At 46.3% G+C, this 71360-nt stretch overlaps 2 protein-coding genes across 2 annotated transcripts in view; both read left to right on the plus strand.

Moving 5' to 3' along the window:
* The first annotated feature begins 26830 nt into the window (after positions 1-26830).
* KCNJ16 (potassium inwardly rectifying channel subfamily J member 16) lies at positions 26831-51609 on the plus strand. Its single transcript, XM_071451390.1, has 3 exons — positions 26831-27236; positions 44938-45408; positions 47405-51609. Exons 2-3 carry the CDS (start codon positions 44993-44995, stop codon positions 48267-48269), a joined length of 1281 nt encoding a protein of 426 aa, XP_071307491.1. The 5' UTR covers positions 26831-27236; positions 44938-44992; the 3' UTR covers positions 48270-51609.
* Positions 51610-70456: 18847 nt separating this feature from the next.
* The window catches only part of KCNJ2 (potassium inwardly rectifying channel subfamily J member 2), a 10241-nt gene continuing 9337 nt past the window's right edge, over positions 70457-71360 (plus strand). Inside the window, exon 1 of the mRNA XM_071451352.1 lies at positions 70457-70586. The gene's annotated coding sequence lies outside the window, so the exon portion shown is untranslated. The remainder of the gene's footprint in view (positions 70587-71360) is intronic.

Below are 71360 nucleotides of genomic sequence, written 5' to 3' on the forward strand. Positions count from 1 at the left end.
ACAGAATTCACTGAACCACAGAGTCACAGAATTCACTGAATCACAGAGTCACAGAATTCACAGAATCACAGAATCCACTGAACCACAGAATCACAGAATCCACTGAACCACAGAGTCACAGAATTCACTGAATCACAGACTTACAGAAGCCACAGAGTCACAGAAACATAGAATTCACGGAATTCACAGAATCACAGAATTCACGGAATCACAAAATCACAGAATTCACAGAATTCACAGAATTCACAGAATCACAGAAACACAGAATTCACAGAATCACAGAATTCACAGAATCACAGAACTCAGAGAATCACAGAATTCACAGAATTCACAGAATCCGCAGAATCAATCACAGAATTCACAGAATCACAGATTCACACAATCATGGAATTCACAAAAGTCACAGAATTCACAGAATCACAGAATCCCAGAATTCACAGAATTCCCAGAATCCCCAGGTTGTCAGACACCTCCAAGGCCATCGAGTCCAGCCCAGCCCCAGCCCCTGACCCAAACCCTGGCCCCCAGTGCCACATCCAGGCTTTGTTAAACACCCCCAGGGATGGGGACTCCCCCACCTCCCCGGGCAGAACATTCCAGAACTTTATCCCCCTTTGTGTCAAACACTTTTCCCTGCTCTCCAGCCTGGATTTCCCTTGGTGCAGCTCGGGGCTGTGTGCTCTGGTTGTGTCAGAGCCCAGCCCCAGCTGAGCACAGGCCCCTTTCAGGGAGTTATGAGATCAACTTTCCCAAATTTCACCACTGGCGTGGAGGTCAGCCTTTGGCTCAGTGGAGACAGATGCTGAATTCCCATCAAGAACTGAATTTTGGGGAAGTTGCAGAGGTTTTGGGATCTGTGGTTTTGGCCTAGCTCAGTCTCTAATCCACAAGAACATCCCTGGGCAGAAACCCTCAGAGCTCAGGGTGGGTGTGCAGGAGCTGCTCCGGGCCCCAGGGAAGCTCAGGTCACGTTTATTCCCAGAATCCAGGTGAATGATCCCCTCCAGTTCACAAGGAAACCCTTTTCCCCACCCCATGTTGGTTTTCACAGCCCTGTAGGTGTGTTTTGTTTTGATAAGGAGAACTGTTGGGTTGGGGTTGTTGAGACAAGCGTGGAGTTCCCAAGAAAAATTAAAATCGGGGCTTTGCCAGTTTGTCAGGCATGACCTCCACTAAGGCAGCAGCTACTGTAAATTAAATATTACAAATCTGCTCTTCGGACAATATTTAGTGTAGCTTTTCATTACTTCTATTAGAAGTGCAATGTTACATTAAAAAATTAAATTTAAAAAACAGCTTCAAGAAATCCTTGCACATTCATTCAGTGACACCAGTTTGGGGTTTTGTCTCCTTCACTCAAAGGTCTAAAAAAATTCCCAGTGTGCCGAGTGTGGGTATCAAGCCTAGCCTGGGGATAACTGTGTCAATGAAAAATGTGAATTTATGTGTTATCTACTCCTAAAAAATTTGGATTTATGTGGTTTCACCCACTGGTCTTTTCTCCTGGGAAAGGTGTCTGAACTCCTTGCACAGAGCCAGGAATTCCCTATGGAGAAAGGCACCAAAAAAGGAGATTGTTTAAAGAAAAACAACAAAAAAAAGCTTGTGAAGAGGTGGCAGCCTGGCCACAGGCACAGGAAAGTTGCTGCTCTGTGCTATTTACTTGTTTAATAAAAACAAACCCTTTAGATAACAGCCAATTTACAAGATCCCATTACAGGCCCAAGTAAAAAAAATCAGATTACGGTGATGTGTTATGCAAACAGCATTTATGAATACTTATAAAAAGGAATTTGGCTACTCAGTGTTGCCTCTTCATGGCAGGTAAATATAATTTGCATTTTTATACGTGGGTGAGCACCAGGGCTGGCCACAGTGGTGTGAAACCTGGAGCTGACCCCAGGCTCCTTTTTCAGCTCCATACAGAAAAGGAATTTACTAATTTATAACATTTTCCACCCACCAGATATGCCAAAGAATTAGAAAAAATTAAAAACAGGCAGGTGAAAGGGAAAGGAAACATCTCAGCAACACTGTGAAGGAGTGAGGGGATGAAAAGAGAGGGTGAAAACTTTTTAAACGATTTCTTGGGCTGCAAGAGTCTGCAGAGAGACACGAGAGGGGTGACAGGTGTCAGGATCTCTGAAATTGTGACCAAAGCATCCGAGGCTGCAGCCCAGAGCCCAGGGCAGCAGGAGGGGAGCTCCCCTGGCTGCCAAGGGTTTGGAATCCCACAAGTGATGGACGAACGATTTTTTCTTTCATTTTGCAGCTGTCGATGAAGGAGAAGAAAGAGTTTCCTGCAGAGTGAAATCTTCCTTGCAAGGTGAGGAATCCACTGGAGGCCGGTGCCAGTGTCACATTCCAGAGCTTCCCTGCTTGTTGTGCTTGGCCTGGGGCTTCCTCCATCCACAGCTGCCCCTGGGCCAGCCCAGCACAGAACCAGCCTGCTCTGGCCAACAGAATTGATTGTGCTGCTCTCCAAAATAACAGTTCCTGGCAGGAAAACACAGCCGACAACTATTTTATTTTTATTTTTATTTTTATTTTAATTTTTAGTTTTAGGTTTATTTTTATTTTTATTTTTATTTTTATTTTTATTTTTGTTAATTTTTATTTTTAGTTAATTTTTATTTTTATTTTTATTTTTATTTTAGTTAATTTTTATTTTTAGTTAATTTTTATTTTTATTTTTATTTTTACTTTTATTTTTTAGTTCTACTTTTTTCTTTATTTTTAGTTTTATTTTTCTTTAATTTTTATTTTTATTTTTATTTTTATTTTTATTTTTATTTTTATTTTTATTTTTATTTTTATTTTTTAGTTCTACTCTTTTCTTTATTTTTAGTTTTATTTTTCTTTAATTTTACTTTTATTTTTATTTTTTTTAATTTTTATTTTTATTTTTACTTTTATTTTTTAGTTCTACTTTTTCTTTATTTTTAGTTTTATTTTTCTTTATTTTTACTTTTATTTTAATTTTAATTTTTATTTTTATTTTTACTTTTATTTTTAGTTCTACTTTTTTCTTTATTTTTACTTTTATTTTTACTTTTGTTTTTATTTTTATTTTTATTTTTATTTATTTTTACTTTTATTTTTACTTTTATTTTTAGTTTAGTTTTAGCTTTATTTATATTTTATTTTTATTTTTTATTTTTATTTTTAGTTAATTTTTATTTTTATTTTAAGTTTTAGTTTTAATTTTACATCTTATTTTTTAGTTCTTTTTTTTCTTTATTTTTAGTTTTAGTTATTTTTATTTTTATTTTTATTTTTATTTTTATTTTTATTTCACTTTTATTTTATTTTTATTTTAATTTTAGGTGGTTATAATTATTATTATTATTAGTAGTAGTAGTAGTAGTAATATTAAATTAGGGCTACTGGAAGAGCTGCATAAAAGGCTCTGACAATGCAGCACAGTTTGGCATTCCAGTTTAATTACATTAATTGTTCTTGGTTTTTTTTATTATTATTTAATTAGGAACTCTCACCCCAAAATAAACTGTTTCCATAAGAAAGCACAAAGATTAAACTGAAAATAAAAAATCATTGACTATTTCATGGAGATCTGTGGGACGAGTGAAAATATAACAGCAAAAGCGTAGATGAAGAGTATAAAAAGTATAAATAAAAGTATAAATATTCTCACTTCCCCAGAAATATTGCATTATTTTAGAAGTGTGTTTTTCAGGCAGAGGGGCTGTTGTGTTATCAGCTCTGGGATGACCTTGGTGACATTTTTATGATTTTTATGTCCCCTCCTGCTTTGGAGTGCTCCAGACTTGCCACGAGCAGGAGGCTGCTCTGTGGTAATTAAGCTGTGTCAGAATAATCAATATTTTTATTATTTTATTATTTTATTTTATTTTATTATTTTATTTTATTTTATTTTATTTTATTTTATTTTATTTTATTTCATTTCATTTTATTTTATTTCATTTCATTGTATTTCGTTTTATTTTATTTTATTTTATTTTATTTCATTGTATTGTATTTAACTTTATTTTATTTTATTTTATTTTATTTTATTTGAAATAAATTTTAAAACACATTTTATTTAATTATATTTTATTTAACTGTTTCATTGCCTGAGGCAGAGACGCAGCCTTGCATTCCGTGTGGGACTTGACACATTCCTCCAGAACCCCAAATATTAATCAGACATTAATTTGGTTGGAGCTGTGCAAATTTCAGATGGACAAAAATCGAGATGGAAAATGATGAAAAAAAAAATTCCCTCAGTTTGTCAGGAAGTGGAACTGAGTGACAGAAAGTGCTGGCTGCAGGAGAAAATGCTTAAAGGGTTTATTTGGGGTTTCTGTGATGCTTGAATGCCCCTTGCCTCTGCTAAAACAAAGCCATGATTGGTTTTCCACCAAAAAATTGTGAATTTCAGTCGGGTTCCCTGCTGGATTCTGGAGCTCTCAGGTTCCAGCTTACACAACAGCAAAGCCTCGATGCAGGGCAGATTTTCATGCCTGAAATGGAAGTTAAATCAGGCTTGCCTGGAGTAGACAAAACAAGAAGATCTGTAGACTAACTGGAAACGTTGAGATTTGAAAATTACCTGATAGGAAAAGGGAGGGGAGTGGGATCAAAGACGTCCCAGGGAATGAAAAATTCCTTCAGAGCGCTTCCTGTTCTCTCTGTTTTGTTAACCAAGGTAGGATTAGGTTTCAGCTGCCAAAAGAAATAACATTTGGAGATTTTTTTTGGTCTGGGGAAGTGGGATAGAAAGATTTAAGACAGCTTTTTCCGTACTATTTGCTTTTTGTCAAGCAGTCGAGTCGAGTTATTGTTATTAATTTGTATTGCAGAACCACCAAAGTGGGGCTGGGTTTCCAGTGTACCTGGGGCAGGGAAATGCCCAGGCAGGGACTGGAGTCACCTCACAGAGCCCAGAGGGGCACCAGGGCAGGCAGAAAAGGGAATTTTGCCCTGAGCTGAGCTCCTCTCTCCTGGCTCAGGGCAGAGCTGGAGAGCTGAGCTGGCATCAAAGAGTCAAACCTGCCTTTTTTCAGCTAAATACAAACCCACCTTGGATTTAGACACATTTCACCTCAGACCAACTCATTCCTGTTCAATCCTTTAGATTTGACTCTCCTGTTCAATCCTTTAGATTTGGGTTTCTCTTCTTTCTTACCCAAGCTTCAGACGTGGTCCCCATGCAGGGATTGCAGGAGCCATAGCCAGAAATCCAAATGGTTTTAATTCATCTTCAAGTGCCTGAATTAATCCTCAATAAACAGGCCTGAACATTATGGGAAAAGGGAGAAGCAGGAGCTGGAACCATTCTGAATGGTTCAGAAACCATTCTCCAGTGCTGCAGAGCTCCTGGGTAGGGATGAAGGCTGTGCTCCACCCTTACCTTCCTCCAGGAATCTTTTTCTCCCCGTGGAGAGGAAGGACTCTGGGAGGTTGTGTATTTCCATCAGTCCTTTCACTGAACTCACCCAGTCCAGCCCTACCATTCACATTCATCCTGCACCTTGGATTTTTTCTCTCTGCTCTTGGGTAAAGGGAATTCTAGAGGAAAACTTCTTGCTCAGGCAAATTCCACCAGCACAGAAAAGGGCACGGCCTGTGACTTCAACAGAAAATGAGATTGCAATTCTTGTGAAGACTGGAAGTCCTTGCCTTAATCTCATGCTAATCTAGAAAAAAAACATTTCTTACAGGAAAAAAAAAAAAAGACTACTATAAATCTGAACCTGTTTATTCTAAAGTTGTCTATCAGTGGCTAATTCCAAATCCAATCTCATGGGTAAATATTTGCAGAACCATTTGAATGATGAAGGGTTTTTATTACCTGGGAGAATTTCCTGCTTCATGCCTTTGAAAGCCTCACCTGGATGGGCAGGGTGGCCCCAGCTGCCTGCCCTGTGTGTCCCAGCTGGGAAGAGGCTGCTGAGGACCAGGCTGGGCGTTCCTGATGCCTTCAGGTTTTGGATTTTCTATTTTTCAGGTTCTGTGCTGCTTTAGTGGGTGGGGCTGGGCTCACATCAGGGGATGCTGAGCTCTGTGCACAGAGCAGGGACACAAAACAATTCCTGCTCCAGCTGGGCACCAAGGACAAATGATCCAAATCTCAGCCCAGGAGCACAAACCCCGTGGGCTGGAGAGAGAAAAACAAGGATGGGACTGCAGGGGCTAAAGCTGGAATGGGACAATGAACTGCAAGATGCAAATGGAGCAGAACTGATCCCAGGGAGAGACCCCGTGCCCGGCCGTGCATTTTGGGGCCATTTTGGTTCATCTTGGGTTCATTTTGTGACAATTTTGGTTCATTTTGGGTTCAATTTGGGGCCATTTTGGTTCATCTTGGGTGCAGCCCTGGCTGGGCTCTGGTGCTGCCCAAGGTGGATCCATGGAGGAGATGCTTTGAATAAATCCCTGCTTTATTCTGGAACTCTGCCCAGCCTCTGCTCCAGCTCTGCCTCCTCAAGGCATCAGAACAACCCCAATTCTCTTGGCCTTTCCTCACAGGAGCAGAGTTCTGCACCCCAAATCAACTCAGTGACCCTTCTCTGGACTCTCTCCAACAGATCAAAGCTGATCTTTAAAATTCTCCACCAAAACACCAAATCTGAAGCTTAAATCAGCACTCACAGAATCACAGAATGACAGAATTGGGTTGGAAGGGACCTTAAAACTCATCTCATTCCAACCCCTGCCAAGGGACACCTTCCATCAGTTGCTGATATCAAATCCATATCAAACCATTTTTCATTTTGAGCTCACCCCAGGCCCCAGAAGTGCCTGCAGATGAAGTTCAAAGCTTTGCAGCCACTCTCAGGCTCCTGTCAGTAGATTTTGTGGTGGCACTCGAGGGCACTGCTTTATTCTGTATCCCTGTCCTCCTCTGTTCCAGCCCAGCCTTCCCAAGGCACCGTTCCCTCCTCAAGATGCCCCGGGCAGTGCCTCAGCCCTCGCTCCCAAGGACCTGGGTCAATGTTTAACCCGAGTCTTTGGAGTTCACAGCTCCTGCCTTCCTTTATTATTAACCCAGCCCCTGTTTTTCTGCACAGCTGCTGGCAGGAGACACAGAGGAGGCTCCAGAGAAGTCCCTGGTGGCAGCCTGAGCTAAGGTAAAGCTCCTTTCGTGTCCTTTCCGTTCCGGCACGGGGCAAAGCGGCTGCACATTCCTGGGTCTGCTCTTCTCTTGGGGCAGAACAACCTGGCAGCAGCCAGCTGGGCTTCACTGAGTCTTTTCAATTAAATCACTGCATAAATCCAGCTGATTTCATCCTAATTTGGCCCAGCTTGAAGTGTCAGTATCCACAGTTAAAGAGTTTGCACTGTGAGTTTATTTATTTATTCCCTGGTACGCTCTTTTCCGTTTGTTGCCTTGTTCTTTTAAGTTCTTCTAAGCTTTCTGATGTTTATATTTTTGTAATGAAGTTTCTTACGCTCTTTTATGTAAATAATTATTGTTTTCACATTCCTCTCTAGAGAAGGAGAAGTTTAATAGACTGTTGTTTGTGCAGTGTCATTGGAGAGGTGGCACTGCCATCCTCCAATCCACTGTCACTTTTAAAAATCTATAAATGTTCAAGTTAGAAAATAAGCTTCCCTTCTTCTTACCTTAGAATTCCAGTGCCTGCATCATTTTATTTCATGTCCTTTTGCAACATCCAGTGCTTTTTTCTCCACACCAACAGCCTTGTCTCTGTAACTGGTTCTTTCTCTCCTAAGAATTTTTATCTTTTCATGTTTTCTACTCAAATTTGTGTCTTTTTCTCCCTGTGGAGATGCAGGACTGCACTAGGGAAAATCTCCATTTCCATCAGTCCTATCACTGAGCTCACCCATCCAGCTCTACCACTTACATCCCTCCAGGATTGATTGTTTGATTTTTTCTCTCTGCTCTTGGGTAAAGTGAATTCTAGCAGGAAACTTCTTGCTGAGGCAAATTCCCTCAGCACAGCACAGAAAAGGAGAGAGACACTCATCTCACATTTGTTCTGGTTGCTGTGTCAATGTGGCGGGAATACTTGGTTTTAAATCACGAGGATTTGTTTTTAAATCACGAATATTTGTTTTTTAAATAATATTTCATGTGTGTGCTATGTGGGGGCTCAAAACTGGTCTGCAGAGGGAAGGATTCACTTGCTTAAATATATTTCTTTATTTTTTGTGACATAAATTGACACGGAAAATAACAGAATGGAACTTTAGCTGAAGCAGAGCAAGGAAGGAAATTGGAATGAGGATGGAAAGTTTAAACAGATACTTGCAGAAAGTTCATCCAGAAAGTAGCTGATCATTGTGTTGTGTAACAGACAAATATTATGCATTTTTGAAAGTGTAATATTTTATATAGAATAAAACTACAAGATTTTATATAGAATATAATTTATATAGAATATGTAATATTATAAAATATTTTATATAGAATATATAAATATACATATTATATATTATATATACTATATATACTATTTTATCTATTATATTTATTACTATATCATGTTTTATATTATATTCTATATAATATATATAATATATAATGTATAATATATAATATAGTACATATATAATATATAATATATATTATATATTATATATGTACTATATATATATTATATGTACAATTATATGTACAATATATATTATATAATATATATAATACCAACAAAAACAGGGTTTGAAAATTTAATAAAAGAACCAAATCCTTTGTGTCTCCAGCTGCTCAGAATTCCATTTTTCCCTGTGAGTAAATCCCGTAGGATGTGTGTGATCCCCAGGAAGGCAGAGAAAACTCTGCCCCAATTCACCCTTTGGGGAGTCCTGGGTGCCTTCTCCTCTCTGTCCTCTGCCTGCTGAGGAAAACTCTGATTTTCTGAGTCCAGCCCCAGCTGTTTATTTAAGGATTCCCTTTTCAAGGGATGATAATGTGGCCAATGGATATTTCCAAACCTCCCACCACATCTACAGAGGTTCAGTCCCTGAAGAGCCCTGGAATGAATGGGAGCATTGGTGGTATTAATTCGTATTTATTGGTATATTGTCACTACAGGTCCAAGTGACCCTGAAAATCTAAATCATAACTCAGAAAAAATAAATGAAGAGTTGCCTGATTTGAGGAAATGGAAACCTTGGCTATGAATTAAGTGAGAAGCTTTGAACCCCTTTCTACAATGGCCAGATTCAGATGCTGCAATTTACCCAAAGATTAGGAGATAAACAAGAAAAAAAAAGAGAATAAAAGACAAACCTGGCCTCTAAAAGAATGGGGGAATTGGCAAAGTGGTAAAGAACTTTGTGTCTGTTCAAAGGTGACCTGGGTCAGCAGAGAATGAATTTGTCATGGTTTTTTTATCAGTAGTTTAATGTTTGTTAAGAGCCCAGAGATTTCTCCATTTCCTGAGCGGTTTTTTTTTCCCCCCTCCAATCTGGCAATTCTACAAAGCATAAATTGGACTTTAAAGGAATTTGCTTGCTCTGGGTGCCACGAAATGCAAATCCAGATGATGGCATCAAAAGGGCAAGGAGAGCTTTGATGATCCAGACCTTGTCAGGGAGCCAGGGAGCCGCTGGGCCAGGGAGGGCTGGGATCCTCAGGAGAGGACACTGCCTGCAGGGACAAACCCAGGCCTTGCTCCTGGATCCTCCCTCAGGCCAGCCCAGCTGCCCCAGCTCAGCTCCAGAGCTTAAGGGGTTCAGCACAAAAAGTGAAAGAAGAGCTTCCCACAGGGATCTCTGGAGAAAAATGAGGGAAGAGAGAAGGGGTTTAATTCTATTTTGCTCGTATTAAAAGCAGACAAACTCCTTGTGCCTGAGCTAACTTCTGGCCCTGCTGGTGTGAGTGCCAGCAGCGAAATTCCCCATCCAGCAGGACCTGGAGCTGTGGAGAGATTTGGGTTCATTGGTTGCTTGGGGTTTAGTTGGGTTTTTTTGGATTTTTTGGGTTGTGTGTGAGTGCCAGCAGCGAAATTCCCCATCCAGCAGGAGCCCTGTGGAGGGGTTTGGGTTCATTGGTTGGTTGGGGTTTGGTTGGTTTTTATTCTGATTTTTGGGTTGTGTGTGAGATCCAGCAGCAAAATTCCCCATCCAGCAGGACCTGGAGCTGTGGAGGGGTTTGGGTTCATTGGTTGTTTGGGGTTTAGTTGGGTTTTTGGGATTTTTGGGTCAGGTGTGAGATCCAGCAGCAAAATTGCCCATCCAGCAGGACCTGGAGCTGTGGAGGGGTTTGAGTTCATTGCTTGGTTGGGGTTTGGTTGGGTTTTTTGGGAGTTTTTGGGTCAGGTGTGAGATCCAGCAAAACTCCCCATCCAGCAGGACCTGGAGCTGTGGAGGAGTTTGGTTCATTGGTTGGTTGGGGTTTGGTTGGGTTTTTGGATTTTTTGGGTCAGGTGTGAGATCCAGCAGCAAAATTCCCCATCCAGCAGGAGCTGGAGCTGTGGAGGGGTTTGAGTTCATTGCTTGGTTGGGGTTTGGTTGGGTTTTTTGGGAGTTTTTGGGTCAGGTGTGAGATCCAGCAAAAATCCCCATCCAGCAGGACCTGGAGATGGGGAGGGGTTCTGGTTATTTGCTTGGTAGTGATTTAGTTGGATTTTTTTTTTGATTTTTGGGTCAGGTGTGAGATCCAGCAGCAAAATTCCCCATCCAGCAGGAGCTGTGGAGGAGTTTTGGTTCATTGCTTGGTTGGGGGTTGGTTGGGTTTTTGGGGACTTTTTGGGTTGGTTTTTGGGGAAGCTAGTGCCCAAACCATGCTGCTGATACTGAATGACAGGATATATCAGATTTTACTTTATTTTCCTTCATGGACACAGGAACAGAGAGCAGAAATACCTCATTTTCCAGCAGCACTGCCCCATCCAAGCTCGGTGCCCTTATCCTGACAATAATTAACTTAGACTTTCTTGGGGAAAAAAATGCAAAGTAGGAGCTGGTTTTTATTCCTCACTCCAGCTGATTTCCCTCATAATTCCACGGCACAAAACTCCTTTTTGTCCCAGCAATCAAGCCTTAAAACGCACAGATAACAACAGAAACACACCCCATGACATGATCAGGGTTTATTTTTCAGCATCTAATGATGTTAAAACAAATGGAATTATGTTGCTTTTCCTTTTTTTTTTTTAAAGTCAGTAAATTCCCAAAGAGGATTTGCCCCATTTCTACAATGTGCTTAAGGACTTAGAACTCACGATCAAATGCAGATTTATTACGGGCATGAGGCAGCCTCTGCTCAGAGCTGCTCAGGGCCTTTTTGTTCTGCTCCAGGAGGGCTTTTTCCCACCCTCATTGTGATTCCTCATGCCACACGTGGCCTTTTGCAGGTTGGGTTGTTTTTGGTTTTTTTTAATTGTTCAGAAAAAGTGATAAATGCTTTACAACAGAGAGCAAGGAGAGGTGGGGTTGTGGAGCTGGAAAGATTTTCTGGGAAGATTTTCCTTCTTTTTTTTTGAGGATATTCCCACTGAGTTGGGTGGGTGCTGGATGAAACCTCAGCTCTGTGTCTCTGGCTCTCCCCCTCTGCTGGCAGAGCTGCACAGGAACTCCAAAATTTCCTGCAGGAATCCCAAAGCCAGGAACACTCCCTGCTCCATCCGAGGGTGAAGCACCCGAGGCACCTCTGGGGTGGTGGAAAAGCAGGAGAGTTAAAATATTTAGGGAGGGATTGAGCAGCCTGAGCCGTGTCTGTCTGATTTTGTGGCTGTGGAACCAAGGACAGGCCGCCCTTGGTCCCAGGACACCTGGCCCAGGAGTTCTCAGAACGCCAGGGTGAGCAGGGAGTGATTGTTGGAGTGCTCAGGAAGGGCACCTGAGGCTTTCACAGCACTTCATCTGATAGCCCAAATCAGACCCCATCACCAAACCAACAGAGCATTAAATTGTTCTTATGTTTTGAAACACAGAATAAATAAAATGCAGATTATTGATGCAGATAAGATTGTCTCACACCCTTTTGGAAGCCGCTGCAATGCACAGAACACACAAAATATCACACAGAATACACTGAAATATCATTTAGAGATCTTAAAAATTAGGATTTTTAAAGTGCACCAAGATGGGATTGGAGCACATGAAATGTTGAGTTTTTGTGCTCATGATGTGAGGGTGCTTTGTGTGGCAAGAACATTTCCCTGCTCCTGTTTCTCAGCCCTTCTTGATGGAGATTTTTTTTTTTTTAATTCTTAATCTACTCTGCACAATTCTTTGCTTCGTTCAGCACAAAGACTTGAAAGTTGCCAAAAGTAAATGACAAACTAGCAGAGGAAGAGAAATCCAGGTCTTTAAGCAAACATTTCTAACAGTGTTTAGAAATTCCCTCTCTCTTGGGATGAACTTTAGGGTCCCTTCCAACCCAAACCATTCCATGATTTTAAGAAATAGTCTCAGCCCAAAATTAATGAATAATGTTCTAGAGATATGTCTTGAACAAATTAATTCCAACCTTCATTAAACCAAATGACAGTTTTATTGAAATACCAGATCAGATCCACAGATAAGTGGCTTCTAAGTTTTCTTCTGATATAATTCTATGAACAGAAGCATTTTTTTAAGGAGAAAGCACAACCAATATTTTACTGAAAAGAATTTCCAGGTAATCTTTTCTGCAGCAAAAAAAAGCACCTTTTCTACCTTTTCTCTGTATTCTTTTATTGCTGATGAAAGGGCTTAGCGAGAGCATTCAGAGAAAGGATTTGCCAGTCGGGGCCTTGGGCACATTTTCAGAACTCAGACACTTCCACCTTGTCTTTTGCTGCCGGCTCGAATTCCCCAAATCCTCTTAGGTTAATTTGTTTTCCTGCACAAACCCACACGAAACCCGAACCGCGAGAAGGTTTTTTTTTTTTTTTTAATTATTTCGCTTGAGCTGCTCCCGCCGGGGCCGGGGGGTGTCGGGGCTTTCCCTGCGGCGCTGCCGGAGCCGCTCCCGCTCGGGGCTGCGGAGCCGCCGTGGTGCTGAAGGGATAGCGCCGGAGCGCCCGTGCCCGTCCCGCGTCTGTCCGTGTCCGTCCGTGTCCGTCTGGGTCCATCTCTGTCCGTCCGTGTCTATCTCTGTCCATCCGTGTCCATCTGGGTCCATCTCTGTCCATCCGTGTCCGTCTGGGTCCATCTCTGTCCGTCCGTGTCCATCCCGTGTCCATCCCGTGTCCATTCGTATCCATCCCGTGTCCATCCATGTCCATCCCATATCCATCCATGTCTATCTGTTCCCATCCATGTCCATTCGTGTCCATCCCATGTCCATCTGTGTCCATCCCATGTCCATCTGTGTCCATCTGTGCCCATCTGGGTCCATCCTGTATCCATCTGTGTCCGTCCCATATCCACCATGTCCATCTGTGTCCATCCTGTGTCCATCTGTGTCCATCCCGTGTCCATCTGTGTCCATCCAATATCCATCTATGTCCATCTGTGTCCATCCCATGTCCATCTGTGCCCATCTGTGCCCATCCTGTGTCCATCCCATATCCATCCATGTCCATTCGTGTCCATCCCGTGTCCATCTGTGTCCATCCCATGTCCATCTATGTCCATTTGTGTCCATCTGTGTCCATCTGTGTCCATTTGTGTCCATCCATGTCCATCTGTGTCCATTTGTGTCCATCTGTGTCCATCCCATATCCATCCATGTCCATCTGTGTCCATCCATGTCCATCTGTGTCCATCCTGTGTCCATCTGTGTCCATCCCATATCCATCCATGTCCATCTGTGCCCATCCATGTCCATCTGTGTCCATCCATGCCCATCTGTGCCCATCCCGTGTCCATCTGTGTCCATCCCATATCCATCCATGTCCATCTGTGTCCCATCCCATATCTGACTCATGTCCATCCTGTGTCCATCCTGTGTCCATCCCATGTCCATCCCATGTCCATCTATGTCCATTCGTGTCCATCCCGTGTCCATCTGTGTCTGTCCGTGTCCAACCCGCACCCTTCCTGTGCCCATCCCTGTCCATCCATGTCCATCCCGTGTCCATCTATGCCCATCAACATCCATTGAAATGATGTCACTGTGAATAATTCCAAAACCAAAAAAGGACCCAGGAACAAAAAGTTAAAAAAGGAACAGAAAAAGCAAAAAAAATTTAAAGGAACAAAAAGTGAAGTCAATGAGAATGAAGGTTTGTAAAGACAATTATTGAGAAAATAAGAAGAGGAGGGGTTGAAAGGAATGAGAAGGAGATGTCCTTACAAACAAGCTGTGATGGTAGAAAAGGCCAGATACTGAGAGGTGAAAGGAGCAATGTGGGGAAAAATAAATTCCACAGGAATTCCACTGACTGGAATTCATAGGAATTGTCACAGACTGTTACTCACTCAAGACTGTGCCACATCTCTGGATTTAGGGAAAAAGAACAGAGACACAAAGAAAACCAGGAGGGTACACATTAGATGGGGTGTTGGGTGTTTTGGAAGGTCTGAATCTCTCAAGTACCCCAGAAATGGGGAAAGAGAGAGGGAAATGTGGCTGGAAATCAGGATAAACAGGAGGCTGCATCCTCTAAAAATTTTGAGAGACCCCAGGGAAATGCCCCATGGCCTCTCCCTTTATTTGCATGAAGTTCCAGGACTCCTCTGTCCCCTTTTTGGACAGAACCCTCTGGGGTTTGTGGATTAATGTTGCTGACACTAAGATAAACCCCGTGTTTCCAAGGGGATCTGTGCTCCCTGGCTCCCTCCCTCAATGGCTGCACACATCCCTGGTCTGCACAGGCTCCTTGGGCTGCTCCAGCTGGGCAGGCACTGGAGCCATCTGTGTACTGCAAAGGGACAAAGGGGAAAAACCCACAATTCATTCCCCAGATTTTATCCTTTAGAGTGTGGATCCCTCAACCCACCCTGCAGTGGCCACTGATCCCGAGCCATCACCTCAAACCCCAGCAAACACCTGCAGAACCCTTTGTGTGACCTGGCTGAGGCTGCTGCTCTGAATTTCCACCCATTCCAAGCTCAAACTGCCTTTTAATCCCATAAAATCTGCAGGTGCTGAATGTTGGACTGGGCAGGGAGAGCTCCCTGCAGAGAACAGCAGCTCCTGGGACATTCAGGGCTCACAGAGTGGTGGTCCCACAACAATCAGCACAAAACCCCCTGTTTGGGGGGACAGAAAAGCCCTGGGGGTGTCACAGAGCCTCTGGCACATCTGAGAGGGGTTGGGAATGACAGGAGGGCTCCAGTCCTGTTCCATATGCACAGGGACTGAATAATTCACCAAGAAATCAGCTGGCCAGCGTGGAAATAATGTGAAATTACCTGAACCCTTAGGTATTACATTAAGAGGATCTCTAGGGAAGGATGTGGATTACTGCAGCTGAATAGAGCCCTTATTTATCAGCTGGAAAAGGTTAATGCCATTTCCTTTCCTTTCCTCCACGCTTTTCCTCCCCACATCCCCGTTTCTGGCGAGCAGGAGGTGCAGACAGTGTAAGAACATGTGCTTGATTGTTTAAATCACCAGAGCTGTTACCTGGGGCAGGGAGGGGGGAGAAGAAATTAAGATTTCTGCTGGTTTCCTGGGGAGAATTACAGGGCTAGGAAACATAAAACACTGAGGAAAGGAAATGGGTTGTGGAGCACCTGGGCTTTGATTTGACATCCCAGAGTCCCAGCTCAGGGAGGGAATTTGTGCATTCTCATCTACTGTGGTGCATAATAGGAACCAGGATCAAACTAATCTAATATTCTTACTCCATACTTTATAAAGCAAGACTGCATTAAGAAGGGTCATTTTTTTTTTAACTCCTAAATGAAGTTTGAATACTGTTAAATTAAGTTCTACTAATAAAGAGCCTTTGCTTTTTTCTAATTTGCCTCTGGAGTCTCAAGGGCTGTTGACCTGAAGATAAATATCAGAGCAGTTCAGCTATCTGTTATGTGCTCTGCTAATGATGTCAACAAGTTAATTCTAATGGCAGCTGAGGAGAAAATTTCCATGTCAGGACTCAGCTTGGGCTATGAGGGGAGAAAAAAAAAAGCTCTTTTTGTGGTAAAAAGCTCTTTTTGTGGTAAAAAGCTCTTTTTGTGGTAAAAAGCTCAAGACACCCAGGTGGTTTTCCCTGTGTCTGGCACAGGATAAGCCATGTAGGGATATTCCCCCTCTGCAGCAACGAAATGGACCTAAACCACACTGAATTCAGACTTGAAGAGAAGGAGAAATGTTCCTGACCATTTGGGATGTCAGGGTAAATTTTCCTGACCATTTGGGATGTCAGGATAAACGTTCCTGACCATTTGGGAAGTCAGGATAAATGCTCCTGACCATTTGGGATGTCAGGGTAAATTTTCCTGACCATTTGGGATGTCAGGATAAACGTTCCTGACCATTTGGGATGTCAGGGTAAATGGTTATATTTGGGAATGTGAGGATAAACGTTCCTGACCATTTGGGATGTCAGGGTAGATGGTTATATTTGGGAATGTCAGGATAAACGTTCCTGACCATTTGGGATGTCAGGGTAGATGGTTATATTTGGGAATGTCAGGATAAACGCTCCTGACCATTTGGGAATGTCAGGGTAAATGTTCCTGACCATTTGGGAATGTCAGGGTAAATGGTTATATTTGGGATGTCAGGATAAATGCTCCTGACCATTTGGGATGTCAGGGTAGATGGTTATATTTGGGAATGTCAGGATAAACGTTCCTGACCATTTGGGATGTCAGGGTAGATGGTTATATTTGGGAATGTCAGGATAAACGCTCCTGACCATTTGGGAATGTCAGGGTAAATGTTCCTGACCATTTGGGAATGTCAGGGTAAATGGTTATATTTGGGATGTCAGGATAAATGCTCCTGACCATTTGGGAATGTCAGGGTAAATGTTCCTGACCATTTGAGAAGTCAGGGTAAATGTTCCTGACCATTTGGGATGTTAGGGTAAATGGTTATATTTGGGATGTCAGGATAAATGCTCCTGACCATTTGGGATGTCAGGATAAATGTTCCTGACCATTTGGGATGTCAGGGTAAACGTTCCTGACCATTTGGGGATGTCAGGATAAACGTTCCTGACCATTTGGGAATGTCAGGATAAACATTCCTGACCATTTGGGATGTCAGGATAAATGTTCCTGACCATTTGGGATGTCAGGGTAAACGTTCCTGACCATTTGGGGATGTCAGGGTAAACGTTCCTGACCATTTGGGATGTCAGGATAAACATTCCTGACCATTTGGGAAGTCAGGATTCCCGGTGTCTGTCCCTGAGGAAGGGTGAGTGTGGCACTGGGCTTTGGGCTGCTGACCCCAGCTTTTCTCCCCCCAGGCTCTGCAGGTGCTCTCTGGGCATCTCCTGCACATTTCTGCCTGTCTTGCCAGAGGCCAGGGATGCTCTGAGCTCCTCCTATTTCCAAAGCCTTTTAATTCCATTCCTTAATTCCAGCTAGGCCCCATCAAAATGCACCTGAATGCAGCTGTTGGTCTGTGTGACTACACAAGATGTGAAATCACCTCCCAGTTTCCAGCTCCAGCTGCTTCCCTGCACCCAGCTCCAAGCTGGACCAACCCCAGGCAGGGTCCTCCCCCCTCTGCACATCCCACTACCCATGGAGACAAATCCAGACTGCAGGGACAGCAAGGACCAGGAGTTCTGGGTGATTCTGAGGTCACCTCCCCAGCTTTCCACCCCTGACCTGAGTCTGTGCCTTTACCTTGCCTTGCAGAGGTGCCTTGAGGACAAAAAAAATCCATATTTCAGAGCAGGGCAGCGGGGCTGGCTAATTCCAGCTCTGCAGGGAACAGGGACAGAGCTGCCCATTGACTCATGTGGGATTTACAATGAGCCCTTATCCATTTTAGGGATTTACAATGAGCCCTAATTCATTTTACATTGGCCCTGAGCAGCCATCTGAGGATAGCAGGGCCTGACTATTAATTCCTCAGTGGGTAAACAATCAGCATCCCTGTTAGAATGGGGTAAATTAATGGAGGTAGCCAAGGCAACCCCAGCGTGGCTCCTGGGGTGCCTTCATGGGCTATTTGCAGGCTATGAAAAGAGCTGAGTGCATTTGCTCTCATTTTTCTTTTCTTTTTTTTTTTTTGCTCCTTCATAAAGGAAAAGCTTTCCTGGACAACCAGGCAGCGAGGACAAAGCAAACAGCCTTTCCCAGAAAGCCAACCTTGACTTTGTTATAATTGCTGTGTAAATATAATCCCACTCATCAATTAAATGCTGCTCTCCAGGGCTGGAACATTATCCATGTTCATGGGGATGGAATCCCTGTCAACTCTGGCTCCCTATTCATGGGCATTAGCCTTGGCAAGGAGAATGTGATTGCTTGAATAAATTCAGCTGCCACCTCCAGCACCCCTGGATCAGCTGACAAGCCTCAGCCTGGCTGGAAGAGGGGCTCAGAAATACGTTAGCACGCAAATCCTAAATATTCAGCCCTCAGTGGGGAGTTCAGATGGGTTCTTGATAAATAAAAATAGCCCAGCCCTTGCTGAGCCCTCGGTCCTACAGGTGATATGAAGAACAGAAAGTTGGGGTTTTTTTGAAAAGTGTTTGAGCAAGAAAAATTCTGAATTTTTGCCAACAAATATGTTACCACAGAAATCCTAAATCTTCAGCCCTCAACAGGTGGTTCAGATGGGTTATTTAATACATAGAAACAGCCCAGCCCTTGCCGGCCTCACAGCTGAGCCCTTGGTCCTACAGGTGTTACTGAGGCATAAAAAGTTGAGGGTTTTTTGAAAAGTCTTTGAGCAAGAAAAATTCTGAATTTTTGCCAACAAATATGTTACCACAGAAATCCTAAATCTTCAGCCCTCAACAGGTGGTTCAGATGGGTTATTTAATAAATAGAAACAGCCCAGCCCTTGCCAGCCTCACAGCTGAGCTCTTGGTCCTACAGGTGTTACTGAGGCATAGAAAGTGGAGGGTTTTTTGAAAAGTGTTTGAGCAAGAAAAATTCTGAATTTTTACCAACAAATATGTTACCACAGAAATCCTAAATCTTCAGCCCTCAACAGGTGGTTCAGATGGGTTATTTAATAAATAGCCCAGCCCTTGCCAGCCTCACAGCTGAGCTCTTGGTCCTACAGGTGTTACTGAGGCATAGAAAGTGGAGGGTTTTTTGAAAAGTGTTTGAGCAAGAAAAATTCTGAATTTTCGCCAACAAATATGTTACCACGGAAATCCTAAATATTCAACAGGGGGTTGAGATGGGATATTGATAAATAGAAATAGCCCAGCCCTTGCCATCATCAGAGCTGACCCCTTGGTCCTACAGGTGTTAGAATCAGAAAGTTAGGTTTTTTCCAAAAGTATTTGAGTAAGAAAAATTCTGAATTTTCACCAACAAATATGTTGCCATGGAAATCCTAAATATTCAACAGGGGGTTGAGATGGGATATTGATAAATAGAAATAGCCCAGCCCTTGCCTACCTCAGAGCTGACCCCTTGGTCCTACTGAACCCCTGGTCCCTATTCTCAGGTGTTACTGAGGAACAGAATGTTGGGGATTTTTCCAAAAGTATTTGAGTAAGAAAAATTCTGAATTTTCCCCAACATCCATAACTCCAGGTCCTGTATTCCTTGCAGATCTCTCCCAGAACCTCCCACTGCCTGTGCCCAGCCTCTGCAGGGGTTACACGATTTTTGAGCTGTCTGGATGCAGGTGGTTGCACATGCCAGAGGGCAGTTGCTAATTAATAAAATGCTAATGAAGGTCCCAGCAGCAGCCCTTGCCCTGGGGGTGCCCTGTGCCCCTGTCCCTGCCCAGCCAGCACCTGACCCCTGCCTTTATGTCCTTGTTCTGTGTGACTGAACATTGTGAATAATTCAGAGCAGCTCCGCGGCTCTGCTGTTCCCCCAGCACCGCTGGGAACTTTACAACCCCAAACACAACCTGGGGGTGGATTTCCCTCAGGGGCAGCATCCAGGAGCTGTTCAACAACATCAAAACCCCCCCTGCAGCAGCTCAGCACCAGGGCTAACGTGTGCCCACCTCATTAACTGAGGCAGTTCAGGCTGGAGACGAATTCCTGGCCCTGTGCTGGCAAAGCAGCTCGAGAGCCCAGTGCTGGGGGCATGAGGAACTCCTGGTGTTTAAAATCTGTGTTTTTCACAAGGGAGGAGAAACTGAGCTCCATGGAGGGTAGTGGATATTATCCATGGATATTGGGGTGCTGGGGTGACCACAAAGAGCTTTACAACCCCAAACACAACCCAGGGGTGGATTTCCCTCAGGGGCAGCATCCAGCAGCTGTTCAACAACATCAAAAACCCCCCCTGCAGCAGCTCAGCACCAGGGCTAACCTGTGTCCACCTCATTAACTGAGGCAGTTCAGGCTGGAGATGAATTCCTGGCCCTGTGCTGGCAAAGCAGCCCAGTACCGGGGGCATGAGGAACTCCTGGTGTTTAAAATCTGTGTTTTACACAAGGGAGGAGAAACTGAGCTCCATGGAGCATAGTGGATATTGTCCATGGATATTGGGGTGCTGGAGTGACCCCAAAGAACTCTACAACCCCAAACACAACCTGGGGGTGGATTTCCCTCAGGGGCAGCATCCAGCAGCTGTTTACATCCAACACCCCCTGCAGCAGCTCAGCACCAGGGCTAACGTGTGTCCACCTCATTAACTGAGGCAGTTCAGGCTGGAGATGAATTCCTGGCCCTGTGCTGGTAAAGCAGCTCAAGAGCCCAGTGCTGGGGGCATGAAGAACTCCTGGTGTTTAAAATCCATGTTTTTCACACAGGAGGAGAAACTGAGCTCCATGGAGTAGTGGTGATTATTATCCATGGATATTGGGGTGCTGGAGTGACCCCAAAGAACTTTACAACCCCAAACACAACCCGGGGGTGGATTTCCCTCAGGGGCAGCATCCAGCAGCTGTTCAACAACATCCAACACCCCCTGCAGCAGCTCAGCACCAGGGCTAACGTGTGCCCACCTCATTAACTGAGGCAGTTCAGGCTGGAGATGAATTCCTGGCCCTGTGCTGGCAAAGCAGCTCGAGAGCCCAGTGCTGGGGGCATGAGGAACTCCTGGTGTTTAAAATCCGTGTTTTTCACACAGGAGGAGAAACTGAGCTCCATGGAGTGTAGTGGATATTATCCATGGATATTGGGGTGCTGGGGTGACCACAAAGAGCTTTACAACCCCAAACACAACCCAGGGGTGGATTTCCCTCAGGGGCAGCATCCAGCAGCTGTTCAACAACATCAAAAACCCTCCTGCAGCAGCTCAGCACCAGGGCTAATGTGTGTCCACCTCATTAACTGAGGCAGTTCAGGCTGGAGACGAATTCCTGGCCCTGTGCTGGTAAAGCAGCTCAAGAGCCCAGTGCTGGGGGCATGAAGAACTCCTGGTGTTTAAAATCCGTGTTTTTCACAAGGGAGGAGAAACTGAGCTCCATGGAGTAGAGTGGATATTATCCATGGACACTGGGGTGCTGGAGTGACCCCAAAAATGAATAATTGAGGTGGAGAAGGGTCTGGAGCCCCAGGAGAGGCTGAGGGAGCTGGGAAAGGGGCTCAGCCTGGAAGAAAGGTGTCACTGTCATGTTTTATGAAAAATTCTTTTGTTAGGATTTTTCTCTTGAGAAGCTGAGAGGCTTCAGAAACAAAATGTAAACAATAATTTTTTATCTGCTGCTGTGGAATGCAACAGGTGCATCTGGGATTGGGCTCATGTGGTTGTTTTTAATTAATGGCCAATCACAGTCCAACTGTCTCGGACTCTCTGCTCAGCCACAAGATTTTATTATCATTCCATTCTTTTTCCTTGCCAGCCTTCTGATGAAACCCTTTCTTCTATTCTTTTGGTATAGTTTTGGTGTGTCATTTTCTTTTAATATGATATATATCATAAAATAATAAATCAGCCTCCTGAAACATGGAGTCAAGATTCACATCTCCCCTCATCCTGAGACCCCTGCGAACACCAGCACACATTGGGGTGCTGGAGTGACCCCAAAGAAGAACAATTGAGGTGGAGAAGGGTGATTTTGTAGCCATTTCTGGGTCTTGAATAAATTGCACTAAGCAAGGGATCCTGCATGGTAAAAAGATGAGAATTGCTACAGCAAATATGAGAAAAAAAACTCATTTTACCCAGGTAACCACAAAAAAGTGCCCCATTCTCATCTCTTCCCCATTCAGACTGGTACATGAGCTAACTTTTTATTCCCTGCCCCTGAGGCTGTGGGCTCTGTAATGCAGTGATTATTTATTGGTATTTTCTGTATGTTTTTGTGTCTTGTATTTATTGGTTATTACTGCATCAACTACTCTGTGTGTAGGAAGAAGTTTTGTGGTTGTTGTGTTTTTAAGTGTAGAAGCTTTATATAATCTTACATTCACAGAGTCTCTGAGAAAGGGATTGAAAAGAGCCCTTGATATATATATATATATAAAATAGACTCACAGAATCTCAGAAAAGAGACTGAAAAGAGTCCTTGGCTCTGTATTTGGAAATTGTTTATATATATATACATATATATAAATAGATATACAAAGATATGTATAGATATAGACATATATATAATATCTGATATATATTATATATATATATATATATATATATAATAATCTGAGATTGAAAAGAATCCTTGACTCTGTATTTGGAAATTCTTTATATATATGTGTATATATATATACACATATATATGTATATGTATATATATATATATATATACACACATAGATATGTATAGATATATACATATATACATATATATGTGTATATATATATAAATAAATAAATATATATATAAAACTAAATATATATAATATATTATAAATATATAATATATATAATATCTGGTTATATTATCTATATTATATGTTAGAAATATATATTATATATAATATATATATTTATTTATATAAATATATTTAAAAATATATAAATTTTATATATATATATATATATATATATAAAAAATTTCTTAGATTCACAGAGGCTCAGAGAAAGGGATTGAAAAGAGTCCTTGGCTCTGTATTTGGGAATTGTTTGTGTACTTAGTGCAAAAGATTTTTTAGTTGGTCTTTTGGGACAGTCATGGGATATTCTTGATCACTGAGATCTAAGGTGTCTCTTTGTGGTCTGGATATTGCATTTCTTATAACTATATTTGATTAACTCTGAAGTGTATTCGACTTTTGGTGTTGGTTTCTCTTCTCCAGTCCCTCTGTGACTGACTTGTAGTCACCAGTTTTGGTTTTCGTTTTATGAGTCTCTAGGGATTTTTGAGGGTTTTCTTTCTCTTCTTTTTCTTGTTTTTTTTTCTCTCTGGGGATTTTTCTAGTTTGTTTATCTCTGTTTCTTCAGGGAGGTCTCGACTCTGCCAGGTGCCTTCCTCACAAAGGAAGATTTGTTTCACCTCTTTTCCACTGTCATCTATTTGCAGACAGCAGTTTGAGTCATTTAATTTCCCACACTTTAATATTGATCCACAGCCCTCTGAAACCATGGGAATCCTGTCACTGGCACCAAGGCATTTGGGGTGAAATTCCTACATTTTGAGACATGTTCCTTCCTCTCTGATTTTTTTTTTCCTTTACGGAGTGTAGCCACCAGAACATTGTCACCATGATATTTTCTGAAAAATCCCTTTGCCAGGATTTTTCTCCTGAGGAGCTGAGAAGCCTCAGAAAAGAAATGTAAACAAGAATTATCTGATGGCTTGGAATGTGGTCTGGAGGTTGCTGACCAACAGGTGCAGCTTTAACTAGTTCTATGTGAATTATTTTTAATTAATGACCAATCCCAGCCCAGCTGTGTCAGACTCTCTGAGTCTGTCATGGGTTTTTATTTTCTTCTTTTCTAGCCTTCAGATGTCTCCTTTCTCTATAGTTTAGTATAGTTTTAGAATATAATATAATGTAATGTAATGTAATATAATATAATATAACACAATATAATATAATACAATCTAATATAATACAATACAACACAATATGATATAATATATAATATATAATATATAATATATAATATATAATATATAATATATAATATATAATATATAATATATAATATATAATATATAATATATAATATAATATAATAATATATCAGCCTTCTGAAAACTTGGAGTCAGATTCTCATCTCTGACCTCATCCTGGGAACCCAACAACACCAGAGAACATAACAACCCGAAGTTGGCTGCAATTTTGCAACTTTTCTGATGCTGTAACGAGCTGTGCTCCCAGGGTTCATTATGGGGCTGTCTCGAAACTTGCTGGTGAAACAGGAAAAACAAGAAATCCGACCTCAGTGCAGCACTTAATTGAAGTGCATTTATTGACGGCTTTGAAGCTCTTCTAGCAACTGTGTTTGCTGAGAAATGAGGGCCCTTGGCTTTAATTCACCCTTAGCAGAAAAAAGCCTGTCACACTCGAGGGCTGGGCTGGGATTGGGATGGAAGCTGCAGCTGGAGATTGGAGATTTCCCTCTCCTTGTGGTGCTGTTCAGCTTCTCTCCCTCTCCAGGAGTCCCATGAGGGATGGAAATGCCAGAGGTAAAGCAAGAGCATCGTGCTGGGCGTGGTTTTGGTGATTTCTTGGTGCCAGGGCAACCAATAAAGAGAATAAACCCCTTTGCTAAAGATTCTTCAAGCTGCAAATCTTTTGAGGAGTCTGGAGCCCCAACCTCATAATGCTGAGGAGGGAGGACTGAGAAAAACCTAAATCAGTGCCCAAGGGAGCTGCAGTTGGATCTCTGCTGGGCAATCTCCCTTTGATACAGCTCTGGAATGTGCTGAATGCTGCTAGATCCTTATCCCCATCCATCTGCCCTGGGAATTCGGGCTGGAGATGCAGAAAGCTGCAGCTGTGACCCTGCTGTGACCTGAGGAGCAGCTCCTCACCTCCCTCCCTCCGCAGGCAGCGCTGCCTCCAGCCACCACCCATGAGCTCTGAACTTTGCCCGGTTTTGGTTTTGTCTGGGTTCCAGGAACTGGTTCCACTGGCAGGAGGGATTTCTGAGCTGTTTGTGTTATCTCTGTGTCCATCTGAAGAGGGGAGCTGAGAACAGTTTCCTGATGAAAGAGGCAGGGGGTGAATGCAGGAGGGATACAAAGCAGGCCTGGAAGAGAAGGAATTGATGGAGTCCAGGGATGTGGCTCTCCCCTGGTGCAGGAGATGGAGCTGAGCTTACAGGAAGTGCAAGGAGACATTTTTGGATGTGATGTCACCCTGACTCCATGTAAATGATGTTTCAGGTTTGAGCTTTTCTATTTTTGAGGTTCTGTGCTGCTTTAGTGTGTGGCTCTGGGCTCACATCAGGGGATGCTGAGCTCTGTGCACAGAGCAGGGACACAAAACAATTCCTGCTCCAGCTGGGCACCAAGGACAAATGATCCAAATCTCAGCCCAGGAGCACAAACCCCGTGGGCTGGAGAGAGAAAAACAAGGATGGGACTGCAGGGGCTAAAGCTGGAATGGGACAATGAACTGCAAGATGCAAATGGAGCAGAACTGATCCCAGGGAGAGACCCCGTGCCCGGCCGGGCATTTTGGGACCATTTTGGTTCATCTTGGGTTCATTTTGGGACCATTTTGGTTTCATTTTGTGACCATTTTGGTTCATTTTGTGTTCCTTTTGGGACCATTTTGGTTCATCTTGGGCTCATTTTGGGACCATTTTGGTTCATCTTGGGTTCATTTTGGGACATTTTGGGTCCATCTTGGGCTCATTTTGGGACCATTTTGGTTCATCTTGGGTGCAGCCCTGGCTGGGCTCTGGTGCTGCCCAAGGTGGATCCATGGAGGAGATGCTTTGAATAAATCCCTGCTTTATTCTGGAACTCTGCCCAGCCTCTGCTCCAGCTCAGCCTTCTCAAGGCATCATGAGATCTGCTGGTTTCACCACTAATCCAGCTCGTTATAATGTTAAATTAAACTGGCAGGGGATTTTTTCCAAGTTTTGGAACCCTTTTGGCTCTGCAGAGCTGTGACACCAGCGAGGCAGGTAAAGGAAGCCTCTGAATCCTCATTGTTCCAACTCAGGTGCAAATCTGACCCAGAGGAGATGGGGCTCTATTCAAGGGGTCTGTGATGCAAATTTATGCAGATGACAGTCATTAGTCTACCGTCCATTTGTTTTTCTGCTTGCTGGGGAAGGAAGAGCCAGCGACTCTGAAGAGAACAGGCCTGGAAATTGCAGATTTGTGCCCAAACTGCCAACTTAAAAAAGCTTTAGAGACTGAAGGAGACTGACTGTCAGCTCCTTTGGAGATTGCAGGGGAGTGGGAGTGTGGAAGTTATTTCACCAACCCCTTGGCTGCTCTGTGCTGGCATTTATTTATTTATTAGCAGAAAAAGGACCAAAGCTCCATGGCCAGGAGGACACAGGCACCAAGCCCAGAATTAGTTTGACACAGCCCTAATTAAGAATTTATTGATAAACCTGGGGGAAAATCAGTGTCTGCATCTTGTTTTTAAAGGAATCGTGGCAGAGCATTCCCAGGGATGAGTTTTGCCCACCTGAGGCAGGAACACCTGGAAAGGCCTGTGCAAGGGGAAGCTTTTCACACTGACCCCATCTCTGTGCTCACTGGGACCTGGTGAAATCCTCCCCCAGCTCTCTGGGACCCTCTCACCCCTCAGGGAACAGGGACAGAAGCTGAGCTGCTCTTTGTGCAGCCAACACAGAGCAAAGCGGGAATTTAAAATAACCTGCACTGAGGGCAGCTCAGCAGCACTGGCTTCTGAGGGAAAAAATCAGATCTTCAGACACTTCTGGGTGACATTTATTCCCCAGAAATAATGGGGATCCCTTGCTGGGATGCAAGGATGAAATCCAAGGCCCGAGGATATCTGTGGTGCCTGCAAAAAGCCCTTTGCACTGCTCAACACCCTCTTGTCAGGGCTGCAGCCACCTCTGGATCAGCTCCCAGGGAAATGGGGAAGGTTTGGGGTCAGGTCGGCTCCTGGTGTAAATCCTTTGGTTGCTTCACACTTCTTGCAAGGCAAACCTTGAGCCTTTTTGAGAAAAACACTCGGAAAACTGCTGGGCTCCCCAAAGCCGCATTTTTCTCACCAGTTTGAATGTGCTGAAAGGACGGGATTTTCTGTGAACTTTTCCCAAGCAGTCTCGCCTTCTTTTTTTTTTTTTCTTCTTCTCCTTTTTTTTTTTTTTTTTTTAGCTTTTCTTTGAGAGGGGGAGGAGTTGTGTCTATAAAAACAAACCCAACCTGTCGTTCTCAGCTCTGCCAACCTGTCAGTCCAGCCATGCAAGGAGCCAGGGAGAGAGACACAGCAAGGGAAAGGAAGGAGTGAAGCGGAGATTCTTTGAAACCTCAGCAGGACATTCAGGTAAAGCCCATTTCTCACTTCCTTAATTACTCTTTTCCCTGTGTTTGTTCACATAAACAGAAATTCTGTTGCCTCAGAGAGCTCTGAACTAACTAAACAACCCCGGGTGGGAATAACCAGCTTATGGTTCAGTTTTGAGCGTAACCTGGCAGCTCGATGGCTGCTGTTTGGAAACACGGTTTGAGTGGCTGGAATTCGCGTTAATTTGAATATTAAAGAGAGGCAGAGCTTGTTCGAGCCCATGTTTAGGGAGGGTGCTAAGCTGTGTAATTGCAGGGCTGAGCCAGGCTCTAAACACCGCGGGTCAGGGTGAGAACCTGCCAGGGAATGTGGGAAATGGAACTGTAGGGAGAATGTGGGAAATGGAATTGTAGGGAGGATGTGGGAAATGGAAATGTAGGGAGAATGTGGGGAATGGAATTGTAGGGAGGATGTGGGAAATGGAACTGTAGGAAATTTTTAAAGCTTGACAGAAGGTTCACACCGCGTGCGTCTGTGTGTAAACTTTGAGATAAGGAATGCTGACTTAGAAATGCCATGGAATAGGACAAACGTTGGTGGGAGAGAAATGAAACCAGAAACAAGTTTCAGAGGATGGCCTTACAAAAAAGAGTGGATACTTTAGGGAAATAGAACTGTGAAAGATGCATTGTAGGAGGACCTGCATCAATCATTTTAGATTATTAGCTTTAAAGCATTTACAGCATGGGGTAAAGCTGATAGGCCAAGAAACACTTATAGTGTATTGTAATTAAGAAATAATTGGCTTCTGATTGTGATGTTGTGAATGATAACAGCTGTGTTGTCTCACCCTCCTCATGAGACTGAAAATGGAATAAAAGTTTTGAGAACTCTGCTCAGGGTTTGTGGGGGTGATTGGGTGAGTGTGGGCTGAGGAATAAACAGGAATATTCACAATTTGTTGGGTCTGAGTGTGCATGAGCACCTGTGTGACCCCTACCTGTGCAAGGAGCCTGCTGAGAGATTTCCCCCCCTCTTACACCATGAAAATCCACAAAAAAAAGGTGAGAAAGCAAGAATCCTGCTCATCCCCCTTAGAAATCCCTCTATTCCTCTACTTCTAAACCCCGAACAAACATTTTAAGCTGGCCTGAAAACTCTGAGATCCCTTTCTGAGCAGGCTGAGGATCTGGGAATGTCACACCAGAGGCGGAGTGGGGGCAGGATTTCCTCTCCTTGCTGTCTCTGGGCTTTCACTGCTGCAGCAAGGTGCAGGTACCTGTGCAGAGCAGCTCACCTGGCAGGCAGGGCAAGCTGAGAGGTGGCAGGGACAATGCAGTGTCCCTGCAAGGCTTGGGATGCCTCTGCCAGGCTTTGCTTACACATTCCTGGCCTCTGCACCTTCCTTGCTGCCAAACTTCCCCAAATCCTTGTGCTGTGGTGGGATCGAAGCTCTTCTCCAGGCAGCAAACCACAAGGCTGGAAACCCAGAGGGGATCCTGGATGGGAGGGCTGGAAATGCAGAGAGAATCCAGGATGGGAGGGCTGGAAATGCTGAGGGGATCCAGGTTGGGAGGGCCTGAAATCCAGAGGGGATCCAGGATGGGAGAGCTGGAAATTCAGAGAGGATCCGGACAGGGAGGGCTGGAAATGCTGAGGGGATCCAGGCAGGGAGGGCTGGAAATGCTGAGGGGATCCAGGCTGGGAGAGCTGCTCTGTCTGGATAAAAACCTTTGCTGGGAGGGCTGAAATCCAGAGGGGATCCAGGGTGTGAGAGCCTGAAACCCAGGGAGGATCCAGGCTGGGAGAGCTGAAATGCAGAGAGGATCCAAGATGGGAGAGCCTGGAATCCAGAGGGGATCCAGGGTGAGAGGGCTGGAAATGCTGAGGGGATCCAGGGTGGGAGAGCCTGAAATCCAGAGAGGATCCAGGCTGGGAAGGCTGGAAACCCAGAGAGGATCCAGGCTGGGAGAGCTGCTCTGTCTGGATAAAAACCTTTGCTGGGAGGGCTGAAATCCAGAGAGGATCCAGGGTGGGAGAGCCTGGAATCCAGAGAGGATCCAGGCTGGGAGAGCTGAAATCCAGAGTGGATCCAGGATGGGAGAGCTGGAATCCAGAGGGGATCCAGGCTGGAAGGGCTGAAACCCAGAGTGGATCCAGGCTGTGAGAGCTGCTCTGTCTGGGTAAAAACTTTTGCAAAGTCCTGGTGTTACATCATTTTCCTTCCTTCTGGGATCGTGTTCTCCTGGGGCCCTGACTCATTCTCTGGGGATGGTGATGCAGAGTGTGGTTATAAACATTTAATTGACAGAAAAACCTTTTTTTAGAGTGTTTTCTGTAATATTGTTGTGAGCTTTCTTGCCGGAGCTGGAATGGAGAGGGAAGTGCTTTATCAAGTGAACACAGTGGGTGGAGAAGAGGAAGTGAATATTTAAGTTTTGGTGGAGATCAACTTTTTTACTCCTTGTTACAGTAACAGAAATTAGTCACTGAAAGAAGGAAAGGAGGAAAATGAACTTTCCTGATCTGCAAAGACTAATGAACTCCACAGCAGTTTTGCATCTTTTTGTTTCTTCTCTTCTCTTCTCTTCTCTTCTCTTCTCTTCTCTTCTCTTCTCTTCTCTTCTCTTCTCTTCTCTTCTCTTCTCTTCTCTTCTCTTCTCTTCTCTTCTCTTCTCTTCTCTTCTCTTCCCTTCCCTTCCCTTCCCTTCCCTTCCCTTCCCTTCCCTTCCCTTCCCTTCCCTTCCCTTCCCTTCCCTTCCCTTCCCTTCCCTTCCCTTCTCCTCTCCCACCTCCATGCCAAACTCCAGGATGTTTTTCTGGACTCACATTCTGCTGCTCTCTCCCAATTCCTGCTCTGATAAGGTGTGAATGCAGTGAGATAAGGAGATGGGTGCTGCTAAATCAGCCAAGCCCCGCAGAGCTGGGGCACTCGAGCCATTTCTGACAAAACCAGAATTATTCAGCTGATCAGAGTTAACCAGCTGCAAATTCTCTAAATTCAGGTGATACCCAGGCCATCCATATTTTAGATGGGCTCCAAAAGTACAGCAACAGCTCTGCTGGAAGTGTTGGAATGAGCAGCCAAGTCCTCACCAGGATTTCTGTACCTGTCACTCAGGGACTGATGGATGGGTCATTAGCTCAGGGAAATTCTCCGAAAAAAACTGAAAACTTCAGCAAAGGGTGGGTTCTCAGACAAAAAGGTTGAAATCTGAGCAGCCCCTCTGCCAGCAGAGGCTCTGAGCAGCTCCTGGAAAGGTCAGGTGGGAAACACTCCACACTGAGGAATTTTCTGCTGCTCCCTCACCTCAGTTTGAAAATTAACATCTAGCCACAGTTAAGGGATAAAGGGCTTTTATTTCAGTGTTTGATAAGGAATTTTATGGTTCAACAATTGGTTGCAGTTTCAGAATTAACATTAACATCTAGACACAGTTAAGGGATAAAGGGCTTTCATTTCAGTTCTTGATAAGGATTTTTATGGTGCAACAATTTGCTACGGTGGAATACACTGAAATGCACGTGGAGGTAGATTGCATATATGATTTTGTAGACCTTGCAAATTAGCATATTTAACAAAGATGCTCTAATGAGAGGCTTGAATAATGGTGTGACACCTTTTTATCTTAAAGTATTTTCCCTTAGATGGGTTTATGGGATGTGTTTTAGAGGTGGTTTTGGTTTTTTGAGATAAGCCTTTCACCAGGACGCTGCTCCCTCACCCCAGTGTTCCCTGGCCTGACTGAAATTCTGGAGACTGATTCTCTGCCCCTTTTTCTGCTATTAGTCACCTTTCTTGCCCAATATTCTCACCCTGAACTTCTGGTGAGAAAGTTTGGTAAGAGAACACCACTTCCCAGTAATTCATTGTGCAATTAAACCACTGCGCGATAAATGCAAACGAGCCCAACGTGCAAACACCACCTCCCATTTCTGTTTGCTTTCAAACCAGGGGATGAGGCCTTGATTTGATTCTTCATTTTTCATCTTCAGTTGTAAAAGAGAGCTTGTCTGTCCTGCCTGGCAGGAGGCAAAGCTGGAACTCAAGAAGCGGCCGGGCTGCATTTCACAAGGAACCGTTTCAATTCTTGGGTTTTCCAGTCAGGATCCCATCGTTGGTTCCTCTTTTTAAAGCAGATAAATTCATGTTCTGAGGGGGCATCCAGGAGAGGATAATCTCCAACTTCTCAGCTTTGTGGTGACATGATGGGCTGGAGAATTGGGAGAATTGGAACCTGTGGAAAGACTCAGCAGTAGAACCATTGAAATCTGGGTTTCTCCTTGCTAGGAGAGTGGGTCAGCACGTCCCACAGAAGATCTAAGGGCTGACATTTCAGTTTGCCTGGCAAACAAACTGAAAAAGAAAGGTAATTTTGGTGAAAAAACATCTTTTCAGACAAGTTTTCTTCAAGAGAACACCAAGATAGGCTCACAGAGCTGTGCGAAAGGACTCACCTGGATCAAAGAGTAAAATTTTACCGGAAAACAGCTGGAAAATTCCCATGTTTAATAAAGGCATCTCCATCCGGGTCCTTTTAAAATATTCTCTCCCAAACTGGTCTGAAATTGGCACCAAATGTTGTGCAGCAGGGCAGAACCTGCAGCACCTGGCCCTGCTCACTCCTGACCCCCAGACCCCATTTTGTTTGGCCGAGTTGCCCCTTTTGCTCTCCAGGAAATGCTGATCCCCAGCAGCCCTGGGGGAAAGAGCAATTTCCCACCTGGCTTTGTCCCTCTCAAGTATAGATTAGGACGAATCTGAGCCACAGGGATGATATTCACTTCATAAAAGCAGAGGCCATAAAGCACAGGTCGCTTTCCACCAGAAATCTCAACGGGGAAATTCGAATATTTTTTATTTCCACTCACAAGCCTTCAGCAGCTGCTTGACTATTCATGAAAATCCTTTCAGTTTTCCACAGCTGAGTGAGGACTCTGCAGGAGCAGCCTGTGGTGAGATTTCCAGTGCACTCCTGCTCTGGATAGACTTAGAATATTAATCTTTTCATGGTGTTTTGTCACCACAACCAGTTATTCCACAAAGAAATGAGGAAAAAAAAACCCAAAAAAGAACAACCCAAGGGACCCTCCAAGAGCTCCTTTGAGTTTCTGGTATTCAGGCCTCAAAAAAAAAAAAGGTTTGATTTGGACTTTTTCAGCGGGAATAAGTAATTACAGAAAGGCTCGATTTGGATTTTTTTTTTTTCAATGGGAATAAGCAATTAGTGCTTTGCTTTATCTCCAGCCCCGTTCAGACGGAGTTCAGTGATTGGTGAGGCAGTTTTGGATGGAGGTGCAGTTGCCCTGGCAACAATCGGGAGTGAAATCAGAACCTTTGGAGCAGGCAGTGGAATGTGGTTCCACTCGGATGACAATGGGTCACAGCGTTTTAATGGGCAGAGTGCAATCCGGCACAATAGGATTTATTGCCGCTGTGACATCAGATTAACACTATTCCTGCAAATTCTTCAGCTTGTCACAGACCTCGCTGAAATCAGTGGAAAAACTCGGGAAACGCCGTTAAATCGTTTTGTTCTCCAAATCAGGCCGAGCCTGTGTGTGCCAGGGGTCGGGAGGAACAGAGGGAAACCCAAGCTCCCTGCACGGAGCCCTAAGGAGAGGCTGAGCTGGGCACCAGGAATGGTTCTGAGAACCAAAGGCTCCTGCTAGGAAAACAAACCCACAAACAGCAGAGGTTTCTGTCCAAAAATGAGGCAGAGGAGTCCTGGAACTTTGTTCCAATCAAGGGAGAGGCCATGGGGCATTTCCCTGGGGTCTCTCCAATTTTTGGAGGTTGCAGCCTCCTTTTTATCCCAATTTCCAGCCACATTTCCCTTCTCTCTTTCTCCATTTCTGAGGTACTTGAGAGGTTCAGACTTCCCAAAACACCTGATCCCAGAGATTCCCCTCTAATGTACAACCCTCCCTTTTCATTTTTAATTCTTACAGAACTTATGGGTTTTTCTTCCTCATTGTTTCTTTCATCTTTCAATACCTAATTTCATTTATCAGGAAACCTAGTTTATTATAAACCTAAAGTTTATTTGTAAAAGCAAATATCTTTTTTTCCATTCATCAGTCAGTGGAATCCTTCCCATTGTTTATCTCTCAGTGCTGGTTTTATCTCCACAGCTGGTTTGGAAAGACAAATCTGCCATTCCTCTCAAATGCAAGAGGGTCTGATGATGAGGATGGTGATGATGATGATGATGACCTCCTTTTTATCTCAGTTTTCCTCTCTCTTTCCCCATTTCTGAGGTACTTGAGGGGTACAGACTTCCCAAAACACCTGATACCAGAGACTCCCCTCTAATGTACAACCCTCCCTTTAAATTTTTCTCATGGAATTTATGAGTTTCCCCCATTGTTTCTTTCGTCTTTCAATGCCCAATTTCATTTATCAGCCAACCTACAGTTTGTTTGTAAAGGCAAATATCCTTTCCCATCCATCAATCAGTGGAATCCTTCCCACTGTTTATTTATCTCCCGGTGCTGGTTTTATCTCCCAGCAGACCCACAGCAGGTTTGGAAACACAAATCTGCCGTTCCCTCACTCCTTACTGCAGGGTGCTGGCCCAAATCTGCCGGAGAACTTCCGCCCTGGCTGGGTTTTGTGTCACCAAAACAATCCCCAGTGATTTCCAGGATGGCAATTCAGGCTCTTAGAGCTGATTGCAGCTGCTGACAGATGAGACCTTGCAGGAGCAAGTCCTGGAGCAGCACAGGAAGAAAAGTTTCCCTGTTCAGTGTGGAGGGGCAGTATTTCATCCCTCCTCCTGGATATTTTTCCAGCTTCTGCAATAAGGATCCTTTTATTCTGGAAGATGCCAGAGTTCTGTCTAAACAGATAAAATGCCCAGGACTGGGACAGGAGGATGTGCTGCCTGCAGCTCTAAGGAAATGCAGATTAGGGTGCCAAAATCTGCCCTGAACCTAAAGCACAGGTTTTAAATAATTCAATTTTCAATTATTAAATGGAGATTATCTGAAAATTTCGATTTTAAATAATTCAGTTTTCTAAAATAAACATACTGAAAGGTTGGCATCCCTTGGGATGTCCCTACTGACCTCTGTCACACACAGAAATCCAGAGCCACCTGTTTTGGTGGCATCAGAAATGGCCTTTAGAACTGGAATATTCATGGATAAGGGACACAGGAATATTGGAATATCCCTGGATAAGGGGCACAGGAATGCTGGAATATCCCTGGATAGGAGGCACAGAATATTGGAATATTAATGGATAAGGGACACAGGAATGCTGGAATATCCCCGGATAAGGTGTACAGGAATGTTGGAATATTCCTGGATAAGGGACACAGGAATATTGGAATATTCCTGGATATGGGGCACAGGAATGCTGGAATATCCCTGGATAGAAGGCACAGAATATTGGAATATTTATGGATAAGGGACACAGGAATATTGGAATATTCCTGGATAAGGGGCACAGGAATGCTGGAATATCCCTGGATAGGAGGCACAGAATATTGCAATATTTATGGATAAGGGACACAGGAATATTGGAATATTCATGTATAAGGAACATGGGAATATTGGAATATCCATGGATAAGGGACACAGGAATATTGGAATATCCATGGATAAGGGACACAGGAATATTGGAATATTCATGTATAAGGAACACAGGAATATTGGAATATCCCTGGATAAGGGGTACAGGAATTTTGCAATATTCGTGGATAAGGGGCCCAGGAATATTGGAATATTCATTGTTAGGGGGCACGGGAATATTGGAATATCCCTGGATAAGAGACACAGGAATATTGGAATATTCCTGGATAAAGAGCACAGGAATTATGGAATATTCATGGATATGAGACACACTCATTTTAAGCTGGTGACTCTGAACCTTTAACCAGTTTTCCTTTTGAATCAATGGAGGTGGTTCCCATTCATGCTTTAACACAAAAAGTAGATTTTTTTTCCTCATCCCCACGCCTGGTACCCTGCACATCCTTTCATCCTTGATAGGAGGCTTTGACCACAATAAAGCCCCGGGCTGGCGAGCTGCTCCTCTCCTTGGAATTGGAGAACAATTGGGGCAGACAATGACACGACCTGCTTGGTGTCCTCCCCAGCGGGAAACGGGCCCGGAGCTCTGTCCATAAACAGCCAAAAGGGTGTGGAGGGTGAGCAGTGACCTCAGAGCCGGGCTTCACACGGCAGAACAAAGAGATCTCCGAGCCTGATTGGGAAAACACCCCCAGAGCAAACCCATGGCACAAGATCATCATTATCAGCACACGTCATGGTGGGGCTGAGCCCCTGGCTGAGCCAGGAACGGAGTCCTGGGTGAGTGCAGGACAGCAGCGGGGACATCCCTGCATCCCTGCATCCCTGGGATGGGCTGGAGGCTCTGATGCCTCAGGATTTTGGCTTTTATATATTTTATGTATTTTGTATATATTATATATTTTATATATTTTATGTATTTTATATATTTCATATATTTTATGTATTTTATATATTTTATAGATGTATATATAAAATATATTTTATATATTTTATGTATGTATACATAAAATATATTTTATATATTTTATGTATTTTATAGATAAAATATATTTTATAGATAAAATATATTTTATACATTTCATGTATTTTATAGATAAAATATATAAAATATATTTTTATATAAAATATATTTTATGTATTTTAAGTATTTAATATATTTTATATATTTTATCTATAAAATATATTTTATATATTTGTAACCCTGCAGTTCTTCAGTGTGTAACTCTAAACTCCATGTACAGTGGGAGCTGCTGCTTTCCCAATTTGGGGCAGACACAACAATTCCTCTCCAGGCCTGGCAATCAAGGACACCTCACTGCCTCAGGCCCTGAGATGGAAACAAAAGTGAATTTGGGGCAGCAAACTTGGGGTAAATGACTTCATTAGCTGGAGCTGTAATTGGAAGATGAACCCTCAATATACAAATGGACCAAACTGATAAAAGTGTCAAAACCCGTGACCCCTCATCCATTTTGGGTGGGCTTTGTTTGCCCTAAATGTACCTGAAGGCCCTTCAACAAATATAACCACTTTTTATTATCTTAATTTTGTCTGGCCTCTGTTTTAGGTAGTCCCAAACAGGCATCAGCCCATCCTCAGGGCTTTTTTGGGACCATTGTTGTGTTCAGATCACTTTCCCTTTGTTCCAGAACTCCTGGTATTGTTCCAGCACCTCCCTGATCACTTTTTCATTCTTCTTATTCCAAACTTTCTTTCCCTCCTGTGATCAGCCTTGAGGTTGTTCCCAAATTAAGACACCCGAGTGATGTTTTGGCTTTTTTCCTTTTTTTTTCCCTTTTTTTTTCTTTTCTTTATTTTTTTTTTTTTTCCCTGTGGGAAACACCGCTTTGTGTTCTTCAAAGACTTCACTTCTCAAAGTTCCTCTCATCCCGAGGTGATGGAGCTTAGCAGCACAGGGAATGTTCCAGAATGGGAATGCCACCAGCCTGAGCTCACGATTTGGGGCTGGGCAGGCCTTGGGAGTGATTTGGGGTTTGGTTAATCACCTTTGGATTTGTGTTTGAATTTGGAAGGACTCTGGCTCCGAGCAAGTGATGCTGTAATTCCATTTTATTCAGTGAGAACAGGAGTAAAAACGACCCATGAAAAATACAGGATACAAAACAGGATAAGATAAATCTCCCACTGAGGCCGTGTACATCACTCTTGGATTTAATTTAATTTTGATGGTTTGGATCATTTATCCAACTCCCAGCTAATCTGGAGTGAATCAGGGCAGTAAATTTCAAGCCAGAGGGTGAAATTCTGTTTGGCCACGCTTTTCTCTCTGGTGACAGCACCCCTGTAATGGCATTGTGGAATAAATAAGAGAGAGATTTATTTCACAGGCCTGCAGCACCTGTGAGGCCAAACAGAGAAGTTGTCTCTCAAAACAATCTTTGGGAATTGCTTTGGCAATAAAATCAACCCGAGTGCAGTTTAGATATCATTTTTGTGTGTGTGTGTGTGTGTGTGTGGAGTGTTGACACTTGCAGTGTAGCAGGTTTGTATTTGATGTATTTTTGTTAACATGGGCTCTGATAAGATCTGCTCCCTCTTTCACACTGTTTGCCTGGAGAGGTAGAACAGGAAAAACACGGCTGGCTGAGCAAAGAGCACGAAATTCCGTGGCAAAGAGCTCGGAATTCCCATCCAGGAGCTCCTTCCCTCAGCAGGGCTGGGGAAATCTCCCACACCAAGAATTCCAGTCAGAGTTCCACGCTCAGAGCTCTGTCCCGGGCCTTGAGGGGCACAAATCAGCCTCTGTGTGAGTCTCAGCGAGGGAAAATCCTGCTTAAAACAATCCCTACGTTTAATTTTTTTTTAATTAGAGGCAACTTCTAGACATATACATTGCTCACATCTATAGACCTGAATAAGGGAGTCTTGGAATATCTCTGGACAAAGGGCACAGCAATATTGGAATTTCCCTGGATAAGGGGCACAGGAATACTGGAAAACTCCTGGATAAGGGGCACAGGGATGCTGGAATATCCCTGGATAAAGGACAAAGGAATGTTGGAATATTCCTGGATAAGGGGCCCAGGAATGTTGGAATATGCATGAATAAGGGGCACCGGAATTTTGCAATATCCTTGAATAAAGGGCACAGGAATATTGGAATATCCCTGAATAAGTGGCACAGGAATATTAGAATATCCCTGGATAAGTGGCACAGGAATACTGGAATATTGCTGGATAAGGGGCACAGGGATGTTGGAATATTCCTGGATATAGGGCACAGGAATATTGGTATATCCCTGGATAAGTGGCACAGGAATACTGGAATATTCATGGAAGGAATGCTGGAATATCCCTGGATAAGGGACACAGGATTATTGGAATATTCATGTATAAGGAACAGGGGAATAATGGAATATCCATGGATAAGTGGCCCAAGAATGTTGGAATATCCCTGGATAAAGTGCATGGATAAAGTTTTCTAATATTCATGGATAAGGGCACAGGAATATTGGAATATTGCTGGATAAGGGGCACGGGGATGTTGGAATATTCCTGGATATAGGGCACAGAAATATTGGAATATTCCTGGATAAAGGACACAGGAATGTTGGACTATCCCTGGGTAAGAGGCACAGGAATATTGGAATAACCCTGAATAATTTGGCACAGGAATATTGGAATATCCCTGGATAGGAGACACAGGAATTTTGGAATATCCTTGGATAAGGGGCACAGGAATGTTGGAATCCCCTGGGATAATCAGTTGGCTCAAAGTGACCAAGAGCAGGGTTGGATGGGATATGGGGAAGGAATTCCTGGCTGTGGGGTGGGCAGGCCCTGGCACAGGTGCCCAGAGCAGCCCCTGGATCCCTGGAGGGCCCAAGGCCAGCGCTTGGAGCAGCCTGGGACAGTGGGGGGACAGATCAGAAGCAGAGGGATTGGCTGTGAGCAGCAGGAAAAGTCCCTTTGCAACCAAAAGAGTGAGAGGAAGGAAGGAAGGAAAGAAGGAAGAGCCTTAATGCTGTCCTACAATGGATTTATTTATGTTTTGTGGGTGGTGGATTTTTTTTAAGGAACAAGCCTTGGAGCCAATCCCAAAGCAGCCCTGAAGGTTCTGACTTGTCACATTTGTGGTCTCGGAGCTGAAACCCTTCCAGGGTTACACAACAATGACTAAAACTGGAAACCTTTCAGATCATTTCCAAAATGAAGCAGAAAACTGAGGTGATTGCTAAAGCAACACTGCAGAGGGAGAGAGAGGGACACCACTTTGAGTGTGGGGGCAAGAGGGATTATTACCAATTTAAGAGAAACCCAATTTAATTTGGAGGTTTGGGGTTGTTTTCTTTTTGATTTGATCTCGGAACAGAATTAGCCTGGAAGCCAGATCTTCACATTGTTTTGCTTAATGTTTTACAAACAGGCTGTTGAGTGAAGTTGTCACCGAACAAAAATTCACCCCTATTGTTTACACAATGGGAAAAGGGAGTCATAAAAGGGGTGTAGCAGCAATTTGTTAGGTATTAGGTTATGGTGCAAGAGGGATTATGCTCACAAAACACTGAGCCCTGAACTCCAAATATCGGGATTAAATTGACAATTACATCCAGTGAAAGTCTTTGAAAGGCTCAGCTTGATGCTCGAGGCCTTGGATTGACTGTTCTGACAATGAGGAGCTGGAGTTGTTCTGGCACAGCTCAAGAGGAACTACATGAAAATAGAAATGTGATAAGAAAATCTGCTCCTGCTGGTGTTTGCTTTGTGGCAGCTCTTCAATGGGTAAAAGTCGGTGCTGGGTTTGTTCCTGGTCGTGCCACTGCACTCCTTTATGACCTTTGAAATACAGGAATTTCCTCCTGTGTCTGATTAGGGTGAAATTTTTAAAGAATACCAGTTTGGGGGTTCAGTGTGGAGGCCCCTGAGCACAGATCTCTGGAGCACTTCTGTATCTCCCTGAGCACCTCAGGATCCAGCACAGTAAAGTCCTGGCCTTGGCTTAGATAATTAACAATTATTCTGGTTTCAAAACTCTGGTACATTTATTCTTTAGAACAACTCTCTGCCATTTAAATAAATCTTCTGAGATTTCTCTGTTTCTGCCTTCCTACCACCCTGCCTGGCTTGGCTGCTTTATTTTTATCTCTGACAAACCTTCATTTGAAGGGGGGAAATACATTTATAAGAGCGGAGAGCAAAAAAAAACCTTCAGCTGTGCTGCAATGCAAGGGGAGGCTCATGATGTGCACAAACATGCCCAGAAATCCAGGAAAAAACCCACAGAAAGTAAAAGCAAGACAGAAAAGGGGGAGGGTTTATGTGTCAGTGTTAGAGGAAGGTGAAAACGCTTCCTGGCAACATCTGAGAGGCATTTGCAACAACAGATCCTTGAGCTTTAGTGAGTGGAGAATGCTTTTAAATCCTCCCCCACCCCCTTTGTTAACCTTTACCAGGTAACAGGGCCTCTCATGGAACCATGGGGCTTTCTTTGGGATGTGTCAAATATTTCCCGTTTGGAAAATCAGGCTTTTGAGATGACCCTGAGGCTGAAGGCCATCAGCCTGGTTGGGGCTCTGTGGCCCTGGGTAGCAATTTGGGGATGGTCAGGTTCTGCTGGGTGTTCTGCAGCAGAGAACAGGGACAAACAGCCGGGTTCCCAACCTCCCTGGGCTGGTCTGGGACAGGGAAATCATGTTTCTGCTCCATGGTGTCCTCAGGAATGAGGGACAGACCCTAAAACTGATTTACATCGTCCAGGAACATAATTTGATTTACATCATCCAGCAGCACCCAAGGGTGGGCCTGGACCTGAATGTTCTGAGCAACATCAGTGTCAGAGAGTTATTAATTATGATACATGATTATTAATTATTATTATTGCTATTATTATTGCACTTGAAAGACTTGAAGAGATGGCCTTGAAAAGTGCAGCTTTGGATTATGTTTAAGCACACCCAAAATACTGGGCAGGAGTGGCTGAGGAGGTTCTTTCCAGAGATTTTAGGCCACCTGAGGCAGTGTTCACTGTGTAATTTGGGGTTTTAGGTCACCTGAGGCAGTGTTCACTGTGTAATTTGGGGTTTTAGGTCACCTGGGGTAGTTCCCATGGAGCAGTTTGGGGTTTTAGGTCATCTGGGGCAGTGTCCACTGTGTAATTTGGGATTTTGGGTGACCTGGGGCAGTCTCCACAGTGTCATTTGGAGTTTTAGGTGATGTAGAACAGTGTCCACTGTGCAGTTTGGGGTTTTAAGTCACCTGGGACAGTTCCCACTGTGCAATGTCAAATGCTTCTGAGAAATCCAAGTTTTAAGAAAACCAAGAAAGCTGAACTCAGGTCCAAGGATTGCTCCTTGCCTCAGCCCTGCTCTGCACTGGTTCTTTTTTGCTCCATCCATCTCTAGGGCTGGATTTTTGGTTTTGGTTTAGGGAGCTCTACATCACATTCCCTTTCTTGTTGCAGACTTATTTTGGATGGTTTTGGGAAGTCCCAGCCTGTTCCATGGCTTCCTGTACCAGCCAAAAACCCATCTCAGACACCCACTGGAGTATTTCTGTACATGCAGCTTAGGAGAAACCCTGTGAAGAGTCAGAGTTCCCCAAACAAATCACCTCCATGGCAAAATTGTCTCCTGGCTGTGGCAGATGACCAGAAAATCAGAGTGGCCTTTACCCCGTTGCTGTGTGTGCCATCCTCCAAGGTTCTCCCCACCAGAATCCAAAGATGGGGCCAGTGAAACACAATCTTGGAAATGTGAAGATTTTCTGATGGTGACAGCAGAGAGTGGGATCCGCTCAGGAGCCTTTGACTCACAAGTTTGAGTCCCTTGTAGAGTCTGGGGTGTTTGGGAGTATTTTCAATGAACCCTGGTTTGGAGCAGTCAATAAGAAAAGCAAATTATGGGATATTGAGTTGGGAGGGATGAAGGATCATCCAGTGAGGCTCCTGGCCCTGACACCCCAAAATCCCACCCTGGGCATCCCTGGGAGCGCTGTCCAAACATTTCTGGAGCTCTGTCAGCCTCAGGGCTGTGCCCATTCCCTGGGCATCCTTGGCAGAGCTGTCCAAACATTCCTGGAGCTCTGTCAGCCTCGGGGCTGTGCCCATTCCCTGGGCATCCTTGGCAGAGCTGTCCAAACATTCCTGGAGCTCTGTCAGTCTCAGGGCTGTGCCCATTCCCTGGGCATCCTTGGCAGAGCTGTCCAAACCCTCCTGGAGCTCCGGTACCCTCGGGGCTGTGCCCATTCCCTGGGGAGCCTGGGCAGAGCTGTCCAAACATTCCTGGAGCTCCAGTACCCTCAGGGCTGTGCCCATTCCCTGGGCATCCTTGGCAGAGCTGTCCAAACATTCCTGGAGCTCCGGTACCCTCAGGGCTGTGCCCATTCCCTGGGGAGCCTGGGCAGAGCTGTCCAAACATTCCTGGAGCTCCAGTACCCTCAGGGCTGTGCCCATTCCCTGGGCATCCTTGGCAGAGCTGTCCAAACATTCCTGGAGCTCCGGTACCCTCGGGGCTGTGCCCATTCCCTGGGCATCCTTGGCAGAGCTGTCCAAACCCTCCTGGAGCTCTGTCAGCCTCAGGGCTGTGCCCATTCCCTGGGCATCCTTGGCAGAGCTGTCCAAACATTCCTGGAGCTCCAGTACCCTCAGGGCTGTGCCCATTCCCTGGGCATCCTTGGCAGAGCTGTCCAAACATTCCTGGAGCTCCGGTACCCTCAGGGCTGTGCCCATTCCCTGGGGAGCCTGGGCAGAGCTGTCCAAACATTCCTGGAGCTCCAGTACCCTCAGGGCTGTGCCCATTCCCTGGGCATCCTTGGCAGAGCTGTCCAAACATTCCTGGAGCTCCGGTACCCTCGGGGCTGTGCCCATTCCCTGGGCATCCTTGGCAGAGCTGTCCAAACCCTCCTGGAGCTCTGTCAGCCTCAGGGCTGTGCCCATTCCCTGGGCATCCTTGGCAGAGCTGTCCAAACCCTCCTGGAGCTCTGGTACCCTCAGGGCTGTGCCCATTCCCTGGGGAGCCTGGGCAGTGCCCAGCACCCTCTGGGGGAAGAACCTGTTCCTAAAATCCAACAAAAGCTCCCAGCTCCAGCATTCCCTGGGTCCTGGCCCCGTCAGAGAAGAGAGGCTGGAGCTGCCCCTCACCCTAAATAAACAATTTAGTGCAACACAACACCTCAAACACAAAGCCCTACAAATGTTTTTATTTAAAGTCACATCGGCTCCTGATTGCAGTTCCCTTCATTTTCACACCTCACATTATGAGGTCCTTAAAAAAAAAAAAAAAAATTGAAAAACCAACCCTCAACAGTTTCCAGTTTTTGTTTGTTGTTAAATACAACTTTGAAAATGTTGGGTCAAGCGTCTTCAACGGAACAGGCTGCAGTGTTTGTTTAAAACTCTGAGCAAAGCAAGTCATATGAATGTTTCCAAAGACCCTATTCCAAGAAGTATTTTTGGAAACATTAATGTTGTGTTTTTTAATGAAGGCCACATTCTGAGGCTACGACACCATATGTCACATTCATTTCTGGACTGGAAAAAAAAAAAAAAAAAGGGAAAAAAAAGAGAAAAAAAAAAAGAAATGGAAACTATGTTTGGCTTTTAAGTGTTTTTGGATGAATATCTCTGCATGCTTGTCATTGTTCCTTGGATGAGGGGAGAGTTCTTGGGCTGTTAATCCAGTCCATCCAATATATTTTACACTCCTGGGCCTGACTCTCCTCTGCCTGGAAGTGTGTGCAGTCATTTCTGCTCAGGCAAAGGGAGTGAAGACCTGAGGGAAAGAATTCCCGAGGAAAGTTGGTTTTTCTGACATTCTCTCTTCTTAAATTCATTTTCCATGGATTTCTTGGCTCCACTGAAAACCTACATCCGAACTCTGAAACCAGCTTAAAGATGGGAAAAGAGCTTGTCATTTTTCCATCAAAAACTTGCAGTTTCTGGAAGAATAGTGACAGGTTTCCCACAAAAATATTAGGTTTGGTTTTTCTTTTTTTTTTTTCCCTTTAAGAATATGAGTTAGAAGCATGAAATTAGCAAAAAATTGGAATTTTTCTGCTGTGCCCCCAACACTTGTGACTGGTTTGTGTGTTAATGGCTGGGATGTCATTAAATGAGCTGGAGACCTGCAGGAAAAGGATTTGCCTTTTTAAGTGTCATGGTTTTTACTGGATTCCAGGTGATGAGCTCTCAATTTCTAACATAATTCTTGTTCTTGGTCACTAAATATGGCCCAGGACTGGCACTGCTCAGTTCTTCTCTGCTCTGACAGAGGAATCTCCTAATCCACATCACTTCCTAAATCTGTGTCACCCACAACTTCCATTAACACCCTCCCTGTTTGTTCCAAACTCATTAATCAAGATTTAAATATTTTTGGCAGCCGGATATTTTTTTTTGCTTGCTTTAAGGAAGGATTTCAGAAGCTTTCCAGGACATCAGAGGGGTTTCTTTTTTTCATTTGAAATGTAAATAATTTTTGCCGAATTGAACAAACATGTCACTGTAGCACCAGCTCAGTCAAGTTCACTTCTCAAGAGCAGGTTTTTCTGGGCAGTGCTGGAACATAAATAATGATGGATGATGGTGTGTTTGATACATATTTTGGTTTAAGCACACCAGCACTGAATTTCCCTGCCCATGTGAATGAAGTTTTACCTCTAAATAAGGGGATTTTCCTTTTTTTTTTTCCTACTGAAGGAAAACAAAGAAAATTGGAAAAAGCAATTAATTACCTCCAATATTTGGCCAAATTTAAGTCTTTGGTGCCATTTGTGACTTCTTAAGGGAGCTCATCCTGCTTTTAATATTGCTTCATGGGGTCATTAAAGGAGTTACTCACAATAGGGTCACCACAAAGGTTTGGATTTTTCTTTTCCTCTGCAGACCAAATTTTAGGGTTGATAAGGCCATTTCTAACTGGTTGAATTTGGAGCTGTGCCATATTTCCAGGCCTGGTTTTGAGCAAAGTTGTGTAGTGGATGTCACAGCCTGTACCCTTCCAAAAATTACCCATGATGGTAATTTTTAAGTCACCTGGGGCAGTCCCCACTGTGCAATGCCAAATGCCTCTGAGAAATCCAAGTTTTAACAAAACCAAGCAAGCTCAGGTCCAAGGATTGCTCCTTGTGTCTTAGCCCTGCTCTGCACTGGTTCTTTTTTGCTCCATCCACCACCTCCAGGGGCAAATGGGATCAGATTTGGAAATCCAAATAAAAACAGACTTTCTCCTTTATTTCACAGGCTTCCAATGAACAAAGAAAACAACTCCTGGGACCTTCTATAAGCCGAGGCAGAGATGAGGAAGATGAATGACCAAAGTGGCCGCTACAGACCTGTGAATATCCAGGGAAACAAAGTCAGCTACCGCGGCACCTGTGGGGACAGCCCCGAGAAGGAGGCGAAGAGGCTGCAGAGGAGATTCCTCCACAAGGACGGCAGCTGCAACGTCTACTTCAAGCACATCTTCGGGGAGTGGGAGAGCTACGTGGTGGACATTTTCACCACGCTGGTGGACATCAAGTGGCGCCACATGTTTGTGATTTTCTCCCTGTCCTACGTGCTCTCGTGGCTGCTCTTCGGCCTGGTGTTCTGGCTGATCGCTCTCCAGCACGGGGACCTGTTCAGCGATGAGGAGGTCACCCCCTGTGTGGCAAACGTGCACAGCTTCACTGGAGCCTTCCTGTTCTCCCTGGAGACCCAGACCACCATCGGGTACGAGCTGTTGTTCGTTTGAGGGTCCCCAAGGAGTCCCCTAAGCTGTTTGTTCCCTGGTAGCAGCAGGCAGGCAAGGAGACTCCACACGGCTCCTGAGTGTGCTCATTAGAGGAGGGTTCATTGGGGGGCCCATCCCCAATATTGGGGCTGCTGAGGGAGAAGGGGAGAAGGGGAGGGAGGAGGAGAGAGGGAGACGAGGGCCAAGAGAGCCTGGTCTGCCTCCCACAGCTTAACAGGGAGATTCAAAGTGAGTGCAGAATAAGACTTGGGCCAATGGGATTGCAGATCCTTGGTACTTCAGGGGAGGATCACAGGCTTGGAATAAACCTTGGAATGCATTTTCGAGGGGCGAGACAGAGCATACTGTTTAAATAAAATGTAACGCCACAATTCACCCTTTTTTGATTAGAAAGAAAGGATGAAGAGAAATAAGGGCCAAGAGAGCGTCTTTGCACTTATGTCTTGTGGTCTCCCCTGCACAGCTTGACAGGGAGATTCAAAATGAGCGTGGAATAAGACTTGGGCCAATGGGATTACAGATCCATGATACTTCAGGGGAGGATCACAGGCTTGGAATAAACCCTACATTTTCTATTACAACTCACTTTAAAAGTTTTTTGACCAATCACACGAAGCAAAAGCACATTGACAGTAGTTCCATCCAACCACCATAAGCACACATACCTTCAGTTAAAACAGTGCTTGCTTATTTCAAATGCAATACCTGCTTGTGAGCCTTCAAACACAATGCACAGAGCTCCATTACTAAGCTTAGAACTTCCTAATATCTAATATCTTCCTAATATCTCAAAATATGCTTTTCTGCGGCTTAGGGAGTTATTCTAGACAAGCATTAATACACAGACCATTGTTCTATTTGTCCTTACTTTTCTACTTCTTACATAATTTTCCTGCTGACCAATCTCTGGCTCCTGCTTAGCTCCAATCACAGTTCTGCTGTCTCTGAGGCTGCCTTTTGCAGCTTTCCCAAACCCCTCTGATTTATGGATTCCCACCATTCCCCCTCTTGGTTCACTTGTCTGGTTATTCTTCAAGTGTTAATACACAGACTATTTGTCCTTACTTTTCTACTTCTTACATATTTTTTCCTACTATTCTATTTGTCCTTTTCTACTTCTTACATCATTTTTCTGCTGACCAATCTCATGGCTGCTGCTTAGCTCTAATCACAGTTCTGCTGTCTCTGAGGCTGCCTTTTGCAGCTTTCCCACACCCTGTGGTGGTGTTCACAGGGGTCTGAGGATGAGGGAAGAGACGAGGATCTGACTCCATGTTTCAGAAGGCTTGATTTATTATTTTATGATATATATTATATTAAAACTATACTAAAATAATAGAAGAAAAGGTTTCATCAGAAGGCTAGCTAAGAATAGAACAGCAAAGAATGATAAAAAAGACTCTGTTTCAGACTCTCTGTCCAAGCTAGCTGGGCTGTGATTGGCCATTAATTAGAAACATCTAACATGAACTAATGACAGATGCACCTGTTGCATTCCACAGCAGCAGATAATCAATGTTTACATTTTGTTCTTGAAGCCTCTCAGCTTCTTAAGAGGAAACATCCTAAAGAAAGGATTTTCCATAAAAGATGTCTGTGACATGAGCCAGCTGGGCTGTGATTGACCATTAATCAGAAACAACCAACATGGACCAATCAAGGATGCACCTGTTGCATTCCACAGCAGCAGATAACCATTGGTTACATTTTGTTCCTGAGGCCTCTCAGCTTCTCAGGAGAAAAAAATCCTAAGGAAAGGATTTTTTATAAAATGTGTCTGTGACACAAACCCCTCTGATTTTATGTATTCCCACAATTCCCCCTCTCGGTTCACTTAAAAAGAAACCTTTACAAAGGTTTCCATTGGTTTCCAAAGGTTACAGAGGTTTCCACTGGTTTCCAAAGGTTACAGAGGTTTCCATTGGTTTCCAAAGGTTACAGAGGTTTCCATTTAACTCAAATGTGCTGCCACAGGTACGGCTACCGCTGCGTGACCGAGGAGTGCTCGCTCGCCATCCTCATGGTGATCCTGCAGTCGGTGCTGAGCTGCATCATCGACACCTTCATCATCGGGGCGGCCTTGGCCAAGATGGCCACGGCCCGCAAGAGGGCCCAGACCATCCGTTTCAGCTACTACGCCGTGGTTGGGCTGAGGGATGACAAATTCTGCCTGATGTGGCGCATCGGGGACTTCCGGCCCAACCACATGGTGGAGGGCTCGGTGCGTGCGCAGCTGCTGCGCTACAAGGAGGACAAGGAGGGCAGGATGACCATGGAGTACCGCGACCTGAAGCTCCTCAACGACCAGATCATCCTGGTCACACCCGTCACAGTCGTCCACGAGATCGACAGCGACAGCCCCTTGTACGGCCTGGACCGCAAAGCCCTGGCCAAGGACAACTTTGAGATCTTGGTGACGTTTGTCTACACGGGCGACTCCACGGGGACCTCCCACCAGTCGCGCAGCTCCTACGTGCCCAGAGAGATCCTGTGGGGCCACAGGTTCAACGACGTGCTGCACGTCAAGAAGAAGTACTACAAGGTGGACTGCTTGCAGTTCGAGGAGACCACGGAGGTGTACGCCCCTCACTGCAGCGCCATGCAGCTGGAGCAGAAGGAGCGGGAGTGGAACCGCGCCGAGAAGACGCGGGAGAAACAAGCGGAGAAGTCAGGCCTGGAAATCAAGTACAGCCAAAAGTCCCTCAGTGCTGTTGCCCTCGTCACCAGCTGTGAGGAGCCTGAAGAGCCGGTGACAGCTTCCAGCCAGCCTCCCGCAGAGGTTTCCTACAGGAAAGCAGCTGTGACCTTGAGCAGGCTCTCCATAGAGTCCCAGATCTGACTTTTCCTGCCACTGGAACCCCTCCCAACAAATTGTCCCCTCGTAGCTCCTCGGATGCAAACAAGGAACTCTTGTGCAGCAGTATTTGTATCCCAGACCTTGCTGACAGCGTGCCCGCGCTGTCACACGCTCTGGCACACCCTGGCACACCCTGGCACACCCTGCTGGGCTGCCAGGGACAGCTGTGGGCACAAGGGAGCAGCTTCCACTTGGGATGCCCAGAGAGCCCTTGAGCAAACCCTCTGTGAACTTTCCTCCCTGCAGGGACCGGGCTTGGCCATGCCCAGAATGACCTCGTCAGAGCACACAAACCATGCCCTGGGCCCTCTGTGTTTCAAAGCTGCCTCATTGGTTTGGAAGGTCCATTCCCAGTCCCTCCAGGAGGCTCTGAAGCTCCGTTATCCCAACAAATGATTCCTCAGGTGTAGGAATCCCAGAGCTCCTCTGTGGAATCTACAGGGCTGTTCTTTGTGGGACAAGGGAATGAGTGGCCCCCCAGAGGCAGCTGTGGGCACAAGGGAGCAGCTTCCACTTGGGATGCCCAGAGAGCCCCTTGAGCAAACCCTCTGTGAACCTTCTTCCCCTGCAGGGACCAGGGCTGGCCATGCCCAGGGACACAGAATGACCTCGTCAGGGCACACAAACCATGCCCTGGGCCCTCTGGGTAGGGGTTTCAAAGCTGCCTCATTGGTTTGGAAAGTCCATTCCCAGTCCCTCCAGGAGGCTCTGAAGCTCCGTTATCCCAACAAATGATTCCTCAGGTGCAGGAATCCCAGAGCTCCCCTGTGGAATCTACGGGGCTGTTCTTTGTAGGACAAGGGAACGAGTGACCCCAATATTCCTGAGTGGCTTTGGACACGTGTTCACACCCTGCCCAGCCCTGTGGGATCCACAGTGGGATCATGGAGAGCTTTCATTCCCTAATCATGAGCCATTCCCTGAGGTGCTGCTCCCTCAGCAGCTGGAGGGATGCGGGAGGTCAAAAAAGAAAAAAAAAAAAATCAAAACAAGACCTCCAGTTTTAAAAATCGGCAAAATCAGGTTGAGCCTTGAGGAGAAGATCATGTCTGGAGTGAGCTGTGCAATATTTTATATCAAATCCTCTTTAATTTCATTTCATTTCATTTTGCTTTTCTTCTTAGCGTGTTGCGCTTCCTTGCACAGATCAAGATCAATCTGGAGAACAAACAGGGTGATTTTGTCAAAATGAAAAATGCCTGTCTCAGTTGGCTGTGTAAAAATGATCCTTCACAGAGAAATCCAACAACTCCTCTGTGGGCTCAAACTGGGGAAAAAAGGAAAACGTTCTGAAGGTGTCTGTGACGTGGAAGTTCCTGCTCTGCACATCTCTGTAATTATCTAGTGAGCAATGCCTCATCATGCTTTTTGCCCCTGATGATTGCAGTTCATTTGCATTGTGTTTAATTATCCTGCAAACGTAAAATAATCGTGTTGGAGTTTGGGGGGTTGGTCTCACCTGCTCTTAACAGCCAAGAAATTCAGTGTTTGGCTGCTCTCTGTGGTTCCTGGAGTTCTTTGGTCTCCACTCCACCGTCCTCGGGTTTTTGGGGAGTTGAGGGCAGCAGGATGAGTTTTTCCTGGAAGTGTTCATCCCTCTCCATTTATTGCTGAAGGAGATGAAACGGCTGCTGTGGAAATGCTGGCTAACTTTGGGCTGCTAAAATTAGCTCTGACGAGTCATTCACATCATTCTGACTAATTAATTGGGTTTTTATGAGCTCATCACGTTTAACGAAGAAAAAATAGCCTGCTAAGTGTTTTGTTGGTTTTTTTTTTTTCCCCTGCAATTTACTCCATGTAGTAGTAGGATTGCTGGATTATTTTAATGTATTTCTCTTTTGCTAGCACTTGTCTCTGGATAAATATGATCCCTTTAGGTAAAACTGAAGCCTGGGGGGTGTTAGTTATTCCAAAAGTCATTAATTAGCCTCTTTTATGTGCTGATTCACCAGCAGCAACCACTTATAAGTGCAGTAAAAACCATCTTCTTGTATCCTGGATTTAAACACTGGCAGACATGGGGGAAATAGTCTAGAAAAAAAAAATGGAAAGGAATGTAGGAAAATGTAGGAAAATGTGGAAGGGTCTCAGTACTTTTCTGTGGTGTTGGAAAAAAAACACCATTGGGATTGAATAAAATAGAATATCACCTTCCAGACATGGGAATTAACTCTTCCACTCCCCTCAGATCCTGCCTGGGATGCTTTTATTTAATGCTTTCCCCTTTTTGGGAAAGATGAGGAGCAATTTGGATGTGTGGAAAAGCTGCCAGTGAGGAAGGAGGGAAATGGCTCATGGTGTTTCAGTACTAAAAAGGGTTGGGAGGCAAAGAGCTCTCAAACACAGACATTGCATTTGGAAGGGGAGGAAATCTGGGCCTGGGAGAGGATGGGACTGGAAAAGGTGGGATTAAAATGCCCCCATTTCTTCCCAAGATATCAACTGTGACCAAAATGCCCCCGTTCCTTCCCAAGGTGCAAATTGTGACCAAAATGCCCCCGTTCCTTCCCAAGGAGCCAATTGTGACCAAAATGCCCCCGTTCCTTCCCAAAATATCAACTGTGACCAAAATGTCCCCATTCCTTCCCAAAGTATCAATTGTGACCAAAATGCCCCCGTTCCTTCCCAAGGTGCCAATTGTGACCAAAATGCCCCCGTTCCTTCCCAGGGTGCCAACTGTGACCAAAATGCCCCCGTTCCTTTCCAAAGTATCAATTATGACCAAAATGCCCCCATTCCTTCCCAAAGTATCAATTGTGACCAAAATGCCCCCATTTCTTCCCAAGGTGCCAATTCCAGGTGCAGCTCCCTCTGTGAAGCTGGGGAGCTCAGCTGCCTTCCCCTCCCCAAGTTCCCTTCCCTGTGAGCCTCTGGAAAAAAAAATTCTTCCTTTGGAATGGCTTTGCTGGAAGTGAAAGCACCAGGAGCCTGATTTAGGGATTTGTCCTGTGTGTTTTGGCACGGAGAAATACAAATAATAAATACCAACACATGAGTGTGGCTGGTAAGGTGTGCCTGGGTCAGGAAGAAACTTCTCTCCCAGGCATGTTAATTCATAAAAAAGCCACTTTATATTTTCTTCTACTTTTATCTCCTTTTTATCTCTCTTTAGCCTCTGATCCCAGCCCATGCTGGAGACAGGATGCTGGGGAACCACTGCTCTCAACCAGCTTGCCTTTTATTCCTGTTTGTTACTTTAATTTCATTTATCCCACTACAAACACTGTGTACAATAATGACGAATAGCAACGCATGCAGTTCTTCCTTTTACTTTTTTATGAATAAAGACATGCAAAATAAAGAACATTCCTCTGCCACACGCCTTGTGAGAGCACATTGGGCTTTTCTTCTCTTCAGCTACAAGTTTTAAGCTTCCATATCCAGTTTCTCTGGGCACCCTGTGCCAGGAGCTCACTGCCTTCACAGGGAATAATTTCTCCCTAATTCCTCATCCATCCCTGCCCTCTGGCAGTGGGAGCCATTCCCTGTGTCCTTCCCTCCATCCCTGGTCCCAAATCCCTCTCCAGCCCTCCTGGAGCCCCTCTGGGCCCTGGAAGGGGCTCTGAGCTCTCCCTGGGACCTTTTCTTCTCCAGGTTTATTTTCAGGTGGGCCCTGTGTTCCGGTAGAGCCGGTTCTTAATCGTTCCTCCCAAGGAAAGGCCCCTGGAGGACACTGGAAACAAAGGAAAAATAGGATAAACAGATAAATAGGATAAATAGATAAATAGGATGAATGAGAGGGAAGCTCTTTCTCCCCCATCTGCTCTTTCTCAGTGAGGATTTCCCAGGGATTTTTTTTTCACGCCCATTGTAGGGCTGAGCAATAAAAAAAAGAAAAGAAGACTCCCAGAAACCCAACCAAAGGAACAACACATGCATCCCCAGCAGGAGCACAGGCCTGAGCCTCCAGTCATTCCCAATCAATTGCAGGGAAAGGAAAGAACCTGGATGTATTTTGGGCAGTTCCATGGTGAAACAACAGGACCAGCCCAAAGGAAAGAACCTGGATGTATTTTGGGCAGTTCCATGGTGAAACAACAGGACCTTCCTGCTCTTCCAGAGCCTTGAACATCTCCCTGGAGCTTCCAAAAGCCAATTCCTGAAGCTGAGGTTCAGCAGCTCCTTCCCAGCCACCACTGAGAGGCAGGAATTGGAATTTCTGTGTGAAAGTTGCTCACCCCATCCCTGACTTTCCACAAAATTTACCAGCTGAAGCAAAATTCTAACAAACCACCCTGCACTGGCCTCCTGACTCATGATTAAAACTTCACCCTGGTTATTTTCCCTTGGAAAGCAGCACCGTTGTTCCGGGTCAAGATTCATTTATGTCAAAGGGGGTATAATAAGAGATTATAATATCATTTATTTTTCCAGCCTTGCTCACCACCATTCATTAGGGAAGCTGGCATCTCCTCCCCCGTTATCATGTGTCATTGAGTGCATAGTTTTTGTGAAGTTGGGTTTCAGATGTGGGACAGGAAATATCCCCTTGTTTATGCCTTGTTTCTCACACGCCGTGCAGGAGGTCTGAGCTCACTTCAGGGAAGAGCAGGTACCTTTCAGGGCAGCAGAAGTGTTGTGTAGGAGGGGGAAAAATATTGCTTGTAAGCTTTTTTTGTCTCTTAAATCTTTGCTGGTTGGAGCTGGGAACCTGCAAACAGAAGGAATTGGTGGCTGTGGTGGGCAGGAGAGGCCCAAAGCAGGGAAAAGGAAGAAGCATCTGACAACAGAGTCACTTCCAGGCAGACAAGGGGAAGTGTGACAGAACCAGGCTGAAGCAAGAAGCTGAAAGTTTTCATCTGGGCTGGAAAATGTGGATCAGTGTTTTTGATGCCTCAGGTTTGAGCTTTTATATAAATGATGCCTCAGGTTTGAGCTTTTCTATGTTTCAGGTTCTGTGCTGCTTTAGTGTGTGGGGCTGGGCTCACATCAGGGGATGCTGAGCTCTGTGCACAGAGCAGGGACACAAAACAATTCCTGCTCCAGCTGGGCACCAAGGACAAATGATCCAAATCTCAGCCCAGGAGCACAAACCCCGTGGGCTGGAGAGAGAAAAACAAGGATGGGACTGCAGGGGCTAAAGCTGGAATGGGACAATGAACTGCAAGATGCAAATGGAGCAGAACTGATCCAAGGGAGAGACCCCGTGCCCGGCCGTGCATTTTGGGACCATTTTGGTTCATCTTGGGTTCATTTTGTGACCATTTTGGGTTCATCTTGGGTGCAGCCCTGGCTGGGTTCTGGTGCTGCCCAAGGTGGATCCATGGAGGAGATGCTTTGAATAAATCCCTGCTTTATTCTGTAGCTCTGCCCAGCCTCTGCTCCAGCTCAGCCTCCTCAAGGCATCATTTTCACAGGGTTTAAAAATCCCAGCACAGGAGCTGCTCCCAGGATTTCCAGGTTTTTGTGGGTCCTGGTGGCTGAGGAGCTGCTGGGGATGGACACTGAGCCAAGGCAGTGTGAGGCTGGGCAGTTCTGCTTTGGGCTCCTGCTGCTCCCTGGAAAGCCAGGAGGGTTTGGATCCCTGATATCGACACCTCTCAGTGTTTTCTTCGGGCCAAGCAACCAAAGTTACCTTGGGCTGTCAAAAATGCATGAGAATTCCCCACCCAGGTGTGTCATGGACTCATGGGGTGGTTTGGGATGGAAGGGAGCTCAAAGCTCATCCAGGGCCACCCCTGCCATGGGCAGGGACACCTTCCACAGACCTGGCTGCTCCAGCCTGGCCTTGGGCACGTCCAGGGATGGGGCAGCTGCAGCTCGTGGGGGGTTTGTCCCAAATATCTCATCTAAATCTCCCCTCTTTCAGTTTTAAACCATTACCCCTTTTCCTATCACTGTCTTCCCATGTTACAAGCAACTCTCCCTATTTTTTGCCATCTCCCTTTAGAGTCTGGACCAACCCCAATCCCAAATACCATCCTGATCCCAGTCCCAGTCCCAATCCTGGTCCCTATCTCTGTGCTGTTCTGGATCCCCATCTCTATCCCAATCCTGATCCCGATCCTGATCCCTGTGCTGATTCCGATCCTGATCAATTTGATCCCGATCCCAACCAATCCAATCCCGATCCCAATCCCTGTCCTGATCCCAGTCCTGATCCTGATCCTGATTCCAATCCCAATCCCAATCCCAATTCTGATCCCAGTCCCAATCCCGATCCTGATTCCAATCCTGATCCCGATCCCATCCCAAAACCAATCCCAATCCCAATCCCGATCCCGATCCTGATCCCAATCCCTGATTCCAATCCTGATCCTGATCCCGATCCTGACCCCAGTTCTGGTGCTGATCCCGATCCCATCCCAATCCTGATCCCACTCCCGATCCCAATCCTGATCCCGATCCCTGTGCTGATCCCTGATCCCGATCCCAATTCCTGTGATGATCCCGATCCCGATCCGATCCCAATCCCATCCTGATCCCGTTCTTGATCCTGATCCTGATCCCTGATCCCGATCCCTGTGATGATCCTGATCCTGATCCCTGTGCAGATCCCGATCCCTGTGATGATACCGATCCCGATCCCTGTGATGATCCTGATCCTGATCCCTGTGCAGATCCCGATCCCTGTGATGATACCGATCCTGATCCCGAACCCTGATCCTGATCCTGATCCCGATCCCTGATCCCTGATCCCGATCTCGATCCCGATCCCGATCCCGATCTCTGATCCTGATCCTGATCCCTGATCCCGATCCCGATCCCGATCCCGGATCCCGATCCCCGATCCCGATCCCGATCCCATCCTGATCCCGGGCCCGGTCCCTCGGCCGCCACCTGGCGGCAGCGCCCGGAGCTGCGGCAGCGCCGAGCGGTCACCGGAGCATCCGCGGGACAGCGGCGACAGCGGCGACAGCGGCTCCGGGACGCGCCAGGCTCAGCCCCCGCCGCCTCCCCTCGGCTCTGGAGCCCCTCGGGGGCCGCTCTGCACCTCCCGGGGCCCGTCCCGAAGTGTCACCCCAAAACCACTAACCCTATAACCTATTATAACCCGGCAACCTGTTGCCAGTGAACTCCCAGCATTGCCAGTGAGTTCCCAGTATTGCCAGTGAATTCCCAGTGTTCCCAGTTTATTTCCTGACCATGCCCAGGAAACCTGGGCACGGCTCTCACACTCAGCACCGTCAGGCAGTGCAGAACGCATTTTGGTTTTAAATTGATTGGGAGTTTGCTGGTTTATTTTGTTTCGTTCCCCTTTATATATAGCAGCAGAGCTGGGAGGGCCAATTTGCCAGCTTAGGTAAATATAGCCGGGCAAACCTGGCTGCACTCCACCAGGAACCTTTCAAATAGGGCAATGAGCTATTTGTGGCCAAAGGGACAGACTTGGGGACATATCAGTGACCAAGAGCCAGGGAACGTGTGTGCGTGTAGAAAGGCAAGGCCAGCATTTATTATCGTGTAAAACTCCACACAGAAAAGCTCCAGAATAGAAATGCCTTAATAATTATCTCATCTCCAGTGCCATGTCCACTTCTGGATGCACATTTTCCGTGGAGCGGCTCCGTGCGTTCTCTCACGCACGGGAGCAGCTCCAATGAAACATCTGCTGAGCCCTCCATATCATCCTCCTCCTCCTCCTCCTCCTCCTCCTCCTCCTCCTCCTCCTCCTTCACATCCTTTCTCCGGGCTCTAGGAAGCTCCACAAGTGTCAGGCAGCTGCTCTGCTGCGACTACTGGGCAGTGCTTTGGTTGCTCGTGCTTCCCCATCTTTGATCACAGGGTGTCTCCCCGCCTCGCCTGACAGGGCAGGAGGGGCTATTTTTGGTCTGTCACGATCCCGGCTTGGCCCAGGTGCCAAAAGGAGCTGCTGGTGGCCTCTGTGTGACCGCGGTGCAGAGCAGCAGGGGGGAGGCTGCCCCAGGGCCTCCCCAGGCACAGAATCCACAGAGTCACAGAATCAATCACAGAATCAATCACAGAATCCACAGAATCAATCACAGAATCACAGAATCACAGAATCAATCACAGAATCCACAGAATCCACAGAATCAATCACAGAATCACAGAATCACAGAATCAATCACAGAATCAATCACAGAATCTCAGAATCCACAGAATCAATCACAGAATCACAGAATTCACAGAATCCAAAGAATCCACAGAATCCCAGAAATGCAGAATTCACAGAATTCCAGAATCCACAGAATCAATCACAGAATCACAGAATCGCAGAATCAATCACGGAATCACAGAATCAATCACGGAATTCACAGAATCACAGAATCAGTCAGAGAATCCCAGAATCCACAGAATCACAGAATTCACAGAATACACAGAATCCAAAGAATCCACAGAATCCCAGAATCGCAGAATTCACAGAATTACAGAATTCACAGAATTCCAGAATCCCAGAATTCAGAGTCACAGAATCAATCACAGAATTCACAGAATTCCAGAATCCATCACAGAATCAATCACAGAATCAATCACAGAATGACAGAATTCACAGAATTCACAGAATCACAGAATTCACAGAATTCACAGAATTCACAGAATTCACAGAATTCCCAGAATCCCCAGGTTGTCAGAGACCTCCAAGGCCATCGAGTCCAGCCCAGCCCCAGCCCCTGACCCAAACCCTGGCCCCCAGTGCCACATCCAGGCTTTGTTAAACACCCCCAGGGATGGGGACTCCCCCACCTCCCCGGGCAGAACATTCCAGAACTTTATCCCCCTTTGTGTCAAACACTTTTCCCTGCTCTCCAGCCTGGATTTCCCTTGGTGCAGCTCGGGGCTGTGTGCTCTGGTTGTGTCAGAGCCCAGCCCCAGCTGAGCACAGGCACCTTTCAGGAGCTGTGAGGGTGATGGGGGCACCCCTGAGTCTCCTTTGCTCCAGGCTGAGCACCCCCAGTCCTGCTGCTCTGCTCTGAGTGGCTGTGCTGGGTGTCTCCAGCAGGAATTTTGGCTGGGAAATGCCTCCTTGGGGTAGCCATGCTCTGAGTGGGGCAGAAAAAGTAGGAATTCTGCATCCACGCTTTCAGAATTCCAAGTGGAAATCAGAAAGAGCCCAGGGAGTGCCTCCAAGGGGAAACCTTCCCTGCCCTTACTCATGGGAAGCAAATGTGACCTCAGCAATTCCATGGGAAGCTTTCCAGAGTGACCTGTGGTAGGATATGAAGTGGGAAATGAAATTTGGGAAGTGTTTTGTGGCAGTTCCTGCAATTACTCACTGCCCTGATTAAACTCCTCTCCCCTTTTCCACAGGGAGCCACTCTGCTAGAAGGTGCTTTTTGTCTTTCCTCCCATTTTATCCTTCTTTTTGGAGAAGTCCCAGGTAAAGCAGTGGTTCTTTACAGCCCCCAGCAAACCCTGCTAGTTCAGAAGCCCCAAACCCACAGAATTCCTTCACTATGGACCAAAAAAGTGGGAGAATGGTTTGGCAAAGCTCTGGTGGTAGCAATCCTCAGGATTTGGGGTGAGCAGCTCCAGCAGGGAGGCCTCTGTGTGACCATGGGGATGGTCCAGCTCCAGTCTCAACCCTGTGAAACAGCTGGGGTAATTAGCACAGTGCTAATTTTACCTGAGATGATGATGATGATGATGATGATGATGATGAAAGCAGCCTCTCCACATCAAGGGAGGACCCACACCCTGCCCCAGCCTCCTGGGCCTGGTTTGAGCAGAGGAAATCAGGGTTTTTCCTCAGGGATTTGCTCCTTGGGGAGGTTTCTCCTTCCCAGAGTTATCCAAAGCACAGCTGAGGGCAGGGCAGAGCCAGCTCAGGGATGTTTTGTGCTGGGAACCAAAAGCTTTGAGGGCTGAGGTGCTGCCCCACAGAAAATTACCTGCTGCAGATTGAATTACTCACCCAGATCTGCTTCTTCTCTTTGCTCCCCCCTGAGAGGAGCCACTTCCAGACACCAAACAGCACAAAGATGCTTGGAAACCTCTCATTCCTTTCTGGGCCTTCCAAAAAAGATTCAAAGCCAATTGCCATTTCAGATGAAGATTCAGAACAGACACTTCTTCAGCTTGAAAAAATTACAGTGGAGAAGGGTCAGAGGGGAAGCAATCTGCCAGGGCTTGGGGAGTGTGAATAATGCAAAGCAAACAGCTCTGGGCAGGGTAAAACCTGCCCTGAGCACCCACCCTGCCCTCCCTGGAGCCCAGCACAGCTGGGGATGAGGGAAAGCTGAGCTGGGAAGGTTCTGGAAAGCTGGAGGGTAGATTTGTGGGTTGGTTTGCTGTCGTGGATTTTGGTTTTGGGGGGTTTTTTGGGGGTTTTTTTGGGTATTTTTGTTGTTTTATTTGTTTAGATTTTGTTTGGGTTTTTTGGGTGTTTTTTTTTTTTATTTGGGGTTTTTTTTTTGTTTTTGTTTTTTTTTGTGTGTGTTTTTTTTTTCTTGATTTGTGTTTTTTTTAAATTATTTTTGTTGTTGTTTGGTTGATTGGATTTTTTTTTCTTTTTGCAAAAAGAGCCAGAATGGATTGGCAGTGCTGGCACTCGATCCCCAGCTCTGGGGTCGCCCCAGCAGGCCAGAGGCACAAAGCCAGCCCGTTGTTCCCTGCTCTGGTCTGTTCTGCACAGGGATTTTTGTGTCACCCTTGGTGGCAGAGAGCACAGGCACCTTCCAGTGCTGTCACAGGTGACGTGGTGAGCCCCTGCTCGTTCTCTTTCTCTCTTTGTCTGCCCCTCTGATTGTCCCTCCATGTGATCCCTGCCCTTTGTCACATCAAGACAGTCCCGGGCTGGGCGCTGGGTGCCCCCTCTGCTGCCACAGGTGCCCTCAGGGGGCGTTTGAAAATGAAAATGAAATTAAATTCAAATATCAAAGCACGGCTCTGAGCAGAGGTTTGTGCTCTGAGGAGGAACAGGAACCTCTGGGATCAGCCTTGGCTTCCTTGGAGCCACAGGGCTGCAGGGGGATCCTGAGAGTGCCCAAAATTGGGGATGGGGAGGGATCCAGGGAGGGGATCCAGGGGAGGGGAACAGGGAGGGATCCAGGGAGGGATCAGGGAAGGGATTTAGGGAGGAGATCCAGGGAAAGGATTCAGGGAAAGGATCCAGGGAGGGAAGCAGGGAAGGGACCCAAGGAGGGATCCAGAGAGGGGATCCAGGGAGTGATCAGGGAGGGATCCAAGGAAGGGAAACAGGGAAGGGATTCAGGAAAAGGATCCAGGGAGGGGATCCAGAGAAGGGATCCAAGGGAGGGAGCCAGGGAGGGATCAGGGAGGGGATCCAGAAGGGATCCAGGGAGGGGATCCAGGGAGGGGATCAGGGAAAGGACCCATGGAGGGAAGCCAGAGGAAGGACCCAGAGAGGGATCAGGGAGGGGATCCAGAGAAGGGATCCAAGGGAGGGACACAGGGAGGGATCAGGGAAGGGATCCAGAAGGGGATCCAGAAGGGGATCCAGGGAAGGGATCAGGGAAAGGACCCAGAGAGGGATCAGGGAGGGGATCCAGGGAAAAGGCTCAGGGAAAAAATCCAGGGAGGGAACCAGGGAGGGAATCAGGAAAGGGACCCAGGGAAAGGATCCAGAGAAGGGATCCAGGGAGGGGATCCAGGAAGGGGATCCAGGGAAGGGATCCAGTGAAGATATTCAAGGAAAGGATCAGGGAAAGGATCCAGGGAGGGAACCAGGGAAGGGACGCAGAGAGGGGATCCAGGGAAGGACTCAAGGAAAGGATCCAGGGAGGCAGCAAGGGAAGGGATCAGGGAAGGGGCCCAGGATGCTCCTGCAGCTCCCATCCCACCTGTGGGGAGCAACCCCAGCCCTGTGGACCCACAGAGCCCCGGGACCTGTGCTGCCACCACAGCACCACGCTGTCCCCAGGCCTCAGTGCCACTGAGCAGCTTTCCAGGCTGATTGCCCAACATCTGATGGGAAAAAGCACAACCTTTCCCCCTGCAGCCCCTGTCACAAGGCTGTTTAATAGGGCTTGGGCATCAGCTCAAATAAAACCAGGGGATCAAAGCCAGCTCCTGAAGAATTAGGGAGATTACCAAGGAACTCATGGCTCACGCTGAGGCACAGCATTTCCCAGTGTGAAAAACCAGGAGAGAGCCTCCTCCTGCCACCATCCTTCCCCTCCTGGCACCAGGTCAGGCTGGGACAGAGCACGGGACATTCAGTCTGGCCCCAGTTCCAGCTCAGGATGCCCGGGGTGGGTGGGGAATCCTTCCCCTGTGCGTAAGTGAAGGGCAGAGCTGGGCCTGGAGGCACAAAATGGCACCAGAAAAGCAAATAAGCAGCACGAGATGGTGATAGCAGAGGAAAGGAAGCTGTGGCCTTTACTGGCTGAGGATAATTTCCCCTCTGACGACAGATTTTTCAAGTGGCAGAGGTGTTTTAACGGGTGGGCCTTGGAGGGCTGGTCCAAGTAATCAGCCCAAAACAATCTCAGGAAGTTTAAGCAACACTCCTGAGCTTGGGTTGGTTGTACTCATCCGTTCAGTTTTATTTTGGAGGGACATTCTGAGAGGTGCCAGCTGATTTAATTCGTGCTCCTCTTTCCCAGCCCTGCGGGAGTTCTGGGAAGGGCTGAGCCCCATGTGTGCCAGGATCTCCTCGGCTTCCTGAGCAGGGAAAAGATGCTGTGAAGGCTCCCAAAAAAAAGCTGGGACTGCTCCCCACCAGCTCCAGCATCTCCAGGACCATCCCTGGTGCATCTGGTGGAGAAATCCAGCGGTGGTTGATGGGAGAATGCAGCACAAACACAGCCAAACCCAGCCAGGGTCTCTGCAGTGCCGTGGGCATGGAAGTTCCCAGTGGGTGTAAAAAGCCCAGAGCTGCCTCCTCAGGAAACTCCAGCCTGTTTGCTGCTGTGGTTTTCCTTCCACAATGGCCAGTGATCTAATTCTCTGGTTTTAGCACAGTTTATTTGCTTTCCAGGAGAGAAAATAAACTCTGATATTGTCATTTATGTTGTGGCCACAGACTCCAGGCGGATTCTGAGGCTCTGGTACAAAGTGATGGAAAACACTGAGGACATTTGATCTCAGCTAATCTGGTGGGAGAAAAAGTGTGAGAAAGAGAGGAGAGCAGTCATTTATGTGGTGTTAGCAGAAATCAGATGCTTTCAGGTCTATAAATGCAGTTTTCACTGGAGTGGGTGCCCTGATAGGGAATAAATTACAGTGGTAATAAATGCTCAGCAGCAGAAATGCAGCAGGGAAACCACTCAGGGTGCTGGGTGCCCCCTCTGCCTGCCACAGGTGACCTCAGGAGGCGTTTGGCCCCCAAAATGAAATTAAAGATGAAATTAAAGTGCGATATCTACCAAAGCACAGCTCCGAGCAGAGGTTTGTGCTCTGAGGAGGAACAGGAACCTCTGGGATCAGCCTTGGCTTCCTTGGAGCCACAGGGCTGCAGGGGGATCCTGGATTCCTGCCCAAAACTGTGGGTGCCAGCCCAGAGGGAAGGGAAAACCCACTCAGGGTCTGCCAGAGGCTCCATCCTGTGCCCACAAATCCCACAGCAAATCCCTCAGGAGCCACCAAACCCCTCCTGGGGTTGAAGGGGAAGGTGAAGCTGCCCAGTTCACGGAGCCCGAGGTGTGGATGCAAAGAGCTCGGGGGGAGAGGTGCAGAAAAGGCAGGGGATTTGCAATCATTTTGCTCAGAACAGACAGAAACCTTCCAGAAACCTTCCAGAAACCTTCCAGAACCCTTCCAGAAGCTTTCCAGAAGCTTTCCAGAACCTTCCAGAACCTTCCAGAAACCTTCCAGAAACCTTCCAGAAGCCTTCCAGAACCCTTCCAGAACCTTCCAGAAACCTTCCAGAAACCTTCCAGAACCTTCCAGAAACCTTCCAGAACCTTCCAGAACCTTCCAGCTCTTTCTGCTGCCACCGAGTTCTTGTTCTCTCCTGCCCCTCCCTTTCCCATTGGAAGCTTTCCACGGCTCTGCTCGTGGTGCCACTCTCAGGTCTCTGCTTTATCCCTGCCTGCTGCAGCCAGAAAAACACAAAACACAGCCCAGCCCCTCTCTCTGAGCCTCCTCCTGGGCTCTGCAGGGGAAAGCTGGAAGTTTTCTGAGCCCCACGAGGGCTTTGGGGCGAGCAGGTGACTTGAATTGGCTGAGCAATCCCAATTTTCTTTGCCTTTTCTCTTAAAATTGGCTGAAAAATCTCAATTCTCTTAAAATTGGCTGAACAATCCCAATTCCCTTTGCCTTTTCTTCCAAAATGGCTGAACAATCCCAATTCTCGTTGCCTTTTCTCTTAAAATTAGCTGAAAAATCCCAATTCTCGTTGCCTTTTCTCCTAATATTGGCTGAACAATCCCAATTCCTCTTCCCTTTTCTCCTAAATTTGGCCAAAAAATCCCAATTCTTGTTGCCTTTTCTCCTAAAAATGGCTGAGCAACCCCAATTCTTGTTGCCTTTTCTCCTAAAATTAGCTGAGCAACCCCAATTCTTGTTGCCTTTTCTCTTAAAATTAGCTGGAAAATCCCAATTCTTGTTGCCTTTTCTCCTGAAATGGCTCAACAATCCCAATTTTCTTTGCCTTTTCTCCTAAAATTAGCTGGAAAATCCCAATTCTCGTTGCCTTTTCTCCCGAAAGAGAAGAATTGGGGTTGGAAAAGATGAGGGAATTGGGGTTGTTCAGGCTGGAGAAGTGAAGCTTCGTGGTGACCTCGTTGTGGCCTTGCAGGGCCTGAGGGAGCTGACAGGAGAGATGGAGAGAGATTTTGGACAAGGGATGGAGATTTTGGACAAGGGATGGAGATTTTGGACAAGGGGAATGGAATAAAACTGATAGAGGGCAGAGATAAATGGAATATTGGGGAAAAAAATCCTTCCCTGTGAGGGTGGGGAGGGGCTGGGATGGAATTCCCAGAGCAGCTGTGGCTGCCCCTGGATCCCTGGAATGTGCAAGGCCAGGCTGGGCAGGGCTGGGAGCAGCCTGGGAATGTGGAAGGTGTCCCATGGCAGGGCTGGGATGGGGCTTTAAGGTCCCTTTCAACCCAAATTCTGGGGTTTCTTCACTCTGATCTGAACTGCCCACTGAAAAACCAAAGGACATCCTTGAGAGCCTCCTGCTCATGGGCAAGATCCATAACCAGAGGTTTTAAAACCAGAAAAGGTTTTAAAACCAGAAAAGGTTTTAAACTAAGTTTAAAAAAAAACCCCAGAGGTTTTAAACCTGGTTTAAAAAAAACCCAGATGTTTTAAACCTGGTTTAAAACCACCAAGATCTCCTCACCCTGCTGTGTTCATCCGGATTTTGGGAAATTTGGCACTGAAGAGCTGGAGCTGGAAGGGAGAGAATGAAAGTGCAGCCCCACATTTGTGTGTGTGAGAGCTGCTGGCTCTTAACCCTTTTCCTTCCAGGAATTGTCAACATCCCCATGGCAGCTCCTGAAGTTCTCACACCTCTGGCAACTTTTATTAACCATGAACTCCCTTTCCCTGGACACAGCCAAAGAACGGGAGCTGTGGGTGGGCAGCAGATAACTGGGAGATGAATAGGAAAATCTCAGCTTTGGGAAAATGTCCTTGCTTGGTCACTTTGATCACTCACACTAATTCCTTCTCATTAATTTGAAAGTTCCTCCTCGTTAATTTGAAAATTCTTCCTCATTAATTTGAAAATTTCTCTTTGTTAAGCTGAAAATTCCTTCCCATTAATATGAAAATTCCTCCTCATTAATATGAAAATTCCTCCCCGCTAATCTGAAATTTCCTTCCCATGAATATGAAAATTCCTTCCCATTAATATGAAAATTCCTCCTCATTAATATGAAAATTCCTCCCCGTTAATCTGAAATTTCCTTCCCATTAATATGAAAATTCCTCCTCATTAATTTGAAAATTCCTCCTTGTTAATCTGCAAAAATTTCTTCCCACAAATCTGAAAATTCCTCCTCAATAATTTGAAAATTCGTCCTCATTAGTCTGAATATTCCTTCCCATTAATCTGAACATTCCTCCTCATTAATATAAAAATTCCTTCCCATTAATCTGAAAATTCCTCCTCATTAATCTGAAAATTTCTCCTCGTTAATTTGAAAATTCCTCCTTGTTAATCTGAAAATTTCTTCCCATTAATCTGAACATTCCTCCTCATTAATATGAAAATTCCTTCCCACTAATCTGAAAATTCCTCCTCAATAATCTACAAATTCCTTCCATTAATCTGAAACCACCTCCCCATTAATATGAAAATTCCTCTTTATTAATCTGAAAATTTCTTCCCATTAATCTGAACATTCCTCCTCATTAATATGAAAATTCCTTCCCATTAGTCTGAAAATTCCTCCTCAATAATTTGAAAATTCGTCCTCATTAGTCTGAATATTCCTTCCCATTACTCTGAAAATTTCTCATCATTAATATAAAAATTCCTTCCCATTAATCTGAAAATTCCTCCTCAATAATCTGCAAATTCCTTCCCATTAATCTGAAACCACCTCCCCATTAATCTAAAAATCCCTCTTTATTAATTTGAAAATTCCTCCTCGTTAATTTGAAAATTTCTCCTCACTAATCTGAAAAGTCCTTCCCATTAATCTGAAAATTCCTCCTCATTAATCTGCAAATTCCTTCCCATTAATTTGAAACCATCTCCCCATTAATTTAAAAATTTCTTGTTATTAATCTGAAAATTCCTCCTTGTTAATCTGAAAATTTCTTCCCATTAATCTCAACATTCCTCCTCATTAATATGAAAATTTCTTCCCACTAATCTGAAAATTCCTCCTCAATAATTTGAAAATTCATCCTCATTAGTCTGAATATTCCTTCCCATTAATCTAAAAATTCCTCTTTATTAATCTGCAAATTCCTCTTTATTAATCTGCAAATTCCTCCTCATTAATTTGAAAATTCCTCCTCAATCATCTGGAAATTCCTCCCCACTGCTGTCTTTGAGCTTGAAGCTGACTGATGGCTTGAGAAGGAAACCATGGAATGTTGCTGTGTCACAGCCAATGCCAGATCGATGTCCCTGACATTTCTGGAACATTATCCCCAGTCCTGGGTCCCTGCATGGAGCTGGACCAGCCTGCTTGGAGGAAGTAGGGAATGTGCCAGGTGTACATTAAATATCAGAGGAACATTTCCTGAACATCCGAAGGCCTTTGACCCTGCTCGGAGAGCTCAGAGCTCCCTTTTTACCAACACCACATTTTATTGGGTCTGAAAGTTCAGCTGGGAGCTAAAGATGCTTTAAATTAGGCACCTTAATTTGGTGAGAAGTGAGCCACATGGAATCCAGCCTTGGAAAGGAGTTTTCCTTGGCAGAATCTGTGGGTTGCTGTTGGATTGGGAGTTTGATACAGCTCCTGCTAGAAGTGGATTTCTGTTTGGAATTCAGTAATTCGGGATTTCTTCACCTTTCTCCCCGTATCCCCCTCCTGCAGCAGCAACCATTTGGTGTATATATGAAAATATATTTATTTTTTTCCAAAATACAGTGACTGGCTGGTGATTTGCCTTCAGGATAAACCCAACTAAGACAGCCTGAAATCTTAAATGAAGATTTTGGACACAAAATATACACTTACAAATGTGGTTGGGGAGTGTGAATTCCACTCTTCTCAGGTACATAAAGCCTAAATTCAATTTCCTCTGTCCAATTTATCCCTCCCATGGACAAACTCTTTTATTTTTTGGAGCAGAACTGCACATCTGTAGATCCCATTTGCTTGCAAATCTATTTATTTGCTCTCTCAAGCCTTATCAAACGTGCAGGCTTCTCTCTGTGGAATTTCCCCTGGATTTGCCCATTCCCTCTGTTCCCAAGGTGGGTTCATTTTCCCTTGGAGATCCCAGCATTTGACCTATAAAGCTCCAGTTCATGCCCAAACCCCAGGAGGTTACTGGGAATGGGGAAACCACCTTTTCCTGAGGAATTTTTTCCAGTTGACTTCATGGTTAGGGAAGAAAGGCAAACTCATGCCAGTTTACATGCATGGAAATGGTGAGACCCAAAAAAATAAAAGCCCAGCGTGTTATTTATGGCATTTCTTCTCCTCTTGTGGAAAGCTTTGGTTCCCCCAGCCCGTGTTTTCTTTGCAAGCACAATACAATTAAGCCATTTTCAGCTGGCAATAAAATCCTTGAGAACCAAAGCAGATTTGGCCACTTGAGGAGATGAGGACTAATGCAATCTGATAATTAGGTCCTTTCAGCGCCAAGACAGAAAAAGCAATTTAATAACGTCTCCCCTGGAGCGAGACAGGGGCTGAAGCCTCTGCTCCAAGGTCTGGGCCTGCAGCACAACTCCCAAATTTCCTTCCAGGGGGAATCTGCAGGCTGGGGGACAGGGGTGGCCGTGGTGACAAACGAGAGGAGAACCATGACAGAAAAAGGGGAGAAAAATTCTCGAATGTTCTTCCCTCCCAAACCCCTTCCTCTCCCTCATCACCATTTTTCCCTGCAGATAAAGGATCTTGCCTTGAAAATCTCTCAGCCCATGACCATTTCACTTGGCTTTTCTAATGTTTCAGTGAGAGATTTCTGAGGCAAGGCTGGGTCAGACTGAAAAACCAATCAAGGAGAGAAATAAAAGGAACCCCTCGCTGTGGTGACAAGTGAGGGGAGAACTGTGACAGAAAAAGGGGAGAAAAATCCTCGAATGTCCCTCCCAAATCCCTTCCTCTCCCTCAGTACCATTTTTCCCTGCAGAGATTTTCAAGGCAAGACCTTGAAAATCTCTCATCCCACAACCACTTCACTTGGCTTTTCTAATATTTCAGTGAGAGATTTCTGAGGCAAGGCTGGGTCAGACTGGAAAACCATTCATGGAGAGAAATAAAAGGAACCCCTCACTCAGCGCTGAGGGTTAAATTTTCAGCTGTCTCACCCTCTTTGTCCTGGCTTGTTACAACAGGAAAGGGTTTTTTAGAAACTTCTCTTGTAACTTCAGCTTCCCTGTTTGGAAGTTTGGAAGGCAGGCAGCTCCGTTATGGTTTTCATTATCTGTGCAATAGGTTTTAAATCGATATTTCATTCAAAGAAGAGCTCTCTGGGCAGAGCTGCCCCGACTCTGAGAAAGCTGTGAAACTGCGGTGATGGATCTGCTCTGCCCTGCCTGGTGTGAAATGCTGAATGGCTGAGTAAGCCTTACTCATCTGGGCAGATAAATCTGTAGTAGGGCTGGGTTTTTTATCATGAGTAAAGGCTGAGTAAGAGGCTCCAAAGCCGTGCTGCAAACTGGAATATCTCAGAGGTTTTGCACAGGGAATTGCTGCACCCACCCCCCAGCAGAGCATCTCTTAGCAGGAGGGCATCACAGCTCTTTATTTCACTGACACGTAGATGGGCAAATGTTGGAGCTCTAGTTCCAGCTCCTGGTATTCCAACAGGCAAATACTTCACATTGTTGCTGTTTTAGCAGTTCATGGGAAGTACACAAAGAGAAACATGAGGGATATTTTTTCTCTGATACAGGTACATGAACTGTGACTGTGCCTTTCAAATCCTGTGGATTTAATTATCTTCGTCTACCAAATGGATAAATTAATTGCAGTTATCCCCCTTATAGGTTTCACTTTCCATACCTGTGACCGTGTCCACAGGGGTCCGAGGATGAGGGAAGAGACGAGGATCTGACTCCATGTTTCAGAAGCCTTGATTTATTATTTTATGATATATATTTTATTAAAACTGTACTAAAAGAATAGAAGGAAGGATTTCATCAGAAGGCTGGCTAAGAATAGAAAAGGAATGATAACAAAGGTTTGTATCTCCGACAGAGTCCGAGCCAGCTGGGCTGTGATTGGCCATTAATTAGAAACAACCACATGAGATTAATCACAGATGCACCTGTTGCATTCCACAGCAGCAGATAACCATTGGTTACATTTTGTTCCTGAGGCCTCTCAGGAGGAGAAATCCTTCCTAAAAGATGTCTGTGACACATACCCATCACCCATAAGTTTTGGACTTCTCTTCCCCCTTCGGACGAGCAGAATCACCCAAGAACAACTCACAACCAGTGATTGCCCAACTCTCCGGATTGCCCAAGGAGCAGAAGCGCTTGTCCCTGCTTCCCCCTCCCCAGCACGCCAGTTCTGCTCCTCCTGCGCTCACAGAAGTGGCTCTGGTGAACCAGCTGCCCTCGGCCGTTGTGTTTATTGCTGCAACAATGCGGCACTTCCTCACCGGGGCTGCGGGAACCCGGCAAACACCGGCGCTGCCAGGAGCGGCACTCGGTGGGATGGAGCAGCAGCAGCGCGGGGAGGCTGTTCCGGAGCCTCTGCCAGGCCAGGAGAGAGCATTTGGGCAAAGCTTTTCCACCCAGAGCTCATGGCAGACTTGGAAACTTAGCAAACAAATGAGGACGAGGAGGAGGAGAGTTTAAGCAACGAGGAGTGACTGCAGGGCGCTGGCATTGCTGTGGGAAGCAAGGAATCGTATTTACAGCCTGCTCTGGACATTGTGAGGAGCTCTCTGGGGCAGTCCATCCCTCAGCAGCTCCCGCTGACCTGCTGCTGGTGCCGCTGCCTTTCCCAGGAGCATCCCCAGCTCTCTTTGGTTTTTTTTGGGTGTTTCAGGGGTTGCTGCAGCAGCGCTGGGTGCAATTCAAGGCGATTGTGGCAATTCCTAAAGCCTGGGGGGCTCTGCCCTGCAGCATTCAGCGGTCACCTTGTTTTTCCAGCACAGCACGGGCTCCCCCGTGGATTTCAGCTGTTGTCCCTCCCCAGGGCAGGGACAGCGTCCTGCTGCGGACACCTGCCCTGGAACCCAACACCCCTGCACTGTCCAGCAGAGCCGGGGCTTGCCAAACTTCAGGCTGTGCTTACAAGGCTGTTTTTGTTCCTGCGAGGCTGCCGGCCAGGCATTTCATCCTTATTTTCTTTGTCTTAGGCCACGTCCACCGTAGGGAGGACAAGCTGTTAAAAACCATTTGGATTTCTGCATATTTCAACCCTGGCCAGCCTGACCGAGCTGCCACAGGTGACTCGGGGAGCAAAGCCGTGGATCCCACGCACTGCAGCCAGGCTCGTCCTTCCCTTGCTTCCAGCCTTGCTCCAAAAGATCTTAGTCCGGGGATCAAAGCTCTTGTTTTGGAAGGGATGTTTCATTTGGTTATAGAGAAGGATTTTCGGTTTAGGAGCGGTGCTGTGCTGTGCTTGCCCGGCTTCTGCCTGCTAGGGTCGGGAGTTTGGGATGGGACCCCTGCACCGTAGCATTTTATTTCCCTTCACTAAAATAAAGAAAGGGACAAAAGGAACGAAACTTTTCCGTCTCCGCTATTTTTTCTCACTGCCCGGGGCCTCGGCCATCAGCCGGGAACGGGAGCGAGCGGGCAGCCGGCTCCGGCACGGGACCATCCCAAACTCCCGGTGAAGTCCCGCAAAGCCTTTATCTCTGCCGGGGGAGGGTGAGGGCAGGCCGGCGGCAGGTGCCGGCTGCCCGGGAGCGCAAGCGGAGCGTCCCGGAGCCGCGGAACGAACCCGCAGCGGCGCTGCCTCCCCGCAGCGCGGCCGTGCCCGTTCTGCACCGCGGCTTCTCCGGGAGTCTCCGTACCGGGAACTCGCGGACCTGGCGCTTTCTCCTGCCCCCTCTGCACCGGGGAACGCGCTGCCTTCTCCCGGGACCCTTTACACCGGACACCGCGGGTCCCGGGTGTAGGGTGCCAGGAGGGGACCCGGCGGAGACGCTCCGCACGGGGATCCAGGGACCCGGCACCTTCTCCCGGGACCCTCCGCAGCGGGGGCCCGGTGCCTTCTCCTGGCACCCTCTGCACCGGGCACCCGGGGATCCAGTGCCTTCTCCCGGGACCCTCCGCAGAGGGGACCCAAGGACCCGGTGCCTTCTCCCCGGGACCCTCCGCACCGGGGATCCCGGGATTCAGGGATCCAGCGCCTTCTCCTGGCACCTTTTGCACCGAGGATCCGGGGATCTGTTGCCTTCTCCCCGGGACCCTCCGCAGAGAGGACTCGGGAACCCGGTGCCTTCTCCCCGGGACCCTCCGCACCGGGGATCCCGGAAATCCAGGGACCCGAGGATCCAGGCACCCGGTGCCTTCTCCCGGGAACCCGAGGAGCCTCCTCAGCGGGCACCGGGGGACCCAGACGCCTTCTCCCGAGCCCCTCCTGGCAGTGGAACCCGCAGCTCCGTGCGCCGCTCCGGAGCATCCCAGCTCCGCTCCCCGTCCCGCTGCCCGGTCCGGCTGCGAGGCCCCGCCCCCCAGAGCCCCGCCCCGTGTCGTGATTGGCTGCGGCCGCGCGGGGGGCGTGTCCGGCGGGGCCGTATTAAACGTGCCATGGCCGCCCGCAAAAAGGGGCCGCGGGCGGGCGGGAGCGCAGTGCGAGCGGAGCGGGCACCGGGCACGGCCTCGCCACGGATCTTTCTTACCCCTTCTCCGCACCGGCACCTCCCTCGCGGCCGCCGCAGGTAAGGATCGCCTCCTTCCTCGCGTCTCTCCCCGAGCAGCGGAGGCGATGCGCGGCGCGCGCGCTGTCGCGATACCCCCGCGATAAAAGCGTCGGCTTGGAGGAGAGGGGGGAACTCCTCTGCGTTTCTCACGGAGCTATTCTCAGCGCCTAAAATAATTCGATAGGTATGGCTGGAGCGCCCGAGCATCTGCTTGCAGCATCTGTTTGTGCTCATAACTTTCCATGCACCAGCTGCTCCCCCCCCCCTTTTTTTCGCCCCCCTCGGGATATTTTATCCTGGGGAAGGGCTGGAAGTTCGCATGACAACTCCGCGTCGCACAAAGCGCACCGCTCCATCCCTTCGCCTTCTTCTCGCCTGTTGTTTCCTGCAGAAGCGGCGAGTCTCGGCTCGGCTGTGTGGGTTTGAGCGCCCGGGATGGTTTGGAGGGGTGTGAAATGAACCTGTAGCTTCATTCATCGGCACGGTGCAAACGGGAGGGCTTCTTTCTTTTTGACCGTCCTGCCAAAAAAATGGCAAGCAGGGAAAAAAAAAACCCAAAAAAAGCATTTGGAAAGGCAGCGAAGAGCTGTATTGTTTCAGCTTAGCTCATGACAGTGAAAGGAAAAAATACTGATAAGCGAATGCAGATGGATTTGGGGGGTCAGTGGCCGGGGCGGGGCCGCTGGGGACCCGCAGGTGCCGCTGGCCCGGCTTGAGCCGCAGCTCTGTGCCCGCAGCTCTGTCCCCACCCCGCACTTGTCTCCGTGGCTCAGCCTTACCTTTACACTTGTT

Source organism: Agelaius tricolor, unplaced genomic scaffold, assembly GCF_023055355.1.
Source record: "Agelaius tricolor isolate 1412-34295 unplaced genomic scaffold, bAgeTri1.0.p SCAF_32, whole genome shotgun sequence".
Lineage (NCBI taxonomy): Eukaryota > Metazoa > Chordata > Aves > Passeriformes > Icteridae > Agelaius > Agelaius tricolor.

Bases quoted from the DNA above. Each gene is read 5' to 3' on its own strand.
- KCNJ16 (XM_071451390.1), top strand. From the start codon at position 44,993: ATGAGGAAGATGAATGACCAAAGTGGCCGCTACAGACCTGTGAATATC. The intron at 45,409-47,404 runs GTACGAGCTGTT...GTGCTGCCACAG, and splicing joins GAGACCCAGACCACCATCGG to GTACGGCTACCGCTGCGTGA.